Below are 72,089 nucleotides of genomic sequence, written 5' to 3'. Positions count from 1 at the left end.
GAAGTGAGGATCTGCAATATTTTGATATAATCAGAACCCCTAAAGTCTTTCCTATGTATTCTAGGGGTGGAGGGTCCTGTAGGTATAAGGAGGATCGTTATATAGGCTCTGGTATTGGAAAAATTGGCCAGTTAATTTTTCCATTGCAGATCCCCAGCCCATAGGTCATGGGTACTCACAAACTTTCTCTCAGGGGCCAATTTTACAGTGTGGTTTGTGTCCGAGGGCCGCACAAAAAAAACCTGTGACCATGAGGTTGAACACAGGTCCCTGCAGCGGACGCCTTTGTCCACTGAGCTACCAGACCCGGCATATATATATATATATATATCTGTCTCCTTCCCTCCATCCCTCTATCTCCCTCACTCCATCCCTCTATCTCCCTCTCTGTCTCACTCAATCTGACTGTCTCACTCCCTCTCCCTCTCTCCTTCCCTCTCCTTCCATCTCCTTCCCTCACTCACCCTCACCCTCCCTCTCCTTACCTCACCTCCACTCCCCTTCCCTCTCTCCCTCCCGCACTCACTCCCTCACTCCCCTTCCCTCACTCCCCTTCCCTCACTCCCTCACTCCCTCACTCCCCTCCCTCACTCCCCTTCCCTCACTCCCCTTCCCTCACTCCCCTTCCCTCACTCCCTCCCTCCCTCACTCCCCTTCCCTCCCTCACTCCCCTTCCCTCACTCCCCTTCCCTCCCTCACTCCCTCACACCCCTTCCCTCCCTCACTCCCCTTCCCTCACTCCCTTCCCTCACTCCCTCCCTTACTCCCCTATCCTCACTCCCCTTCCATCACTCCCTCCCCTTCCCTCAGTCCCTCCCCTTCCCTCACTCCCCTTCCCTCACTCCCCTTCCCTCACTCCCTCCTTCACTCCCCTTTCCTCACTTCCCTTCCCTCACTCCCTCCCTCACTCCCTTCCCCTCACTCCCTTCCCTCACTCCCTTCCCCCACTCCCTTCCCTCACTCCCTTCCCTCACTCCCTTCCCTCACTCTGTCTCCCTCCCTCCGTCTCCCTCCCTCTGTCGCCCTCCTCCCTCTGTCTGTCTCCCTTTCTCTGTCTCCATGTCTCGGTCTCCCTTTCCCTCCCTCTCCCTCTGTCTCTGTCCCTCTACCTCCCTCTGTCATCTCACCCTGCCTGTGTGTCACCGGGCTGGGACAGCTTCCCCAACCAGCTTCCCCAGCGCGCACAAATACACAGCCCCACCCGAGCACTTCATAGGTCTTTAAAAAGACCATTTGCATGTGACTGGCACTTTGTTCACCTTTTAGCACCCCTGCAGCCCCACTCTGGCCTCCTGGAATGAATCACCCGACACCACAGAGCAGCAGAGTCTCTTAGAGTGTCTATGCAACCGGCAGCGTTTGCAGACACTCTTGAAATAATTTTTTTTAAAACATGGGTACGATGTCTCATGGTCCGCGGGCCGCCACGGAAGGCTTGCCGGGCCGCTGCTGGCCCGCGGGCCGTACTATGAGTACCCGTGCCATAGGTTAACATTGCAAGAGGTTATTAATTAATAACTGGAGAAAGGAAAGCCATACAACTAGGATTAAAGGACTCAGAAGAATGTTAATGATAGATGCAACAATGTGGTATTGTTGAATTTATTCTAAAATGTAGAAACAATAAGTTATAAGACTTTCTTGTCTGCAAGCCACAATTCAGCCCTCTAGTGCCCTGCCTTGATTTGTCAGAGGTAAGTGGATTGGACTTGCTGTTTGAAGAGGTTAGAAATGACCCCTAGAGTTAGGAGGCCTGTCTGGGAGTAGAGGTTGCTGGGCATAGGAATGCCGGAGCCAGGGGGAGGGGTAGTAAACAATGCTCTTCAAGAGAAGGAGACAAGCTGGAAAAATCCCTTTCATTTTTACCTCTCCCACAGCCGGATGGGGGAATTAAGGAGGAATTCCCAGATGTAAGGGGAGTGGACCTAGGTAGATGAAGCCATCCTGTAGGCTGGTTTAGTTAGTTCTGCTCCCTCTGCTGGAAAATCAGCCATGATGAATTTTGGAGAAATTCTGCTCTCTTTGGGAAAATAATGCCACACTTTAGAGGATGTGGTCATACCCTGGAGCATTGCCCTGCACCTCATTGGACGGAAGTGTCCTCCTTTTTGATCCAGAGAACTTGGAATAAGTATCTGGAAGGAACAAACCTCGCAGATGATGCTGCTTCAAACTTGGGAGAAGAAGTGTCCCTGCTGAGGAGTTTGATTTGAACCAACCAGGCCCTGGACTGAAGATTGTGCCTGTTGCACAATCTGGAATTACAGTCCTATGGACTACCTTGCTTCAAAAGGACTAAAGAGTGGACTCCCTGCGAGCTGAAAGTTAACAGAGCACAACTGGACCACCAAGAATCCCCAGCTTGGAGAACTACCAGTGATTTTGAAGGGGTTTTGTCTAAGTGTATTGTGGTAACTGAAGTCCATTTCAAGGACCATCTTGGAGATTACAGACCCTTGGAGTACGTTTTGGACACTTTGAGACCCTTCATAAAACTTCAGGAAGAAGTTCCAGAGGTTTGGAGAAGTTTGGAGCAACTTTGGTAAAAAGCTCCATACGTGGACCGACTCATCAACCATGAGTTGGCCTGCCATCCAGGTTCCTCCCTCTGAAAAGCTCCAGGGGTCTGACTTCCAGAGTTTGATCAGGCGTAGGCGGAATCCCAAGCTAGCGACCCCTCACCGAATCCGGCCTAGTGAAAAGCATTGAGGGACCCTGCAAGAAAAAGCTCTGCAAACATTTCTAATTCCGAACTTAGAAAGGGTGACCGGGGCCAACCATGAGAGCCACGCCATCCACCATCAAGTGTGTGCCAGCCTGCACCCCTAGCTCGTACCGCTGGAAAGCTCCGGAGGTTGGACTTCCTTAAGTTTGACCGGGAGTTCGTTGCAAGGCAAGCCGGCGAACTCTCACCGAATCAGGGCTGGCTGAGAGCTTCGACGGACCCGGTGAAGAAAAGCTCCAGAAAAGTTTCTAAGTCAGAAGGTAAAAACTTTGACCGAGACCTACTGCAAGGAGTAGCCCCACAGGGCTTCATTGTGGTCGGCCTGAAACTTTGACTTTGAGCAGGTCCAGCATGACCAGATGTACCAAAAGGGGATATACGTTCTATGTGCTATATCGTGCTAAATTTTTAAAAAGTCATATTCCCAGTTCCCTACATTGGATTTTTTTCATTTTAAAGAGAAAAATATTTTGTAGTTTTATAAATTGGTGTTGGATTTTTATTGTGTGTTGTTTCTTAATTATTTACTGAATTGGTGTTTTTAAATGCTTTACATACCTGCTCACAGTCAAGCTACCAAGGGTTGAGCATGAGAATAATTTTCGAAGACCGGTACGGAGCTATATATTGAGGTAGTGTCCTTATTGCCGGGGACAGATATACATTTGCCCCTACTATTAACCCACTTTCCAACATCCAGACCAAGCACTCTTAAACAATACTGTCTACAAGTATGGATGACATGTGACTACTACACCCTGTAGTTTTATTTAACATTTCCTATACACAGATTTACACATCTATGATTGACGGCCTCTGTGTACTGTTAATGATGTAAAGTGTTGACACCCTGCACTGGTATGAGTGGCGCTATACAACTAATTAAATGCATCTGAGAGAGTGCTTATTTAGACTTGAGCAGCACTATTAAAGGGCGGTAGTGAGGGAATCCGTGGCGGAGCTTGGTTGTTGAATACCAAGGCTGTCTATCTGATTTCATCTCCTGCCTCCTTTATCCACCAACATACTCGCCCTCCACATTATCTCACTCTTCCAGGTTCTTTCTCATCTTTGCCTTCTCCTTTTTCTCTGTTTTCCTTATTTCCCTTCTTCCAACAACTCTTGATGCCTTTCTCTTGTTCGGTTTTACATTCTGATCGTTTAAATAATGTACTGGTCTCTAACAAAGAATACAGTTACGCCTCACCTGCAGACATCAACTTAAATTAAGCATCATTAGCTTGCAGCCAACAAAGGAAATGCCAAAGTGGCTATTCTGGCCCTTTCTGCATTGTATATCCTTCCTGAAGAGCAGATACACCTTTTTCTCTCCTTTCTGCAAGAAACAAGGATCCCAGCCATCTCCATTCTCTATGGAAGGGAGAAGTGTGCATGGCGATCGGTCTCTCCGACTGCCAGGGAACCGCCCGCCATTGTAGTATGGCAGGCAGTAATGCAGTCAGCAATGGCGGTGGGACTGACAACGACGCAGTGATGTGGCAGTCCCACCACCATTATAATCACCCCCTAAGTTTAATGTGCATGCAAATCCAACATTACCAACCCCTGGTAAGTTGCACTACCAGTGCTGAAAAAGTCCAATGGAGGTACCAATGGACGAGATGGACTGGCCTCAAGGGTCTTGTTACCTCAGTGACAGAGTCACTGTCGCTCTAGTGTATGCTTTTTCGTATGCCTGCTCGCAAGACTGGAGGTGAACTGCATGGATTGTGGTGGACAGGCCTTCAAGGTTAACTCACACTTGCCACCGTTAGGGTCCACCTGCTGGTGCTAAGACACCAGGGCTTCTAAGGTCTATAGGGCCTTCTAAGGTGTAGCATCGGAATGAGCTCTGTCGGGAGTGTGGTCTGGTGGACTGGTCATGAAGGCTGAAAATGGTGCTCCAGTTCCAAATTTGGCAGCTCTGGCCAGAGTGCCACACCCTCTCCCCTACTGAACACCATACTGCCCCACTGGGAGAAACTGGCACTGCTTTCAGCTACAACCCAATTGTGCTGAGACTCAATTCAAATTATGCATTGGACAAGAGTAAAATGCTGCCTGAAAAAAAGTAACAACACCCTGTAAAAAGCAAACACTGAATGCAAGGATGAGCAAAGCATGTGAAATGAAAGCAGGAACAACATGGTTACCTTAACTGTTTTAAACTCATTATTCAGAAATTAGTAAGTGATTTTGCCTGCAAATTTCAGGACATGACTACAGGACCAGGAAGGGACCCGTTTCAATGTCCATTGCTTATATCCTTACAACATGTAAGCAATTTGGTTTAAAAAAGACCAAATCCCTCAACACAGAGCTGCGGTACACATTTTATAGGCTAAAATAATTAAAACAGTTGAAAACGCTCATATTAAACGTTTTCCACTCCACCAGTCAACCAGTCCCTTTATGAATGGTGCACTTCCCCACCCAGGGAAATCAATGTTGTTCAAAGAAAGATGATAAAAAGAAAGTAGCACTTCACTGGAAAACTCTGTAAAGCAGCGCAAAGGTGCATGGGCGTAAATAACAATCTGGCCTGTCTGCTGACCACTCTGTATTGCTTTATTTGGTTATTTAATTATTTTTCTTATTTTTATACTTTTTTCTCTCTGTCCCGAAGTAGTAATTTGGAATAGAACCCTGTCAGAAAATGAGGACATTTCCAGCCAAAGTGTTCTGATCTTTTTTGGATCCATTTCATGGGGGAACAAATAAAGAAAAGGAGAGGCAAGAGAGAGTATGTAACAGCTGTCTTTTGAAAACAGCACTTAAGGATAAGCGAGACAGAGACAGAAAGAGATGGAGGAATAAAGAGAGAGAGAGAGGGGGGAGAGGAAAGCTACCAGAGCGGAGCAGGAGAAGCGGACACTGTCCTTGCCTTCTCTGGGCATGAAGGAAAAGAGTTTTTTTTCCTTCTCTGCACTTCCCAGACTGGCCAAGCCTTCCTGCAGAATACCAAAGGGCAGAGGGCGGATGGCCTCTTTGACTGCAGGCAGGTGAGGTCACAGGTCAAGTACAGGGCCATTAGGTAGTGCTTTCGCGTGCTAATGGCCCTGCGAATAACAGAAGGGAGAGTGGAAATTCTTTTGTCCCCTCGTCGTCCCCACCCTTGTCCCCCGTGTCCCACCCTCTCCAAAATCTGGGGGGGGATATGTCCCCCGCGTCCCCCACACTTCCTACACCCATGTGCACACCACTGGGCTGTGGATGAGTGCAAAAATGCTTTAAAGATCTGAAGTTTCGTGTTAATGACCGGCTTTCCAAGCACTGATGGAAGAGTCTGGCCAGCATTATAAGCATTTGAGGGAATCAAAAGGGGATGTGTTGAGGAACCAGGTGAGTGGCAATTAAAGCAATAACACATATTACACCAAAACGAAATATAAGCCTAAAGGTAATTTTGAACTATAAAGATTGATGCTTGCATGAAATAGAAAGTTCTGAGTTAAAGCCTATGGGTCTAAATATGATTTGGTGTATTTCACCAGGTGTTTTACGAATCCCTTCAGAAATTTTGTTGTCAGTCAGTCAGTCAAATATCTTTATTTCGGTCAATTAAGACCATAAAAGCAATACACAATTCATTTAAACCTACATACATTATACAAGTAAAATTTACAAATATACAAATATACACATGATTGTAATTCATACGTTCATTCTTAAAACAATTAAAATCTTTGATACAAAGAATAGATACTGAGGAGTATAAATTCAAAAGGCCACCCCTGTTTCCCACTATGCTTAATACATTTTCCCAAGACGTAGTTGACAAACTATCAACCTAGTTAATTGTTCGTCTGGGTGAGTCTTATTTTGTTTATACGAGCTGCCGCTACCAAAAAACTGGCTACACTATATGCGACCTGCACAGAATTAAGCATTTGCAAGTGTAAAAGTGCAGGCCTCACCTGGACAAAATTAAGATCTTTCAAGATTGGATATAAATTTTTTTTTCGGGGCATCAGATAATGTTCACAAAACATCACTAGGTGAAGCGTGTCCTGTGTACAGAAACTATCACAGGTACAAGGTGGGGTATTTACTGGGGTCCCCCACTTTGTATAGGCACCTAGCACAAGGTGAATGAGGTTGAACCTGAACCTAAGTAAAAGAAAACGATGGTATGGTTTAGTCACGTATTTTAAGTAAGGTTCCATGACTGGGGAGATTGATAGTTGATATATTGATCTCACCATTGGTTTGCTAAGTTCGACCTCCTCCCTTTCTGTCTCCAATAAATTTCGAAAATGCAACTTAACCCACCCTACATCCTCTTTCCTAAGGCCCTGTGGTGATAAATACATGTCCGGACGCCCCAGCCTCACGCATGCCGCTCTAACATACGCAAGCCAGGGTATACTATCCGCTTTATCCAAGGCCATACAGTCTTTAAGTATGAGGTGGTTCAGCGTAATCTCCTCATTTGTCCAGGTTTTAACCCATCGTAACAGAGGGGTTATTTTTAGGAGATCAGTAATATATCCCAAGCCCACTTCACAGTGGATTGAAAATGTAGGGGATGACTTTGGGAGTGACAAAAGAGATCGTATAAAATTGTTTTCTATAGTTTGAATGCCTGGTGATGGTACGTAGCCCCAAATATCGGCCCCATAGGATGCAATTGCTAAACATTTTGATTTATACATACGAATCATAGCCTCCATGGGTCTCGAGCCAAGTCTTTTAGAGAAATTCATAAGACCTGTGGTGGATCTTGCAACCCCATTGCCCTTGAGTTTCAACTGAGGCCCCCAGGTTCCTCTTTCATCAAAGGTGACACCTAAATAACAGAAAAAAGGTACCCTGGAGATTGGTGTTTCATTACATCTAAAAGTTTTGATCTTCATACTTTTCCTGCGTAGACCAGTTACCATCACGTGGGATTTTGATGTATTAATTTTTAGATCCAAGGCTTCCATAAAGGAGCCAAAGTGGTCTAGCAGTCTTTGTAAGCCTGTGCCTGTACGTGCAAGTAGGACAGCGTCGTCCGCGTACAGGAGGACCGGAATGAATGCCCCTCCCATACGCGGAACGTCCAGGGTGGCTAGGTTCAGAGATTTACCCAGGGAATTGATATAAAGTGTAAAAAGGAGAGGGGCCAGAATACAGCCTTGTCTGACCCCTCTCCCTGATCTGAATTGCTCAGTGCACCTACCTTCCCTTGTTACCCTAACAGAAGCGAACAGATTCTGATGAAGATCATGTAAAAAATTAACCCAGGTAATGTCCAGACCCATATCCCGCAAAATAAGCCATAGTTTAGAGCGATTAACCAAATCAAAAGCGGAGGATAAATCCATGAAACCTAAATATAAAATCCCCTCCTTCACCACTGTGTATTTACTAATAATAAAGTGAAGATTTAAACATTGGTCCATGGTCACCCTGTGTGCTCTAAAACCACACTGGAGGTCAGAGAGAACCCCACTCCCCTCAAGCCAATCTCCAAGTCTTTGTAGAATGACTCTGCCCAAGATTTTAACAGCAGAGTCCAACAAGGAGATTGGCCTGTAACAGGCAGGATCCCCCCTGTTCCCCTTCTTAAAAATCGGGACAATAACGGAGGAGGACCAGGACGATGGGAAGCCTGCTGAAGGTAATGCATTAAAGACGTTAGTTAATATTTTGGACCAGAATTGTGGATACTGAATGTAAAGATCGGCAGGGACCCCATCGGGTCCAGGAGCCTTATGTTTACTTGTGTCTTTAATCGCCCTTTCCACCTCGGAGATATTAAATGTCATGGTCGTGGTGTTTCGGGAAGGCGTTATGACTGGGGAAGTTGGAGCCCCTAACTCAGTTTCATAGATTTGTTTAAAATGGTTAAGCCTTCTTTCATCTTCGATCACACAGTCCATATCTGTTTTCCCATCTTCGGAGAAAAATGACTGATTAATAGTGGCCCAAAATGCTTTACTGTCTCTCAGTACGTCTATGGATAATAATTTGTCCCAGGCTTCCTCCTTGATTTGTTTCTTACGCTTTGCAAGTGCAAGTTTGTATTCCTTTCGAAGGCTCGCCACCAGTGTCTTATCTTTAGGTCTGTGTTTAAGTGCTTTCAGTAAGGCACTATGTGTAAGCGAGCATTCCTTGTCAAACCATTTATATGTCTTCTTAATACCTTGTGAGCCGTTACTGGACTCCAAATTCTTGGAGATCCTTGAGCATATCTCAAAATAAGCAGCCACAACATTAGGCCCTGATGAAGTGGGATCAAGGCAGACTGCCATCTTTGCCTCGGTTTCCTGCGCTAATGTTTTGAAGAAGTTTCGGGGACAATCTTGTCCCATTTTAACCTCCTACCCTGTTCCCTAGTTGAAAGATCTCTTGGGGCAACCACCCCTGTGTCTCTTCCAGTCAGGAAACAATCCAGGTCTACGGTCAGTAAAACAGGATTGTGATCGCTGAAAGTAGCGGTCACCACCCTGTATTCCCGTGCTTTTACCAGCACCCCAGAGGATACAAAGATGTAGTCAATGATGGTATTTGCGTCTCTCCCAATGAATGTGGGAGCTCTGGTCTCATTATTGCCACTCCCCAATTCGAATAAATTTAAGTTGGCAAGAAGACTCTCAAGCCCCTCACCCTCCTTAGTGTGTTCAAAGTGGGGAATCCCCTCAACCGGTGATCCTCCATATATGTCATTATAGCAGTCCCCCTCACAGGGGTGAATATTAAAATCGCCCAGGATAACCATCTCTGGGGCGGAAGTGCAATCATGTTTATAGACTGACAAAAAATCTGACAGGGCAATCAGGTGCTCATTCACAAAAGAGCCCTCCCTGGAATTATAAAAGTTAATAAATAAAAAGTTTTGGTGGTCCGAAATAGCCCACTCAATTATTAGCGTATTCATAGGAGCAGGTTCTATTTTTTTTAAAACCCCAACCAGATTAAGTGAAAACAGTATGAGTAGGCCTCCCTTAGCTCTCCCTCTTACACCCGATACAGCTGGGGTGGAGAAACTGTGGAAGCCATCCAGTGAGAAACAGGTTGATATATCCCATGTTTCTTGGAAAGCCAATATATCATATTGTTTAACAAACCCCTGCCAGATAGGATCTAAAGCCTTAGCGGTTAATCCCGCCACATTCCAAGTAAGAATTTTACAAATAGTTTTTTGAGAGTTATACGCCCCCCTGGCCTCAGCAACCACAGGACCTTTGTCAAAAGTTGGAATTAGATTTGGCTTCCGCATGTCCAAAATACTATTTTCCTTTTGCGGAAGAGTGGGGGAGATATGAGGCCTCTGTCTAGCTAGTGGGCCCTGTGTTTGTCAGTCGACCCAGTCCGTCGTGGACAGACATTCATAGCGGTTAACAGTTGGGTAGTTGTGGTAATTGTCATACCCATTTACAGTCTGATGATAATAATGTGGGTGACTATTTTGGGGCCCTGCGACAAGCCTCCCTTGAAGCGGTCTGCCTCTTCTTCTACTAACCAAGTTCCATTCCTCCTCTCCACCCTCATCCCAGCCATGAGGTTGCGCCTCCCATGGGGGATTAAACCTCTGTCTGGCTTTTTGGTCTTGTGGACCCCTTAACCAACTCCATCTTTTGTCTACTTGATTCCCAGGTAGGTAGAAATAAGAGAGGGGCCTAGCAGTAACCATGCTTGCTTGATATCTAGAGGATCCTCTACATATATATTCTACCACCCGTGTGTTCTCAAAAGTGACCACAACGCAACCCCCTTGTAGGTTTTTTCTATTCCCTCCCACCCATGGGGTTCTCTCCACCATTAGAATGTTACTTGGAATATTCGGCGGTAGGGGATGGTTTTTGGAGAGCCAGTGGCACACTTTATTTTTCAAGGCCTGGTAGGATTCTACTTCAGATGGTGAAATTTCAGTAACTCCAGTAAGAATCACTACATAGGGGCAGGCATCTGGGGGAAGATGGATGTTTCTGCGGTCCACTAACTTGACTCTTGAGGCCGGGTCCGGATTTGGGGTCGGCGGAGTGGGATCATTAAGTTTAACTTGGGGAGTTGACTTAGATTTAGTTGGAATCTCTGGTTGTTTTAGATCAGGGGTCTTTGCTTTAGTACCTCCCAGGTTTGGATTGTTACTAGGGTTCCTGGGAACATTGTTTTTAGGCATAGTGACGCTTGTGCCAGCCAAAGATGACTTATTAGCTGTAATTGCGACATGGGGTGTCTTAGCATTCAAGGTAAAGCTTGGGGCACTTATGTCCTTATGAATGTTTGTCAAAATGGTTTCTAGACAACGTAATCTAACCTCTATGGGTTCGAGTAAGGCTTTTAACATGTTAAAAATATTAATATTATTAGCCGTGCTTAACCCGCTCCCATCTTGGCTGTGTTTGGCTAGATTATTGACTTCGCCGCTAAGTTCCAGAATTTCCTCCAAACTTTTGTCAATAATAGTGTCATCTGGAAGACTTAGAGGCAAGCCAGGTTTTGTCGAGTGCACCCCCCTGTGTCATTTGCACAGACTGCCAAGTTATTATTCACAGATGCCGGGTCTAAGATGATATTGTCTCGGTTGTGGACAGTTTGTGCTTTCTTCCCTTTAAGAGTGGTTGGTTTGTTGGCCTTTTGTTTAGGGATGGCCCCTTCTATCAAACCCCTTTGATTCATGGCACTTGCCAAGGGTGAATTGTCTGACTCATTTCTGTCTAAGCCACCCTCTGTCAGAAGATTAAGATTAGGGGTAGCTTCCAAGTCCTGTTGTGATCTTAAGACATCAAAATCCCCGGTATCCCCAGTGTTATGTACCATGACAAAAGTATTGGGGCGGGACTCAATGTTGGGCGTACGTGCCTGGGCAATGAGGCATAGGGAAGATCTCTTGGCCGTGGCTAGGTCTTGGGACACCCTCCTGTCCATTAGTACTATCCCCTCATCAATAAGTGCGTTGGTGCGAACAATAAAGTCGTCCAGAGTCCTGGTTAACTTTTTTGCTCCTGCAACGGCCATGCTTCTGGTCTCCCGACAATTCATAGCGATCCCCAGTACTAATCTCCAACGACCGGTTAAAATGTTAACTCTATAATAACAGGCCCATGTACTTATGGCTTAGCGATGGATGGCAACTAACAACCCTTTATCCTGTAATGAGATATTAGCAGACTTACAGTTTCTGTGTCCAATAGGTATGTGGGCTGAAACAAATCGGGCAGGGTTGGTGGCCCAGGCCAGTCTCCTCAGGCCTCTGAGGGCCACAGAGGGCCCGCCCTTTGCCCGGGCTTAGCCCCGGGCGTCCCGCGAGGGAGGGGTTACGCCGCTTATGTGCGCCTCCTGGCGCTTGCAGGCGGTAGGCGGAGACCGTGTGGGGTGCTGGGGTTTGTAGTTGTCCTGCCCGCTCTCCTCGCTGCGGCAGCACTCCGGTTCTCGAGGGAGGCGTGCGGCGGGAGGCGGGACGACTCCAGGCAGGAGGGCAGCAGCAACCCAGCCCCTACGCCTGTGAAGTTTCCAGCAAAGGGTCCAAGTAGCAAGCCCAAAAAGTAAGGTTCCCCCGCTCTGCAGGGGTTACGCCGCTTATGTGCGCCTCCTGGCGCTTGCAGGCGGTAGGCGGAGACCGCGTGGGGTGCTGGGGTTTGTAGTTGTCCTGCCCGCTCTCCTCGCTGCGGCAGCACTCCGGTTCTCGAGGGAGGCGTGCGGCGGAGGCGGGACGACTCCAGGCAGGAGGGCAGCAGCAACCCAGCCCCTACGCCCGTGAAGTGTCCAGCAAAGGGTCCAAGTAGCAAGCCCAAAAAGTAAGGTTCCCCCGCTCTGCAGGGGTTACGCCACTTATGTGCGCCTCCTGGCGCTTGCAGGCGGTAGGCGGAGACCGCGTGGGGTGCTGGGGTTTGTAGTTGTCCTGCCCGCTCTCCTCGCTGCGGCAGCACTCCGGTTCTCGAGGGAGGCGTGCGGCGGGAGGCGGGACGACTCCAGGCAGGAGGGCAGCAGCAACCCAGCCCCTACGCCCGTGAAGTTTCCAGCAAAGGGTCCAAGTAGCAAGCCCAAAAAGTAAGGTTCCCCCGCTCTGCAGGGGTTACGCCGCTTATGTGCACCTCCTGGCGCTTGCAGGCGGTAGGCGGAGACCGCGTGGGGTGCTGGGGTTTGTAGTTGTCCTGCCCGCTCTCCTCGCTGCGGCAGCACTCCGGTTCTCGAGGGAGGCGTGCGGCGGGAGGCGGGACGACTCCAGGCAGGAGGGCAGCAGCAACCCAGCCCCTACGCCCGTGAAGTTTCCAGCAAAGGGTCCAAGTAGCAAGCCCAAAAAGTAAGGTCAATTTTGTTGTCAACTTCACATCAAATAATTATAGGCCAGGAGGCTCTGGACGTGATGCAAGTGCTTCAGAGTAAGGGACTGTGGACAGCATTGAATCCTGCAATACACCAAACCTAGAGTGACAGGATAATGCCCCCATTTCACCTTCCCCACCCCCACTGGTCACCAAGCAAGCACTTTCAAATGTTTAAAACCAGCGTAAAACATCAGATTTATTTTTTACTGGATTGGTGAAACTATACATTGGAAAGATCCTGCTATTTCTGGTTCCATACAGTTATTCAACATTCCACAGAAAATGTGCATAATGTTTTCAGAAGTGAGAAATCCAGCCTGAAATATAGATTTAGATTTAGGGCCCCAGTATCCCTACAGTATAAATAAGCACATATTTAGGTTTTAAATGTTTATATAATAAGTTTTTTAGAGATTTTCCTAGTGAAAATACTAAATATGTAGTTTAATATTTCTTTACTAAACACACATCATTGACAGACTCAGAACAGCCCTCGACGACTGCATGCCTCCCCACCACGCCACTACACTGCAAAAAACCTGAAAGCAAAGTCTGTGAACGTAGCAAATTCTTTAAACAACAATCCCTACTGCATACTCAATCACTACCAGCAATCACACCAAGCCAGCCTGCCTCAATAATAGCGATCACTGCACAGAGTCCATCTGAGACAAGGTCATCGTTCACAGTCGCCATTATCCAATCAGTTTTGTTGGGGCCCATTCCCCAATGCCTGTTAGATGGGCTCATGGGCAAGGGGGGAAAGGAAGTAGACAATGAGAGTAAGAGAGAGGCACATGACAATATAGACATAAAGTGGAGCCCTTGTGCATGTGCAAAGGAAGGTATTTAATTTGTTTATGTGGAAAATCGAGCACTTGTGACCACAACATGTCTTGTAGACTTAATGGCCAACAAATCACAGAGAATTGCTGTGATGAAAATGCATTCTGCTTTACAACAAAATTTGTGTGACTCCGCAAATGTTGACATTGCAATGAATAAAGGAGTGGACAATGCGTGTGGCAACATGAGTCAAATGGTGAGGCTGTAGCAACTGTAAAAACAGTTCCGCTCTATCGCATACAGTTGCAAGATGACTTGAGCTCTGCTCAAAGACAATGATTGGTGACCCTTGCAGAACAGAAGACCAATCGAATTGCCACCCCCGCATGACATATGCAGTAAGACAATTCAGAAGCATGGCCGCAGAATGACGTCACCACTCTTCCTTCGTTCGAGGCACATACTTGCTGTTCCTTTTAAGAGGGAGTGTTTGGATAAATTACAGGTGACCATGTCTGTTTTACAAGCACAAGCATCCATTCATCTCCTTCTCCTATCCACCCCTACTACACCTTTGGAGCAGGTCTTCCCCATAACCCATGCACTGTGCCCACCCATAAATGAAATGTAACCCTTACATTTTGCTCTTGCAATGAATTAGCCAACAGGTGTTGTTATGTTGTGGTCGATGTTGGCCGCAGTTTTTATTTGCATGATATAACATTAGTTCTCATTATACAATGCCCTGGTCATAACTTTATGACCCCGACCATAAATCATCCTCATGAACTGTTATACATTAGTATCATAAATCATTTTCTCATCTTATAGGTAATAAATCCTCCTGTGATAGTTTGTTATCCTGCCCCATTACTGGGGTCATAAATCATTCCTGCCGTTTTTGGGGGTGTCATAAAGTTTTCCATTGGTTTCCATGATGATTGCATGTGGGGGTAGCCTCTCCCCACAGTTAGTCCCCGACTCAGTAAATTGTTTGTCCCTTTTGTGCCCTGCCATCCGGCGGGTTTGGGCTGCGAGTGCTGTCTCCGTTTGCTACCCGCTTTTCTGGTCTACTAACCCTGCTGTAAGGCATCCCCAAGTGAGTGGTCCTCCTACTACACAATGCTGTGTCAGTGTGCTCAATAACCAACAACTGTACCCCCTCTTATCCGCCACGTTGCAAGGGAGGCTTACGTCTCCCTGCGGCTCCCCCTGTTTGCCTTTAAAAAAGATTTTTTTAATGCTCCATTGCTTCCCATAGGTTGGCCCAAAATACCTGCTTCCCGGCTTCTGACAGGTGGACCCCATCTTGTGCATAAAGCTCAGGGTGCCAGGGTTGATGAGGCCATGCCTGATGCTTTCCAGGCCATTGACCCTGCAAAATCTGCTCACTTTGATTTTCAGTTTCCTCCTCGAGTTTTCGAATGCCTTATGTGACTTTGCTCCTCACCAAACCAACCTGGGTATCAATGCAGATCATATGATGATGGTGTTCCCAAAACCCCTGGCTGTCTCGGTCAGGTCCACCTGGATGGTGAGGAGGAGGTCTTTCCTTCCCAACTTTGAGAGGTCCCTCCCCCACCAGATGGATTAGTCGCGGCACTGCTCCCCTGCTCCAAGAGGTAGAATAGATGGATTGTGCTGGCGGAGCGGTGCCTTATAATCCCCCCCAAGCCTCCTTGTTACGGCAGCCGTTTTCCCATTGGGGTGTTCGAACCAATACCTGACCCCCATTGGCAAGGTGTTTCGGCGCCAGTTTGTTTGCATGCAAACTTTTGGGGTGGGAAGCCTGCCCTCTCACCCACTTTGTCTCTGGGCACGAGGACGTGCCTAAACCAGATTTTTCGGGTCCCCGGTGGCTGTTATGGCATTGCCGGCCTCTGCAATCAGGCCGTGAAGAAGGTCTGTCCGTATGGCCATCATAGAAAGACAAAAGAAGGTTCCTGAAAAAAGTGGGTGCCATAAGTGTCCTTAAGAAGAGGTACTCTAAAAACTTTAGAGTACTGTAGTGTGTCATATATGCATTTTAATCTTAATATTTTTTTTCTTTTTGCTTTATTTGGTGTTTCGTGTTTTAAAAACATATCCAATTTAAATGTATATATTTTTTTCACTTTACAAATATATTTCATAACCACTTTGTAAAAGAAAACCAAAGAAGCTGTATACAGTGCTAACTTTTGCAAACAATGGATTCCTTTTTTCCATCTAAGATGTATTTTAAAGAAAATAATTCTTGAAATGATTGTCCTAAATTAAAAAAAATGTCAATGTGTGTGCCTGTGCCTTATGTACATACTAAATATAATATATAATATATGTGCAACTAAAGTAAATAAATAACATACCTCATATTGATAAGTTGATCTTTAAATAATTGCTCTGCTATTGCTTAATCAGAATTATATTTTTCATATATAAAACAAGCTTTCATAGTTTTGACACGTTTTCTCAATTTCATAACTGTGCTGCACCTGTGACATATGTTTACCATGCACCTGGGCAGGTGGTACATTTTGTTGCTGCTTCCTCATCTGCACAGTCTTACCACTTAACTTAGAATAGAAGTGTGGTTTTATCATGTGGTAAACATATGGGGCCTTATTTATGAAGGCCTTGCGCCGCCGGTGCGTTACTTTTAACATGGGAAAAAGTGACGCACCGGCGGCGCAAGGCATTCATAAATAAGGCCCATGGTTTTTCTGCCTGCGACTTTACAGGTTATTTTTTTGCGCAAGTGAAAAAATAACTTGTGGAGAAATACATAAAACTATGCAGACATGTGGCTCCCTATGACTCCTAATCAGGGTCTTGATGTTGCCATTCAACTGTGGTGAAGTGTACCAGGTGAAATTATCAGCAGTTGAAGTCTTTGGTTCTCACAACATGGACAAGGAGTCTACTACAGTAGTACACTCATGATGCCAGTATTGTTATTTTTACTACTACAAAAAAACCTCATTACAAGTGCATATATAATTAACCGAAAAGTGGGATTTTCGCATCACCTTTACAAATAACATGAGGATCTGTATTTTCAGGATGCAGTATCACCTTTGAATTATGAGCGACCCATGTAGAATAGGGAATTAAAGCAGAAACTATCTTTTTACACCAATTTCGTCAGGCAATTCTTGAATTCAGGGCCATTCCCCAAGGTTTTACATGTTGAAACGATTCCTTGGAATATAGAATGTGCAGTAATACCACCTGTAGTACTTTCAGAATCCACATTCTGAAAATTCAAGTGGAGCCTCCCATTTCCGCTGCAATCAATGTATCAAGAGAATGCTTGTAATGAGAGTCTAAGAGCAGTAATGCTACAAGTGATAGTGCTACTACAATTGACTGGGCAAGTGCTACTGATTGCTGTGTCGTTTTCTGAATGTAACAGCAAAGTGACCACTGCATGGATCTCTGATCTTTGGCCCCACCCATTGAACCATGGCATTCCTCTAGAGCGTCATTACATCCAGGCATGCTCCGGAACATGAAACTACCCTCCTCCACAGACCGCTCTAAAATAGGCCTGCATAACGCTGATGCATTTGGGAGAATGTGCATTTTCCCACTGGCGGCTACAAAATGCCAAATTAGAATCCTAAGCATGCAGTGGGAGGGCCCGAATTGCATTTGCATGAGGCATGGCCACACGCAAATGAAGCTCCCCCAGATCATTGTCTGCCAGCTCACACTGTCTGAGCTCCCACTGGTCTAATTAACAAATTTTCCAATTAATTCAACTACAGACTTTTTGAGCTTGGAGTATGCTTATTAGAACCCCCTTGCTGAAAGCATGGAATTTCTTATATTTCTATCCCTGTCTACACCATCGATGACTAGTGAACAAACTGAGCAGCAGTAAATTAACACAAATGAGGATGTAAATGAATAGAAATGTAGCTCTTTTTTGTTTTTCATTACCTGTGGATTGAGCCTTTTTAAAAAAAAAAGATTTCGGCAGTTGATGTTTTTTCCCAAAAATGAAAAAAGTGCTGCGCAAGAAAGTGTGGGGCAGATTTACAATAATTGGCGCATCTCTGCATATTAGCAGAGCTGCGCCAGTTATTTAGCGTCATGGAAAAACAGCCTTGCGCCACCAGGTCACATTTACAATGCGGTGCATAGTGGCGCAAGGATGGAAAGATGTGTGACGCATCTTCTGACGTAAAGGCAGGGCATTGCTGGAGTCGTGTCGCAAGCACAATGTAACTCCAGCAATGGTTAGGAATACCTATTCCTAACATGCTGCGTAACTCCTTACGCCTGCTTCAAGCAGGCGTAAAGTTTTGACACAGTGGTGTCGTCAAAGTGACTCAGTGAAATCTTGTACATTTCACTGCATCACTTTTACGAGGCTTTCCAACGTCGGATCGCCCACCCTGCACACATTATGGGTGAACAGAGAAAGATATACATTTCTGAAAACTAAAGAAAACTCTGAATACAGCAAGTGGTTATCTTTGCAAGTCGCTTAAGGTTTTCTATCAGATAATTCAACAAATGTAGGTGCAAAGGATTTCATTTGTACGTTTTTGCACTGCAGCTTGATCTACAAATCCTCTGGCTCCAACCTAATATACTTTCAAGTCCATCAGACACTAGTAGTCACACAAATATATAGGGCCTTATTTTAACTTATGCCAGTCCTCCTGCGGCACTGCTCCACCCACAGGAGGATCGCCAAAGCTGAGGTGCGCCCGTCCGTCGGATTCAGAGTTGGATCCAGGGCAGCCGGGTGGTGCTGTGCAGTTAGGCTCATAGGAGAGCCTAACATGCAGCCTGCAGCCGTAATAGTGCTGACTGCATGTACCAGCACGGTGAGGCATGCAGCCCCCCTGCATGCACCCCCAGGCCCAGATCCAGCAGGGGGACCTGTTAGGGACACTTTAGCTGCCTCTTTGCCACCCTTTTCATGGCAGGCCAACCGCCATGTAAAGGGTCATGCAAAGGCATCTAGTAATATGCTGGGCGGTGCCGACAGTGACTCTGTCAGCATATTCATGCTGGTTGCAGACCCCAGGCTCAGTGGAATTCTTGATCCTGGCAGTGCCGGTGGGTATGATGGTAGTCTGACCACCACACTCACTCAGAATACTTCTGGCGGACCCGCAGTGCAGAGGTGGTCAGACCGTCACCACGAGTACAGCAGTCCTGAGAACCGCTGTACTCGCAATAAAGCCCATCGTGTTTGTTGGCTGTCCAGAGCATGATACCCAGACCATCAACTAAGCAGTGGCTTATAATGATTTTATAGGTGTTTCAGGGATGCTGCAAATCATTAGGTACAATTTACTGATCAAAATATGGTATAAAGGACAACTGCATTTGTTAGTTGTACACAAGAATCTGAAATGAGAAATAGGGGTTCTGCATACAAAATGTTTTCTTTTGTGCACACTAACTTACATTTGGAAGCCACAAATGTAGAGGAATATAATAAAAATTATAAATGTCCTGCTATTCTGTGTTCCACACTTCTCTGACATGCGTCAGTGGCCTAGTGCTGGGGACAGGAGCAGGCCAAAAATGCACCATGGAAACATCAAGATTTTTCTTTTGAATTATAATATGTGTTGTGATTAGGGTGAAATCAGTATTACGGCCCAGGGTTAGACAGTACTGGGGGCAACCTACCAGCCACAGAAATGTCCATAAACTAAACACTGGAGGAGTTGAGTGTGGTGTGGCCTATGTAGATCACAACTCATGTTTTATGCCCAGAATGCCCTGCATGGGCTGTAGACGGCTGGAATGCCAGAAACCGGTCCTCGGAAGCTTGTTTCCGGTCCAGGGAAGGCATGGCTTGGCAGTTCGGGCTGGACTGTTCCCATGAGACACAGGGTCAGACTGATTTGCATATAGCCATGTCTGAACTGGGGTGGCAAAGTGGGCTAAAGAACGGTGATGGATCAAACCCAGATCTTTTGACTGGGTGTGAGTGTTTGATTGGTTCAGATGCTCCGTCCATCACCACCTCCTTTTGTACCTGTTTAACATTGTGGCATGGGATTTGGACACGGGAAGAAGCCAGGTTCGACAAGAGTATAATTCTTGACTACCTGGCTCTAGATAATAGTAGGAACATTTTGTGGCTTGAATATATACAAATTTTACTAAGTAGCTGCAAATTAACCCTAGCCCCTAAGGAACCTATGTCTATTCAAGATTGTAGCAAGAAAGAATTGAAAACAAAGGTTTATTACCACCATGGACTTAGTAAGGGAAGGTGAATCTAGTGTAAAACAAAGTGTCATTTCTTATCATGAGCGTCCGCTCTTTATGGGTATACAGCTCTACCTGATTATAGTAAGAAATGTCCATCACGGATTCCTTCTGACCAGATGAATACTTGGTACCCTACATTATCTAGTTGCGTTTCCTAAGATCAGGAGAAGGTACCATGTCTTACCAAATTGTCCATGTGATGGAAAATCTTACCAAACCATGCTGCATTTTGTACTTTTCTGTGAATTTTATAGGGACATTCGTAAATTCTCTTTGAAGCCGCTTTCTTTAGCAAATAAATATTATTATTATTATATTATTATTATAAACAAGCTTTTAATTATATATGAAGCTTGGAAGGATGAAAAGATTATGAATGCTGCCTGCAATTTTATTCAAAAGTCTATCAAGAAAAGTAGGACTTAGTCCCATTTGGAGGCTCTAACCTATGAAAACTATGAGAATTGATGTTGGATAATATAATGCACACTATTTAAAATATGTGATACTAAAAACATTTATGTATTTTTATTTTTTGTGATGATTATTGGATCTATAAGATTTTAATGAAATTATATCAAATGCCCCCTCTGGATATTTTGTCAAATAATATTTGTCAATACATGTGACTCTGTAAATATTGTATTTCTTATTGATGTTTTTATTATGCTTTTATGGTCATGTGAAATGTACCGAATAAAGCCTTTTTGATTTGATTTGATTTGATTTGATATTGCAGGAGGCAAGGGTATATCCTGAGGGGGTGTTGGATAATGAAGATATTGCGAGGGTTCAGGTTGAGTAACCTGTACACACTCAAAGTGCCCCAGGAGCAGCTTCTCTACAATTTTGCCTGCCAGGAAGGGTACTTAGGATTGGACTGCTAGAGTCAGCAGATCGAAATCGAACACCGCAGTCATGACAGCAGTCCTGTCAGATTGTAGCTCCACGTGCCATATGATGAGTGTTAGACCTGGCATCATTGGCGTGAGTCTCCCTTCCATTTTGACGGATTGCCTCCTCTGTTTTGATATGTGTTTGCTGGTTTTATGCTTTGGGCACTGTGCCACTGCTAATCAGTGCCACAGTGCAAGTGCTCCCTATGTTAAATTGATGTACTAATTGGGTATTCCATGATTGGGTTATTTGATTTACCTGTCAGTCCCTAGTACAGTGCACCATGTGTGCCCAGGGCTTGTAAGTCAAATGCTGCTGGTGGGCTTGCAGCACTGGTTGTGCCACCCTGAGAAGCAGCTAGTAAAGTGTGTCTCAGGCCTGCCATTGCAAGGCCTGTGTGCAGTCTAGCACTGCCATGTTGACTTGGCCAAGTGCACCCACTTGCCTGTCCCTAAACCTTCCCTTTGTTTCATATTAGACACTACTATGGTAGGCCCAAGGGCAGGGTGCATTGCAAGTATAAGGTAGGATATGCTCTGGTGTGTGTAGCATGTCCTAATAGTGAATTACAGCCATTTTCGTTTTTCACTATTGAAGGCTACCTGTTCTCCATGGGCCAGAATGGGCAGTTAGATTATTACATTCTTATAATCCTAACTGACTCAGGGAACATGGTAGGATGGCCACCGCACCCTGGCACCCAAACCAGTGCTGGTAGCGGCCCCACGACCTATAACCCTGGGCGTAGTGGTCATAATGAGTCTATAGGGGCCAAATCATGATGAACCCCATTTCTATATCGCGCTGGAGGTGAAGCTCATTCAATGGGCAGGGATCCCGCAAGTTTGGGGGGGAGACTTCAACTGTAGCCTGGACCCAGACATAGATCTGTCCAAAGATGAGCCTAGGTGCCCAGCGGGCAGCGTGGTTAGCTATAGCCAGCATAATACACAGAGAGGGCCTTCTAGACATATGGAGGCACAGACATCTCGGTTTTATACACAGCGCTTACTGCCTGGGTGAGAGTGAGGGATGCAGTGTTGGATACATTTGCCATCACTCGAGGCACGTGGCAGGGATGCCGCCTGTCTCCCTTACTATATGCGATCATAGCTGAAGCATTGGCATGTGCAGTTCATGAGTATCGCTCACACAGGGGGATGAAGTTCCCAGGGTATACACTAAATATACCTGCATATGCGGATGAAACCCTGCTGTATATTCGCAACCCAGAAGTTAATTTGTCCCCAAAGCTGCGAGAAGTGGTTCAGTGCGGCATAGACTCAGGGTTGTGAATCAACTGGGACAAGTCCATAATATTCCCTCCCATTCCCATCACAATGGCACATGACTTGGAGTTCCCGTTACGGTGGACCATGGACTCAGTAAGATACCTGGGTATAAAGGTACACACGGAGCCAGAAGTAGTTATCCGAGAAAATTATGGGACAGCTGCGCAGAGACTAACAGAGGATGTAGATAGATGGATTAAACTCCCACTATCGCTAATGGGGAGGGTGGCCATAATGAAGATTGTGGCCCTACCGTGTTTTATCTTTTAATTCCAAAACATACCAATTACATTGCCACGCTCTCTATTCAAGCAACTACACACACAGCTCATTCGGTTGGCGTTGGCCAGGAAGCAGCCCTGAATAATATGGGACTCTCTCACCTGCCCTACGAGCTGGGAGGGTTGGAGGCCCCAGATCTGAAGAAATACTACAGAGCATCGCAGAGTACTTTCGCTCATTACTGGGTACATGGCCCACATGAAATACCCTGTCTGTACTTGGAGAGGGAGGCAGCAGGCTCACCCTGCCTCAGACACTATTCCATCCATCGCCCAGGAGATAACAAATATTTGATTCATTGGCCACCATGTTGCAGGCATGGCAAACATTGTTACACATGCAGGCAGGAGCTTTGCTGTACTCTCCAGAGATCCCATTAAGTTGCTGCTTATGGTTCCCCGTGGGACAGGAAGGTGACTCACTACAGGCACTACGGACTGTGGGCTTCTGAAAGATGGCAGATTTTTTCATTGATCGGACGGGAGGCGCTTCAAAAGCCAGAAGTGCAGCCGTCCTGCTCAGCATTGTTTCACTTTTTTAGGGCCTGACACACGTGGCTTCCCTCTTGGGAATGATGGAAGAATCATATTGCAGAAAACTCAGAAGTACAGCACCTCTCTTGCTTCTATTACCACTCTCATCAAAGTTAGTGAACCCGACAGGCTAATCACAAGGTTTTATTCCAGCATGCAGGGGTCCCGGCGAGCGAAAGTATTGAAGGTTAGACTACAATGGCAGCACAAATTAGGCCCGCCACTGAGCGACAAAGAAGGGGAGTATAGTTGTACCCGCACCAGGACTGTCTCTCTTAACGGAAGGCATAGACTCTTCCACTATAAATTCTTGCATAGGGCCTATTGCACCCCAGAGAGGCAGTATCGATATGGGCTAGTAGAGAACTCTCCGTGCCAGCAATGTGGGTGAGAAGAGGCAGGCTTTCGGCGCCTGGCCCTGCAGTGCCCTGGGGTCCAGTCATTCTGGGGGCTGTTTTCAAGAACTGGGGGTCATTATAAGTGCAGACCTGGAGCCAGACCCTAAAACGACACTGTTGGGTTGGGACCTTAAGGTGGATAGAGCGATGTGCCCATTGGTAGCCATTGGTCTTCTACTGGCTAAACGCCTAGTGGCAATATAATGGACGGGGGCCCTGTACCGACCATAAAGGAATGGCATGCAGACATTTTATATTGCAACACACAATCTGACACATTTAATGAATTGCTTCCTTCCACTAGTAGACCTAGGAGTTTTTGGGGTCCCTACCAAACATACCAAAAGATTAATTTGCTATGTCTTCATACAGACCTATAATGCTTCTAAATACAGATTACAAGATTTTTATAAACATTTTAACCAATCATATTTGTGCTGTAATAAACTGCTTGATTCACCCTTACCACAATGGTTTTATTAAAGGACATAAACTGAGGGACATTCCTTACTTATTGACTGAGTTTAATGATCTTGTTACAACCAATAACATTCCCAGGGCTGTAGACCTGTTGGATGTGGAAAAAATGTTTAACCTTGTGTGCTGGGATTTTCTATTTAAAATGTTGGGGAATTTTAATTTTCAGAGAACATCTAACTAGCTCTATCACCAGATTGTACAAACATATCTCAGCCCAAGTTAAAATAAACAACCAAAGTGTGGGATTTATATTTCCCAGCAGAAGAACACATAACCTATCATCCATTTTGTTTGCTTTATTTAAAGAACCCATGACCCAATATATTTGTTTGCATAAGGGAATTTGTCCCAACGAGTTAGATTATGCCAAAATTAAATTATATGCAGATGGCGTTGCTCTGTACCTATCTCCTGATAGAGATAATATTGAGATAGCATTTCAAGCAATTCAGAGATACTCTAGATTGGGGGATACAAATTCAATGAAACTAAGACTGAATCACATCTGTTCAACACTTCTCCAAGAGTGTTACCCTGGACATAAGGGATAATTACAATTCATACCCTAAATGGTATTTAGGGAAAATTTACTTATTCAGTCCTTGAGAGCTATGTAACTTAAATATTGTCCCATACTATCAAAAATTCATATTCTTTTGGAAGTTTGTAGATCTCTCCCGATATCTGTAATTGGCCAGATATCGCTAATTAATATGTTCATTTTACCTCTCATATTGTTTCTTTTTATAAATGTCCCTTGCACATTGGAGGATAGAACTTTTTAATAAGCTGGAGAGTAGTTTGATGTCAATTATATGGAGAAATAAATCTCCCGTAGCTAGTTTAAAGATATTACAACTGCCAAAGTCTGAAGGAGAATTGGCATTCTTGTGTTTTACAATATTTATTTCTTATTTATAGTTGTCCAGATTCATTTCTTAGCGATAAAGGACTCCCAGTTTATTAATTCTTTCATCTTACCTATGCTGTGTAGTCATGGTATAGCCAGTTTAGTGATGCATATTAATGAACCCAAATTACCAAAGAAAATGAGATAAAAGACCATAACAAGCATCAATTCTTTCATTAGTATAAAATACTGCTGATTCACACAAAGAAGACCCTGATGTGTTGTATGCACCTTTCTCCCTGTCTCTCATTGGCTGCCATTAGGAGGTGGAAAATAGTAACATCTATAAAATAGGAATGATTAGTCTGAAGCAAAGATTTGTCCAAGTAATGTTCTGTATGACGTCTCTCTCAGCTTTCTTATAGAGAGATGATCTCTGTTCTCAATAGTCTTTCTTTACCTGAAGTTTACCAAGCATCTGGGATGGTTAGAAAATTATTCATGTTGAAAAAGTGAAGGCATCCCTAAGATATTGGTACAAAGCACTCAAACAAGAAAGCTCTCATGTTACTGTTCATATATGTATGAGATGGCTGGAGCGTACAGAAATACAGATTGACAGGGATACATGGTCAAAATATATGGGTTTTCATTGTTCAAAGGTAGAAATGTTCATAGAATTATGTTTTTTTTATTGTTGGATGCTCTAATATACCCATGGGAGGCTTAACAACATGATTAGAACCACCAACAGAAAATGTCCCAGATGTAGGTGACTGGGACCACATGTTATGGTCGTGTGAGACAGTTTCCAGATATTGGATACAGATATTTGAGTATATTTAACTAATAGTGGGTTGCACAATTAAACCCTCATCACTTTGTTTGGCTTAGCCATTCTGACACAGTTTGGGAGAAGGTGCGCACAATTAATTCATTTCCCTGCATTAGTGGCTCAGTCTCTTATTATGCGTTATTGGAAATCATCCGTGAATCCCAGATTTGGGGAATGGTTATGAAAGATGAGGAAAGTCAGGATTAAGGGATTACTGGTACTATGCCTGGGTGAACAAAAAACAGCAGTATTAGGAGGCATGTGGATCCCTTGCAGAAGAAGAACCCCCCACCCATATGAGAGATGGGTTCTTTTGCACTTTATTAACAACGAACATGCACTTTCCAAACTCCATTTGATAAAGAGAGTATTTTCCAATCTCCCTCTGCTATAGAGGAAAGTTTGCATTTTATTCGCACTGTCACTTTATTGAGTCAGTGTGCGGTCAAATATGCAGGTAATTTAACTTCTGTATTTATACAGTCACTATATTTAGTCAGGTGTTGAGGCAACAGTCACTTTAATGAGTTAACTGGTGGGTTAGCAACAGATATTTTTCGATCTTTCTTTGATATAGGGGAAAGTCAGCACTTTATGCGGAATGTCACCTTATTGAGTCAGTTAGTCAATCAATCAGTATTCGTAAAGCGCTGCTAATCACCCGTGTGCGTATCCAGGAGCTAATTTGCTTGACTCCACCAGTAAGGGTGATGTCTGGAGGTGGAGGAGAAGGCAGTTCCAGTACTTGGCAGTGTGTTAGGAGATGGAATGGGCTCTGATGTGGCTTTAGCAGATGTGTGGTGTCTGTGCGAGGAAGGCGGAGTAAAGGTCTCTGGATGGTTGGTGGAAGTTCAGGCAGTGGTTGATGTATGCTAGCCTTAGGTCATGGAAGGCATTGTAGGTGTAGTGGTTAAATAAACTGGTTGTTCTATTGAGTCAGGTGTTGGGTTAATACATATAAGGCACAAGGGAAAACCTAGGAGGTCAAGTGGCAAGGAGACTTCCCTTGATGAAAGTGTGACTACAGGGATCACCCTACCTCGATGCCTTATGGAGCCTAAATAGAATCCTTCAATATATAATACAGGGGATAAGGTCCGCAATGGTCTGTACTAGTGTGCATTCTTTGCACTTGTATGTGTGAAAGAGTGATACCACTAATACATTGAGATACTTTGCTAATACTAAGTTACTGATTGCAGGGATTAAATTCCCACATGTCCTGAAAAAAACCTGATGACCATTAGAGGCCTATAGAATGTTGAATCATGTTGACCTTTGGATGTTTTGGGACATTATACCCAGATACATCACTTTGTTTCTAACCTTGCCAAAGGACCTCAGTTTAAATCAGGAGAGGATCCAGAAGGCAAGTTTAATCATAACATAGAACCCTGGTTTTTAGTAAAGTGCTCCATTAACAAACTGCATTGAGCCCACCCACACACAAGAGGTGCAGTGAATGAGGATCCGATTATGGAGCATGACACATGTGGTACCTGAGGGTGAGGATCCTATAAAAATATCTAGGAAATGCCAGGATCCCCCTAATGATCTTTCATAATTGAGGGATCACAGCTAAGATTAGGCATTCCTTGATTGTAGTGAGTTGGCTTAATATATGCAGGATATTTGGAATTACAATTTGTTCTTGGAATAATCGGTTGTATATGAATGACTGAAGAATGCAAGCTTCATAACTTTGAGGATACTGTGAAATATTGACTAACTGCAGTGAATGGTCATGTTGTTAGAAAAGCCAAATTCACCAGCAGTTTAAGAAGGTGGTTGTGGTTTTCTTGTTGAACAGTTTATTATTTTGCTGCTATTCTCTCTGTATATTTTCTTAAAACAAGACCATTAAAATTTCAGACTCACAGTAAAATGTTACTTGAGATTGTTGAATTTTGCCTGAACAACAACATTTTTCTATTTGGTGGGCAACAATACCTACAGATCCAGGGAACTGCAATGGGCATGTGTTTCGCCCCCAGCTATGCAAATCTTTTCGTAGGCTGGTGGGAGAAGCACTTAGCCTGGGCAGAGGCTAATGAAGAATGGGTCGACAAGATAGCCCTATGGGCGAGATAAATCAGCGAAATATATCGACGACCTTTTCATTGTCTGGAGAGGCACTGCTGCAGAAGTGGAGGAATATATTCAGATCTTAGAAAACAATGATCTGAATTTAAAGTTTTCCAGCAATATTAGTAGCAAAGAAGTGCCTTTTCTAGATCTCTTGGTTTGTGTGGCATAAAGACAGAATATGCACAAAACTTTACAGGAACAATAGCAGGCAATACTGTGTTACATTCAGACAGCCAGCACCCATGCAGTTTGATTCACAGTATCCCTTATGGGGAATTACTGCGACTCAAAAGAAATTGTTCACTTGCAGAGGATTATTCTAAAGCAGCAAGTGAATCCCTTAGTAGATTCAGAGAGAGAGGGTATAAGAACCATATACTACACAATGCTGCTGTAAAGGTGCAAACAAAAGACAGACAGGAACTACTTATCTACAAACCATCTACAGCATCTGACACTGAAAATGATGCTGTGAGGTTGATCGTTCGCTTTACAGCTGAGTCACATAAGATCAGAGGTCTTGTCCAGCGGAATAGCAAAGTTCTGCAGGCAGATAGTGAATTGGATGATTATTGCCAAATAGACCAGACATCACATACAGAAAGAATGCTTCACTAAAAGATATTTTGGTTCAAAGCCATTTCTGTGAAGCGAAAGGAGCAAGGAGAACGCCTATCATAAGGTTCTATCCATGCACTACTCCTTAAGAGCGTGGCGGGAAGATTGAGGTCCACACATTCCTTGTGTTGATGGGGACTTTTTATACAGGCAGTAAGGTGGAGGATTCACTCTGACAGACTGCAAGACTTTTGATGTGAGCGAAACTTTTGGTGCATGTCCGGACCGGAACTAAAAGAGCAAATATGCAGGATTCGAGTGTTTCATTGGATCCGGGTGATGCGGGTATTTGGGTACCCGGGATATATAAGATTGGCTGTGATATTAGGTGTGGAGAAAATACTCCAGATATGTTTATACCCTTATCCTGATGAAGCTGAAAGAAATTATTGGCTGAAACGCGACCGCGACTGCGTCGACAAATATAGGAGAAGTCTAATTATATTGAATTTTGTCTTAGATTACGGGCGCCTAAAGACAAATGAGAATTGAGGTGTGATACCTCAGGCGCACAGGGGACTACCTCAGAGTGTATTACTCAGAATAAGGAGTGTGCATGTATTTAGGTTACATTTAGGCTCTTTTGTAAATGTTGTGTATATGTATTGTATTATATATGTGATTGTGATTTATATGTGACTTTATGTATTGGTTAATGTCCTGTATATATTATGTCTGATGTATGAGTACTTGATCTTGTACCTCAGCCCAGTCACATGACACGTGTATTTGATAGAATCATGTATATTTAGATGTACAAAATATTGTAAGCGTCAAGGATAATTGATGGTATCCTCTACGAAAATAAAAAATTGATTGATCCCTCCGTACCACTTTTCCTTGTTATACATCTCTACTTGCAAGGCATGCAAGTGTAGTATCAAGGTAATGGATTATTCAGTTCCAGGAAAGAAAGTCAAACAAAATATCAGTAAATTTCTCAATTATAACACCAGTTTTGTGTGTATTGTCTGGTCTGCCCGTATGGTCTCCAATATGTTGGGAGTATAATTCATCCAGCAAAGAAACGTATATTGGAGCACATATACGCAATCACCAATCTGGACAATTCGTATCCAGTGCCCAGACATTTTGCTGAAGCCCATAACTCCAGAAGTGACAAGTTACGTTATTTCTGTCTGGATCAGGTTCCAGTGAAAGAGAGGGGTGGAGATAGGGTCAAACTGTTGCGACAGCTGGAGTCAAGATATATAATCGAGCTTTGAACCCGTACCCCCTGGGGGCTCATCAGTGAGGAGGAACTCAGTTTTTTTGTGGGTTGAAAATATGCAGCTGATTATTGGCCCATTAAGGGCACTATTGGTTCATAGCTTTTCCTTTTACCCATATGTGTTTATGTAAATGGTGTTATTCAGTTAGGCCAAAATCAGTTTTCCATTATTATACCGGGGACTGTAAGGACAAATTCATTTGATGGTAAAATGGAATTGGAATAGACCTTCTGCCCATCGAGGGCGCAATTTGTCCATGGGTCTCACTCCTGTCAATATGGGGCTTTTTGTAAAATGTGTCATTTTTCATTTATTTTCGGGAGTTTTTTCTCTAGCACAATGGGGATGGTAAACACAAGTCTACTTGATTGATGCAAGTGTCAACCATTGGTTAAGAAAGACCCATTCAGGGCGCTATTTTGTAGACTGAGATAGACCAATGTTGAAAATAGTGTGATGGTGTAAATGGGTCTAAGATTTGTTTGACCTTGGAGTATGAAATTACGATTTCCAACAAGGAATTTATAAGCTGCTATATCAGTGACTCTCAACAATATATTCTTATAATGAGTTTCCTCCCAACTGATCAAGGAGAAATGTCTTACCAGCTATGTTAAGATGGGACATGTCAAAATGGCCGGCACAGAAACACTCAAAAAGACCTTGTATAAGTCCTTTCTTTATTTTTGTAATGAATTATCAACCAATGATTTGTTTTTTTGCTTTAAGGCAAAAAATATGTGCGGTAATTAACATTGACGAAGGCGAGGTGGCTGAAACCCGTTTGAAGCTGGAATAAATGTATCTAATCAACTATGAGCCGAAGTGCGCAGTCTTGTGTCTCCTGTGACAACGTTTTGTGATATATATATATATATATGATATATATATATATATATATATATATATATATATATATATATATATATATATATATATATATATATACAACACACAGTTTGCCTGCAATAAGGGGGCCCAAACAGGGAAAATGGTTGTTGCCTTTCATTTATTAAAAGATGCAGTGGGAGCAGTCAGGTCCTTTCGCCAATATTATCGCTCAGCTCCGCCCGACGCGTTACATGCCCCCAGGCACTTCCTCAAGGGCAATCTGGCTTTCGAGAATGCAGGCACGATAATTGTTTTAAGCACCAGTTCAACACATCAAATCCCGCCCGGTTGGGCGTGGCCACGCCCGTGGCCTCTTGGTAGATGTAGTGCTACAGTATTTCTCATGTGAGTATCTGTGCCGCTTTCAAAGTAACGAAAAAAGTTTTAAGACCACAGTGGGTTGCAAAATGTTCCTCAGCTGCTGACCCACGTCCGTTAATGTCTCTTAACAGGCTTCCTTGTTCCAATGCTGCCCCGGAGTTAACCGCTGCTGCAGGACGGCACGCAGTGCCGCAGGGCACCCCTCGCGGCCTCAGGCTAGCCGCTCAAAATACAACACACAGTTTGCCTGCAATAAGGGGGCCCAAACAGGGAAAATGGTTGTTGCCTTTCATTTATTAAAAGATGCAGTGGGAACAGCCAGGTCCTTTCGCCAATATTAACGCTCAGCTCCGCCCGACGCGTTTCATGCCCCCAGGCACTTCCTCATGGGCTATCTGGCTTTCGAGAATGCAGGCACGATAATTGTTTTAAGCACCAGTTCAACACATCAAATCCCGCCCGGTTGGGCGTGGCCACGCCCGTGGCCTCTTGGTAGATGTAGTGCTACAGTATTTCTCAGGTGAGTATCTGTGCCGCTTTCAAAGTAACGAAAAAAGTTTGAAGACCACAGTGGGTTGCAAAATGTTCCTCAGCTGCTGACCCACGTCCGTTAATGTCTCTTAACAGGCTTCCTTGTTCCAATGCTGCCTCGGAGTTAACCGCGAGGGGTGCCCTGCGGCACTGCGTGCCGTCCTGCAGCAGCGGTTAACTCCGCCAGATAGCCCATGAGGAAGTGCCTGGGGGCATGAAACGCGTCAGGCGGAGCTGAGCGATAATATTGGCGAAAGGACCTGGCTGTTCCCACTGCATCTTTTAATAAATGAAAGGCAACAACCATTTTCCCTGTTTGGGCCCCCTTATTGCAGGCAAACTGTGTGTTGTATTTTGAGCGGCTAGCCTGAGGCCGCGAGGGGTGCCCTGCGGCACTGCGTGCCGTCCTGCAGCAGCGGTTAACTCCGAGGCAGCATTGGAACAAGGAAGCCTGTTAAGAGACATTAACGGACGTGGGTCAGCAGCTGAGGAACATTTTGCAACCCACTGTGGTCCTAAAACTTTTTCCGTTACTTTGAAAGCGGCACAGATACTCACCTGAGAAATACTGTAGCACTACATCTACCAAGAGGCCACGGGCGTGGCCACGACCAACCGGGCCGGATTTGATGTGTTGAACTGGTGCTTAAAACAATTATCGAGCCTGCATTCTCAAAAGCCAGATAGCCCATGAGGAAGTGCCTGGGGGCATGAAACGCGTCGGGCGGAGCTGAGCGATAATATTGGCGAAAGGACCTGGCTGTTCCCACTGCATCTTTTAATAAATGAAAGGCAACAACCATTTTCCCTGTTTGGGCCCCCTTATTGCAGGCAAACTGTGTGTTGTATTTTGAGCGGCTAGCCTGAGGCCGCGAGGGGTGCCCTGCGGCACTGCGTGCCGTCCTGCAGCAGCGGTTAACTCCGAGGCAGCATTGGAACAAGGAAGCCTGTTAAGAGACATTAACGGACGTGGGTCAGCAGCTGAGGAACATTTTGCAACCCACTGTGGTCTTAAAACTTTTTTCGTTACTTTGAAAGCGGCACAGATATTCACCTGAGAAATACTGTAGCACTACATCTACCAAGAGGCCACGGGCGTGGCCACGCCCAACCGGGCCGGATTTGATGTGTTGAACTGGTGCTTAAAACAATTATCGTGCCTGCATTCTCGAAAGCCAGATAGCCCATGAGGAAGTGCCTGGGGGCATGAAACGCGTCGGGCGGAGCTGAGCGATAATATTGGCGAAAGGACCTGGCTGTTCCCACTGCATCTTTTAATAAATGAAAGGCAACAACCATTTTCCCTGTTTGGGCCCCCTTATTGCAGGCAAACTGTGTGTTGTATTTTGAGCGGCTAGCCTGAGGCCACGAGGGGTGCCCTGCGGCACTGCGTGCCGTCCTGCAGCAGCGGTTAACTCCGAGGCAGCATTGGAACAAGGAAGCCTGTTAAGAGACATTAACGGACGTGGGTCAGCAGCTGAGGAACATTTTGCAACCCACTGTGGTCCTAAAACTTTTTTCGGTACTTTGAAAGCGGCACAGATACTCACCTGAGAAATACTGTAGCACTACATCTACCAAGAGGCCACGGGCGTGGCCACGCCCAACCGGGCCGGATTTGATGTGTTGAACTGGTGCTTAAAACAATTATCGTGCCTGCATTCTCGAAAGCCAGATAGCCCATGAGGAAGTGCCTGGGGGCATGAAACGCGTCGGGCGGAGCTGAGCGATAATATTGGCGAAAGGACCTGGCTGTTCCCACTGCATCTTTTAATAAATGAAAGGCAACAACCATTTTCCCTGTTTGGGCCCCCTTATTGCAGGCAAACTGTGTGTTGTATTTTGAGCGGCTACCCTGAGGCCGCGAGGGGTACCCTGCGGCACTGCGTGCCGTCCTGCAGCAGCGGTTAACTCCGAGGCAGCATTGGAACAAGGAAGCCTGTTAAGAGACATTAACGGACGTGGGTCAGCAGCTGAGGAACATTTTGCAACCCACTGTGGTCTTAAAACTTTTTTCGTTACTTTGAAAGCGGCACAGATACTCACCTGAGAAATACTGTAGCACTACATCTACCAAGAGGCCACGGGCGTGGCCACGCCCAACCGGGCGGGATTTGATGTGTTGAACTGGTGCTTAAAACAATTATCGTGCCTGCATTCTCGAAAGCCAGATAGCCCATGAGGAAGTGCCTGGGGGCATGAAACGCGTCGGGCGGAGCTGAGCGATAATATTGGCAAAAGGACCTGGCTGTTCCCCCTGCATCTTTTAATAAATGAAAGGCAACAACCATTTTCCCTGTTTGGGCCCCCTTATTGCAGGCAAACTGTGTTGTATATATATATATATTCACTGAAAAAACCGTAGGTTATAGACCATATATAGTTAGGAATTAGCATTTAAAAAACCTTATTTTACTCACACAAAACCATTGAAATTCCATATATAGTTAGTTGCACTAACTATATATCGCGCACCCGCAATCCACTGCTGATCATGTCACATATTACATCATTCATGACATGGTCAGTGACATCACTGATGACATCACTGATGACATCTCAAATGACATCACTGATGACATCACTGATGACAACATCCAGTGACTATGTTTCTGTAAAGTTAAAATATGTCTTACATATTGAAGAATGAGTGGATGTATAAGTGTCTGGATGAAGGATTTAGTAGGTGCATGCCTGACTGTATGAGTGAGTGATTAAATGTGTCTCACTGAGTGCATGGGTTAGTGACTAAACTGTCTTAATTTGTGCATCATTATGTCTGTTGTTCTGTAAACTGCTGCATGTGTTGATCAGTAGCTATATGAGTAACTATATGGGTTATTGATTGGTTGCCCAAGTATTTGTATGGGAGACTGAGTGTGTGTGTGGGTGGCTGGGAGGTGTATGACTCTGTGCATAGATGTGTGAGCAGTTGATTCACTAGATGTATGGGTTCAAAAGTGCATGTGGAAACAGCTGTATGGGCGGTTGATTGTGTGCATGAGTGTATTGGTGAGTGAATGGATATCTCAGTGCTGCATGTCAAAGTAAGTACATATGTAAAACACAGTACATGTGAGAGTTGACATATATAAATAACTGTGCATAAGGGCCAGTGAATGTGTGAGTGGCTGTATGGATCACTGTGAACTTGTATCAGGGATTGTATAATAGAGTAAATATGTGTTAGTATATGTTTGAATAAGTAAGGTGTGTATAACTGTATAGTTGAGGAAATGGAGGTGTGATTGATTCTTTGCATGACTGACTAGGTGTGTGAGTAACTCCATGGATGAGTGACAGTCTGTGAGTGTCTGTTTACACTGAGTGTATCTAAGGTTATATTAGAGTCTGAAGAGGTTCATCGTATTATCACATGAATGATGTCATCAGTGATGTGATCAGTAATGTCAAATGAGATGTCATCAGTGATGTCATCAGTGATGTCATTTGAGATGTCATCAGTGATGTCATCAGTGATGTCATTTGAGATGTCATCAGTGATGTCATCAGTGATGTCATTTGAGATGTCATCAGTGATGTCATCAGTGATGTCATTTGAGATGTCATCAGTGATGTCATCAGTGATGTCACTGACCATGTCATGAATGATGTAATATGTGACATGATCAGCAGTGGATTGCGGGTGCGCGATATATAGTTAGTGCAACTAACTATATATGGAATTTCAATGGTTTTGTGTGAGTAAAATAAGGTTTTTTAAATGCTAATTCCTAACTATATATGGTCTATAACCTATGGTTTTTTCAGTGAATTTTCAAGGTTTTGTAAATGCTAATTCCTAACTATATATGGTCTATAACCTATGGTTTTTTCAGTGAATTTCAATGGTTTTTTAATAGCAAATATCATAAGCTGTCGAATGTCAAGTACGTGGTAAGTGAAAACATTTTCGTGTTTATGCACACTGATCTGCTTTGAATGGTGCCCCCCCCCTCATTTCTATTAGGAGTACTCTCTCTTTGCAGATAGTGAAAGGTAGTTAACGCAGGCCTTTGCCCCCGTTGTAATCCGTCGTGCCTGCTTCTCTCTCCATTTGATTGATTGTTATCCAAGTATTTACTGTCTTAGAATTAGTTCTCTTTGGTTCATTCTCTATTTACAAACAAACACAGAGTCGCAATACTCTGTTTAGTCTTTGCAGATAACGAAAAATCGTGTAAAAAAAAAGAAAAGGAATCGAGTAAAATCAGTAGGCCACTAATGGGATCTCTTTTTGACCTCGCTAAAATAGAAACATTAGGAACAACCCCTCATGACAAATACAAAACTAGTGAGATGAACTGAACTCCACACAATGATGGCTGCAAAACAGCTCGGCTCCGCCACCCACCCCGCCCAAAATAACGATAAAGAGCGGCTGCCATGATTGGTTGCGGAATGGCCACAACGGAGCTACGAAATGGTGCTGCTCTCATGCTAACCCCAGCTTCAGTCTGAAACATCCAGAAACACTGTAGACTACCAATTCGATCAGTTCCGGTAGCGCCCCAATGTAACCCGGTAGAGAAGAACTAGCCCTCCCCTCTTTGACTGATGGTTCTTGTTGCCTGTCCCTTCTGTTGTCATTTAACAGAACTAATTAGCCTGCTGAAAGGGGTTGTGTTCCGACCGCTGGTTGGTGGAGACATTTTGACTATATTCTGGACCTGCGTTGTCGCGTAATGCGTCATATGACGCGCCGCGTTAGCGCATCCGGAAGTCATCCGGGGCGCGCAGCGCGTAACGTAAGCATAACAAGTCATGTGACTTGTTAATAAAACTTTTCATTGGTTCATTTTACTTTTCTTATTGTAATGATGAAAGGCTTGGTCATATCACCTAAAAATTACGCTTTTCATTACTTCCGAACATTATTTTTTCTTAAATATATGTTATAATGTTCCAGGCTAATGTACTTTCCCGGAAATTTTACAACTGTCCTGCAAGTAAAATATATTCTTTTTTCGAGAAAAAGAGCGTTTCTTCGTCCCATGACGGAGCCGTTGAGCAAAAGAGGGTCGACCTGCTGTCTTAGTCGCCGATACGCCTGAATATGAGATTCTTATCGATCACTTTATGTTGCAGGAATAGAAAACACAACAGCCCTTGACCATTTATCTTTACTGCGTTCCTTCGTATTATACCTTTTACCCTTCATGTAATTGGTCTGCTTTATTTCACTTGCCTTTTAATGATTCTAAAACAGGGACTATTATTAAAAACTTTACCAATGTATATACTACTACCATGTTTTCTTTTAAAAACCTTTATTGTGAAAATTTCATTATACAAATACGAGCCTATAACCACGTGGGCCTGCCACGGAGCAAACTGTAATCGTATATGATGAATAGACATTTACACTGTAGAGGAACGTAACGGGCGGGCCATTAGGTTGCAAGAACTAAGATGTCTAACAGTTACGGAATCGGTGGACGTACATTTTATAATTAAAATACGACAGGGCCAGTTACAATAAAATTATCTAGATATACATTTGCGGGCAAGTACCATGGGTGACGTTAATTCGAACTTTCAACAGTACAGTAATCAATAACACATCAGAACTTAATATCAATAGGGATGTCGAAATATTCAATCAATTCTCGTCCCCGCCCGCCATGTGCTTCAAAACTGCATACGTATCTCGTGATTTCAAGGTTCTGCAACCAGTACACAACAAGGAGTTACGAGTCCCATTTATTCCGGCGCCATTTTGGGCGAGGACGGGCAGGTCCAGGATATAGTCAAAATGTCTCTACCAACCATCGACTATGATGATGTTCATATGCTGTATTTATTAGAGTAACACTCATCTGTCCACATGAAATTAATTTACCACAATCTAAACATGTCATTTTAATCTTTCCAAAGTTCTTCTAAATATTTGGGACCGTTTCCCTTGCCTCTGAAGCTCTCAGTGCCACTTCTTTGATGAATGTACTAGCAGGTCAGGGGTTCTCCTCCAAATCTCTCTTTTATGCAGCACTATAATTAATTGGTGCCACCTCTCCATATGACGATGCATGGTATAGTTACCACAACTATATATTTTTTCGGTTCCTCTGGAGAGTTCATCGTGGCAGATGAAGCGTGTAACGTACCGGGCATTTACCTTTTTTTGCATGTACAGGAAAGGAAAAAAAAATCGAGCGTCCGAGTTCTAAGGTGTCCCAGGGCCATTTTAGTGGACCAGGCCCAAATCCAAAGAACAGGCCGCCATTTTGAAAGTCCTCTTGCAGCCGCCTGTCGCTGTAGCATCAACAGCAGCCGAAACTCAGCTGAATGGCAACTGAAACGGTAAAGGGGCGCCCCACTACAGCAGACGAGCCTCCACCTAGGAAGGCCCATTCACGCCGGCTCCCCCCCCCCCCTTCGGGCACCCCACGCCGTTATTCGGAGCAGTATTGTAGGATGGCCACACCAGTGCGGCAACTTGCTAGACATCTCCCCGGTGGTAACCGAATCTCAACGCCTTGTGGTGTCTTCTATTCAGAAAACATTGTTATGCTGCCTTCGACCTATTCGCCGCAAGTGCGCACACAACTCAACTGCATAGCTTGCTAGACACCACCTCGGTGCCATCCGGATCTTGGAATGTCAGCGCCTTTTGGTGTCTTCTCTTCAGAAAATATTGTTGCGCTGCCTTTGGCCCCATTCGCACATCGGTCCGCAACTTAGACATCACCTCGGTGCCATCCGGATCTTGGCATCTCAGCGCCTTGTGGTGTCAGTCAGAAAATATTGTTGCGCTGCCTTTGGCCCCATTCGCACATCAGTCCGCTACTGACACCATCTCACAGGCCAACAGGGCGCCCCACGCCGACTTTTACCATTGTAGGATGGCCACACCAGTGCCACAACTTGCTAGACACCACCTCGGTGCCATCTGGAACTTGGCATCTCAGCGCCTTGTGGTGTCTTCAATTCAGAATATATTGTTGCGCTGCCTTTGACCCCATTCGCACATCGGTCCGCTACTGACGCCATCTCACAGGCCAACGGGGCGCCCCACGCCGACTATCAGCATTGTAGGATAGCCACACCAGTACAGCAACTTGCTAGACATCACCTCGGTGCCATCCGGATCTCGGCGCCCCACTGCAGATGAAGTTCCTCTCAACTATGAAACCACCACGGTGACATCCGGATCTTGGCGCGTTGTGCTGCCTTCGGCCTATTCGCACATCGGTCCGCTACTGACGCCATCTCACAGGCTAATGGGGCGACCCACGCCGAGTTTCAGCATTGTAGGATGACCACACCAGTACAGCAACTTGCTAGACATCACCTCTGTGCCATCCGAATCTTGGCATCTCAACGCCTACTGGTATCTTCCATACAGAAAATACTGTTACGCTGCCTTTGGCCCCATTCGCACATCGGTCCGCAACTTAGACATCACCTCGGTGCCATCCGGATCTTGGCATCTCAGCGCCTTGTGGTGTATTCTCTTCAGAAAATATTGTTGCGCTGCCTTTGGCCCCATTCGCACATCGGTCCGCAACTTAGACATCACCTCGGTGCCATCCGGATCTTGGCATCTCAGCGCCTTGTGGTGTCTTCTACTCCGAAAATATTGTAGAAAATATTGTTGCGCTGCCTTTGGCCCCATTCGCACATCAGTCCGCTACTGACACCATCTCACAGGCCAACAGGGCGCCCCACGCCGACTTTTACCATTGTAGGATGGCCACACCAGTGCCACAACTTGCTAGACACCACCTCGGTGCCATCCGGATCTTGGCATCTCAGCGCCTTGTGGTGTCTTCAAATCAGAAAATATTGTTGCGCTGCCTTTGGCCCCATTCGCACATCGGTCCGCTACTGACGCCATCTCACAGGCCAACGGGGCGCCCCACGCCGACTTTCAACATTGTAGGATGGCCACAGAAGTGCGACAACTTACTAGACACCACCTCGGTGCCATCCGGATCTTGGCGCGGTGTGCTGCCTTCGGCCTATTCGCACATCGGTCCGCTACTGACGCAAACTCACAGGCCAACGGGGCGCCCCACGCCGACTTTCAGCATTGTAGGATGGCCACACCAGTGCGGCAACTTGCTACACACCACCTCGGTGCCATCCGGATCTTGGCATCTCAGCGCCTAGTGGTGTCTTCTATTCCGAAAATATTGTTGCGCTGCCTTCGGCCCCATTCACACATCGGTCCGCTACTGACGCCATCTCACAGGCCAACGGGGCGCCCCACGCCGACTTTCAGCATTGTAGGATGGCCACACCAGTGCGGCAACTTACTAGACACCACCTCGGTGCCATCCGGATCTTGGCGCGTTGTGCTGCCTTCGGCCTATTCGCACATCGGTCCGCTACTGACGCAAACTCACAGGCCAACGGGGCGCCCCACGCCGACTTTCAGCATTGTTGGATGGCCACACCAGTGCGGCAACTTACTAGACACCACCTCGGTGCCATCCGGATCTTGGCGCGTTGTGCTGCCTTCGGCCTATTCGCACATCGGTCCGCTACTGACGCAAACTCACAGGCCAACGGGGCGCCCCACGCCGACTTTCAGCATTGTAGGATGGCCACACCAGTGCACCTTACTAGACACCACCTCGGTGCCATCCGGATCTTGGCGCGTAGTGAAGCTGCAGCAGCTGCAAATAAGCTTCAGACAGTGTTACAACCGCTGCTCAGAACTCTCAACTATGACACCACCTCGGTGCCATCTGGATCTTGGCGCGTTGTATTGCCTTCGGCCTATTCGCACATCGGTCCGCTACTGACGCCGCCTCACGTGCCAACGTATTTTCTCCGCATTTTATACCCTATGCTGCATAACAGGTCATGTGATTTGTTTATAAAACTTTTCATTGGTTCATTTTACTTTTGGTTTCCTAATGATGGAAGGCTTGATCATATGACCTAAAAACAACACTTTTCATTGGATGAAAACTTTTTTTTTTTCCCAAACGATGAAAGCCCCACCTTGTTTCTGGATGTTTCAGACTGAAGCTGGCGTCAGCATGAGAGCACCACCATCTCGTAGCTCAGTCGTGGTCATTCCGCGAGCAATCATGGCAGCCGCTCCCCACCAGAAGCCTGCAGGAGTCGGGGCCCCCAAAACTTTTGATGAATTCTCAAGGCGGAGGGGACGCTTTCGAGAATGGGGTCCAAGACCTAGCAGACAAGCGTCCGATTTCCAAGGTGTCCCAGGGCCATTTCAGTGGACCAGGCCCAAAAAGGAAACAGCCTGCCGCCATTTTGAGAGTCCTGTGACAGCCGCCTATCGCTGCACCGCAAGAGTGGGCGCAACTCAGCTGAATTGCGGCTTTTGACACAGTGGACCAAAAACGGACGGAATGGCAACTGAAACGGTAAAGGGGCGCCCCACTACAACAGATGACACTCCACCTGGAGAGGCCCGTTCACGCCGCCTCCCCCGGGGCGCCCCACGCCGTTATTCGGAGCAGCATTGTAGGATACCAAAACCAGTGCGGCAACTTACTGGACATCACCTTGGTGCCATCGTTCTGCTGCCTTGGAACTATTCGCACAACAGTTTGCTACTGATGACCCACCCCCCGCGACGCCCCACGCCGTTATTTGCTGGGTGGCAACTTACTAGACATCACTTTCGTGTCATCTAGATTTCAGCGCGTTCTGCTGCCTTGGAACTATTCGCACAACAGTTTGCTACTGATGACCCACCCCCCGCGACGCCCCACGCCGGAAATCTGGACGTTGTGCTGCGTTGGGACTATTCGCACAGCCGACCGCTACTTCGTTGTTTTTCCCTAAAAATGTTTATATGTTATTACTATTTTTGTTTTCTTGTATATATTTATAAATTATTAAAGTTTTATAATCTTACTACTTTGTCGGAGTGCTATATATTTTTAATGTGACACATAATTGTAAAAACTTTGATGTACAAAGAGTCATCCCTGGAATCTTCCGCTTCAGGCTCGGTCCCCTCCCCAATCACAATACAGGATGGTTTTCAGATAATAGCAACGCTTCTGCTGTGACGGATCTCATCGAGTGTGGGCCTTGATCTACTATAACTCCTTTGAAGAGGGGTGATTCTTTACAGCTGTGGCCATAAACTACATCTGCAGGGCTAGCTGATACCCTAGGACCAGCCTGGACAATCGGACACAGAGGAAAAGGAGTGTCAGAGGGTGCGGTAGTGAATAGGGCGAAAGGGAGGTGTCGGGCGGGCACAGGGTGTGATTCTCAGGGAAGAGCAGCGCAGATGGGGGGAGGTTTATTACCCATGCATAAGACAGAGAGCGGGGGTGACCACTGCCTGGGGGAGATGCTTGCGAGGGTGGGGAGCCATGCTAAGGATCGACAGCGTGCACAGAGTGGGTCTGGTCAAGGCATCTAAAATGGCTGCCGTGCACGACAAAAGTGTGGCATTTGAAAAAAGACAAGATGGCGCAGACAATGTTTTTCAACACTTCCTGATTTCCTTCGAATCGAACGTTAACAGACGTTGGGGCATATTACCAAAGTTAAGCGATATTTATCCCTAACGATGCTTAGCAACGATTTTTTTACCGTCAGAAATTATCGCAGATAAACCTTGCTATTATCAAGGTTTATCGCAAATACGATAAAAAACGACCGCAATGCATTAATATCGCTGAAAACTCAGCGATATTCATGCATTACCGAGCTAATGCTCTTAGCCATGTTATCCACCTCCCATTGGATAACATGGCTAAGAACTGCTCAGGGCAGGTGGTAGCTTTTGGAGATATTCGCGCTTATCTCGAATATTTCCAAAAGTTGATAATAGGAGATAGCGATGTTAGCGACTGTTTCCAGTCGCTAACATCTTGGCATGCCCACTTTGCATGTCATTAGTGATAAATATCACTCACATGCAAAGTGGGGCCCAAGATGGTCGCTATCTTCTACTAGCCGTCGCTAACTGGTGTTAGCAACAGCTAGGTAATACACATATAATTTTATCTCCGCGAAGCGGAGCGCTGTTACAGATATATATCTTGTTGTTGAACGTTAATTTCTCAAAATGCACTGAAGCACATATATTGAGACCTAGCAAAGGCACATCGGGCTACCAGTCCCTACAATTTTGCCAAGTTTCGTGCAAATCCATTCAGCTGTTCGATCCTACCGAGAGACAAGATGGCGGCCGCTACGGACTGTTTGGAATGTTTACAGACACCGGAGAGCCAATCAGCTTCGCTTCGCAAAGCTCCGTAACGCGAAAAGTACGCGAAGCGGTGCGCTGTTACAGATATATATCTTTTTTTGAACGTTAATTTCTCAAAATCCACTGGAGCACATATATTGAGATCTAGCAAAGGCACATCGGGCTACCAGTCCCTACAATTTTGCCAAGTTTCGTGCAAATCCATTCAGCTGTTCGATTATTATTATTATTATTTTTTTTGCCCCGCGGGGCCCTTTTAAAACCTCCACATCAAACCTAAACGGTCAGGGAGGATCTACTATGCCCCCTTATGGTCATTTGCCCCTTCGGTTTGGCCTCCGCTTGTCTCTCGATCCTACCGAGAGACAAGATGGCGGCCGCTACGGACTGTTTGGAATGTTTACAGACGCCGGAGAACCAATCAGCTTCGCTTCACAAAGCTCCGTTGCGCGAAAAGTACGCGTCCTGGAGCGCTGCCCGGTCCGCTGTTACAGATATATATCTTTTTTTAAACGTTAATTTCTCAAAATCCACTGTAGCACATATATTGAGACCTACAAAAGGCACATCGGGCTACCAGTCCCTACAATTTTGCCAAGTTTCGTGCAAATCCATTCAGCCGTTCGGGCTAAAAGTGAGGCCAACCGCCCTATGGAAAACTCAATGTTAAAAACACGTTTTGGGACCCCCCTTTTTTCTCGGCCCCCCCTTGACGAACCCCCCCCAAATTTTCAAGGGCTACTCAGAAACAAAATGTGCCATTTTCCTGAAAATGTCAGCCAATTCCGTCCACAAACGCCAAAGTTATTAGACATAGAATTTTCAAAAATCCCATAGAGAAAAAATCCTAACTATATATACCTACTGGCGACCGCCAGTAGGTAATATATATATAATATATATATATATATATATATATATATATATATATATATATATATATATCCACAACACTTCTTTTCCAAGAAGAAATGGGTCGCACCACAGCAACACGGTTTGTTATAGTTCAAAGCTGTTTTATTCCATCGGGTTTGGCAAACAAACACACCAACACATTTCGTTTTTATAGTATTCTGCATCTTTGAGCTGTTCATGCGCTACATTGACATACTCCAATTTGTCCCAGATTACTACATTAGCACCTTTATCGGCCATTTTCATTTCTATGGTTTTATCTTGACACAGAGATGTGAGAGCTTTCCTTTCTTCTGGTTTCAAATTATCCACATAATGTTGTTTTTTAAAATTATAAATATCATGTATCACTGCATCGTGAAATACATCTATTTTGTTGCCCGATGGTATTTGTGGATAAAAACGTGATCTTGGTTTCTTCTGACTCAATCCCGCCCCTTGTTGGGTGCACGCTTGATCTAAAGTTATTATATGGAGTATGTCAATGTAGCGCATGAACAGCTTAAAGATGCAGAATACTATAAAAAGTTACCCACAGATCCCACAATCTCAATGAAATTGGAATTGGATAAAATACTAAAGGAATGGTTGCAGCTAGGATTAATAGATCATGATGAATGGAAATACCTGATAGTGGAACAGCCAGTGACTGCAACTATGTACTTCTTACCAAAAGTTCATAAGAACAGAACCAGACCCCCGGGACGCCCAATCGTCTCTGCAAAGTGGTCATTGTTTGAGCCCATAGCTAACTACCTTGATTTTTTTCTTTTACCATATGTTTCAATTGACTTTATTTATTAAAGATACAACGGACATGCTAAAACAACTGGATGGCATTCCTTGGATCTCCACTTACAAACTAATAACAATGGATGTCATCTTGTTGTATACAAACATAGATCACGAAATAGGAATCTCGGCCTGCAAATTTATTTTACAGGAAAGGAATATCCAGTAAACACGTCATAACCAAATGTTGGAGGAAATGATGAGAATGTGCTTGACTCAGAATGTATTCTACTTTGGAGAAGAAATATATGCCCAAACCAAAGGAACTGCTATGGGTTTTTCAATGACGTCTTCGTGAACAAAACCATACTTTGGTTACGTTTTATTGACGACCTCCTGCTAATATGGGATGGAACGGAAGACAATTTCAAGAAGTAATTTGAAATCCTAAACAACACATCAACCAATCTCAAATTCACATTTGAAATGAGTGACAGAAGAGTAGTATTTTTGGATACTGAAATTTACAAAGAAGGAAACCAGATTCAAACTACTTTACATAGAAAAACAACAGCAACAAATTCAACTTTACATGCCAGCAGTTTTCATCAACAATGCCTATTTGAGAACATTCCCTATGGTGAATTTTTAAGAGTCCGACGAATATGCTCGGAAGAATCAGAATGGGAAGAACAAAGTGCATCAACAGCAAGGAGATTTGTGAGAAGAGGATATGCAAAAAAATCACATTAAAAAAGGATGGGAAAAGGCAAAACAAATGAAGAGAATGGATCTGTTGAAGACCGCTAAGAATGAAGATAAGAAAGAGGAAATAGAGCCTATCAGATTCATCACAACCTTATCAAAAGAGTCTCTGCAAATCAAAAACATTCTGAAGAAAAATTGGAAGATTCTCAAATTGGACAGCACCATAGGCCCAATAGGGGGAAATGCCCCACAAATAACATATCGATGGGCACCAAATTTGAAAGATCATTTGACTCACAGTCACTTTTGTAAAGACAAAAAAACACGATGGCTACAAAATACTGGTTTCAAAAAATGCTACAACTTCAAGGTTTGCCAAATAGCCAAGACTGTACAGAATGTGATGATGGCAAATGGAAAAATCTGGGAGATCAAAGATCTAATAACATGCAAATCCCAATATGTAATTTATGTCTTCGAGTGCCCATGCCATCTGAAATACGTGGGAAGTACTAAATGCGAATTAAAGAAAAGGATTTTAGAGCATGTAAGAGTGACAATGCATCTGGACAGAAGCAATGCCGTAGCTAGGCACATGGAAACTCACATGATGGGAATTGGAAAAATGTGATTTTCAATGGAATCGACACAGTGACAAAGCCAAAACAAGGTGGCGACAGAGAAAAGCTGTTGAGAATGAAAGAGTCGAGTTACATTCTAAATCTACGCACAATGAATCCACATGGACTAAATCAAAGTGAAGAGATGTACATCCATTTGTAAATATTGTAAATATTGGAAATATAGTAAATGAAATCTGTTATAGAATGTTTGAATTACAATAGGGCAACATCCACCCTAGTCTTTTGCATCACAGAAATTCCTAGGTTTAATCACAAATTTATTTAGCACCAGAATCCCAGGACCACTTCATTAGTGTTTATACTTGTTTTCACGTTACCATTTTTGCAACAACATCATTTAGAGAGTTTAAATATGAATGAAATATAGGAAATCAAATTTTGATTTAGTACAGGAGGTATATCTAATCTGAACTTGGCCACTGGAAGCATAAGAATGAAGATCGACACCACCGAAGGCGGTAACAGTCAAAATGAATTTAATTGAAGATGTAATTGTAACGAATGAGTAATCTCCTGTTTAAATTCAATTGTAGTATAATAATGAATGAAGGTTTATGCCACTAGAGGCAGATATAGTTGAAATGAAGGTAATTTAAAAAGCATGCTCAATGAATGAGTAAACCTCCTGCTTAATTTCAATTACATTTTAATTCTAATTTTAATTTAGGTAGAATCTAAATGTAATTTGTATTGGGTTCACGTTAGAAATTTAGCTTTGCAAATCAGAATCACTTTCTGTTAAATAATTTTGTTAATAATTTGTTTTTCACTACATCAACCATAATGCCCCAGTATTACAATCACAGGATATGACATCATGTTATAAAAAGTTTTGTTAAATAACAGGAAACTTCCCTGGGGCGGCACCGTCAACAAGTTGTAAGTTAGAACGAAACGCGTTGGTGTGTTTGTTTGCCAAACCCGATGGAATAAAACAGCTTTGAACTTTAACAAACCATGTTGCTGTGGTGCAACCCATTTCTTCTTGGAAAAGAAGTGTTGTGGATATTCGAGGCGGGTGGCTCGCCCGCGGGGTTACGCGCGGCCGGAAAGCAGGGCCAGTCAATCTTAATTTTTCAGGGGAGATCAATTCGGTTAAAGTGAATTATCTAGACCTGAGAGTAGAGATCCTAGAGGGTAAAATCACCACTTCCTATTTTAGAAAACCCACTGCAGGGAACAGCACACTTCATGCCACAAGTGCCCATACTAAGAAACTTAAGAACAGTATCCCTTACGGTGAAGTTTTAAGATTAAAGAGAAACTGTTCGAGGGAATGTGATTTTGAAGTTGCAGCAAGTGAGAGCATGGATAGATTCTTGGCTAGAGGGTACGACATGGATCTTCTTGAAAGCACTCTCAAGCGAGTTAGAACCCTCCTTAGAAAAGATCTATTGAACTCTAAACTCGATCAAAAGGATGAGACAGGAAAGTTTAGAATGATTACCACCTATTCGGGTGACTCCAATAAACTCAGAAACATCATGAAGAAAAATTGCCATATACTCAAAACAGACAACATCATTGCAACTGACATACCAGAGGGGCCTTTGATTACTTTTAGGAAGGCACGCTCTTTAAAGGACAGTCTGGTTCACAGCCATTTAGAAAATATGCCTCCTCAACAGGGAACTTTGAGGGACATGAAGGGTTTCTATCCTTGCGGAAAATGCAAGGCCTGTGCCTTCAGTCAAAGAACCCTATTCTATAAAATCACGGGTATGAAAAAAGAAAAAAGGATTAACAAATTCATGACTTGCCAGACTACCCATGTGGTGTATTGCCTAATGTGTCCCTGTGGGTTAAAATACATAGGGAGCACGATTAACATGGTGAAACTGAGAGTATCGGAGCACATGCGCGCAATCACGAAAAAAGATTTCAGTTATCCGGTGGCGCGCCACTTTTCTGTAAAGCATAACAGTGACAGGGATCTGTTTCGTTACTTCTGTGTTGACCATGTACCACTTCACATAAGAGGAGGGGATAGAGTTCTAAAACTGAGAAGGTTGAAATACTACTATATTGTTGATGTTGGTACAAAGTCCCCGAATGGACTAAACACGGGGAGGAATTAATAGGACACCTAGGCAAATAGGATTACGAGTGGAAAGAAAATGATGATCGAATATGTTCAGTTGATTAATGTAAAAGCAGCCCTCTTTGCACTTAAGGGGAATTATTGACCATAAGCCTATATAACGCCTGATAATCATGAGATAGAGAGTACCATATCAGCAACCGATAATATACACGGTTGCGAATACCGATCCACGGCAAGAGAACTGACAATATGTACTTAAAGAATTAAAAAAATATATTTTTTTAAATATGTGTACCCGTAGTGCATTTATGCACAATAATGTGGTTAAATGAGATATCTTTTCTTTCAAATGACGTTGATATTTCTTTGCAATACATTTATGTATTCAGAAAGATTGTGTAAATATGAGATATCTCCTTTTCCAAAATGGCACTGGTTGAAAATCTACCACATGCGAAAACCCTCTTCCATGTTAATGAAATGAGTGTGGTTTCCCCTTTAAAAATGATGACGGTATGACGAATTGTAAACACTGACAAAGGAAAACTTTTCCGAAACGCGTCTGTTTCTGCCGAAATAAACTTGCTGCTGTAACGAGGTCCCGGGAGTGCCATTTTTCCTTCTTTACTGCATGACGAAGGATTTTGGAGCCTGATATATTACCTACTGGCGGTCGCCAGTAGGTATATATAGTTAGGATTTTTTCCCTATGGGATTTTTGAAAATTCTATGTCTAATAACTTTGGCGTTTGTGGACGGAATTGGCTGAAATTTTCTGGAAAATGGAACATTTTGTTTCTGAGCAGCCCCTGGAAATTTGGGGGGGGGGTTTGTCAAGGGGGGGCCGAGAAAAAAGGGGGGTCCCAAAACGTGTTTTTAACATTGAGTTTTCCATAGGGCGGTTGGCCTCACTTTTAGCCCGAACGGCTGAATGGATTTCCACGAAACTTGGCAAAATTGTAGGGACTGGTAGCCCGATGTGCCTTTGCTAGGTCTCAATATATGTGCTTCAGTGGATTTTGAGAAATTAACGTTTAAAATTAAAAAAAGATATATATCTGTAAGCGCGCTCTGGGCAGCGCTCCGGTTCGCGGACTTTACGCGTACCGGAACTTCGCGTAGCGAAGCTGATTGGCACTCCGGTGTCTGTCAACATTCTAAACAGTCCGGAGCGGCCGCCATCTTGTCTCTCGGTAGGATCGAGAGACAAGATGTGGTGAAAACAAAGGGGGAAATGACCATAAGGGGGCTTAGTATATCCTCCCTGACCCCCTAGGTTTAATGTGGAGACTTTAAAAGGGCCCCGCGGGGCAAAAAAAATAATTTTTTTTTGCGTGGGTAGCGCCCGGTTCGCGAACCAGGAAGCGTTCTGGGCAGCGTACTATAATGAAAAATGAATGATAGACTTTTCAAATACTGTATGTTAATTGATTGTTGGTTTTGTTGATTATTTTTTAATTTTTTTATTTTTTAAGCAATTATTTATTATTGTGATTGTGTTTCAAAATGTAATAACATTTCTAACATTTAACTAGTTTATGAATTACATATAAAAATGATTAAAGACTCAAACAATTTTTTAATATTACATACAATTTTATTTTTCAGATTGTTTTTCAAAATTTAATAGAACGTCTAGCATTTGACTGTCCGATATGTCCTCTTGTTGAGTGAACATAAGTTCCCACATTTGACCGTCATCATAATGGAGTAAATGATCGACAGATTCTACACATTGAAGTAATTCATAGTCCCGTGACTCATCCATGAATTCTAAGTCATCAATGGGTTCCATAACTTGTTCATTGTTGCTGTCCAGAACAATTTCGAAGGAAACATTCTGCTCACCTTCCATTTTATTGCTGTAATTTGCATAAAAAATAAATATATCAGTAGTGATAGGGCACTGTTGGGTTTAAGTTCAGACAGGTACTTGTGAGTTTATAACAGAGAAGTAATCTATGGGCACTGTATGGTTTCAGGAGTGAAGTAGTACTATTAAAAAGTGCCTGTGAAGAAGCCTAAGTAAATTCATAATTATACCACAGAAACCTAAATCAATCCATAATTATAATAAAGAAGCCTTTCTCAATGTCTAACTCTTACAGAGGGATAGTAGAAGAAGCCTAAGTAAATTCATAATTATACCACAGAAACCTAAATCAATCCATAATTATAATAAAGAAGCCTTTCTCAATGTCTAACTCTTACAGAGGGATAGTATATAACTATCTGAAAATGTTTTCAAATTTATAAAATAATATCTCACCTTCTAAAAACAAGTTTAAGTTGTGAGTGAAAATGATCTTGCAATGTAATTCAGGAAGTAGTAGTCAAAATGGCTGTGTTTCTCTCTCTTTCTTTATATATATTCAGGTACATAACCAATCAAATGTCAGGTAAAAAAAGTAGAAAATGAAAGTAACATTTTAATTGGTTGTCAATTCCAACACTTCAGATGTGTTTTGTGAAGTAATTTACCTCAGGGTATTTAGAGAGGTCTACAGGCTAAATGGTTAAATGGAATTTCAATCAAATTTGTGAAAATGGTAGACATTGGTATGTAGTATGAGGTAATCTATATTTGGTGAAATTGTCTCCAGTCGCTTTTCTGTAAACTACTTTCCCACCTTTTTTGATGGTGCGCTTCCCAGGGAGCGACCCGGTACGCGAACTGGTGAGCGCCCCGGTTCGCGAACCTTAAGCGTTACGGGAGTCCACCATTTTGTGTTTCGGTCGAATTAAGATACAAGATGGAGGGCAAATAATGTTCAGAATGGGTAGAAGGGGGCACGGTAGACTTATCTTGACCCCCTAGGTTTTCTGAGGGTGGCTGAGGAGGCCCATATGTGCGAAAAAAAAACATTTTTTTAAAAATTTAGCGAGGTTAGCTCCCGGTTCGCGTACCGGGAAGCGCCCCAGGGAGCGTACTTTGTTGAAAATTAGTGAAAAAAGTTAGAGTAAAATAATAATTGTGAGTGATCAGATGTAGGGTAGCTCTGAGAAGAGCTTTTGGGTTTATGGTACATTTAGGTACTTATAAGTAGGTACCAATGCACAGTCTTAAATTCAGAATGAAAACTCTGTTGCCCTCATCTGAGAAGTGAACTCCATCTCCTCTGTAGATATCTTGCATGTAGTAACGCAAGTTATTGTTGTACAGGGAGCCCATTCCATGGTCTCTCATGTAAGCTGAAACAGATTTGTTTACATGCTTCCTCGACTTCTCAATTTGTGGACAAAATTGGTTTGACCACCTCCATATCTGTCTTTCGCATATATTTGAATATACCAAGGCAGTCTGAGGAAAAAGTGCCATCAATTGCTCAAAGGTGTCCTTTAAAAGCATTTCCAGACCTACCCCAGTCAAAGTGCCCAAATCATTACCTCCACAGTGCACAATTAACAGGTCAGGTTTTGGCAAATGCATAAAGGTTTTCACCAATGGTATCAATTGGTGACATTTTAATCCTCTGTGGCCAAACCACTTAATTTCCACATCTTGTAAATTGAGGTTAGGTAAATTCCTGTTCTCAGCATACCTCTGAGCCCAATAGATGTAACTATGTCCAACAATCCAGACAGAAAACATGGTGAGAGAAGGTTCTCCTGCAGTCAGATGAAGTGTGGCAATGAAATGGCAGTTGAAAAAATAAGAGTTTAAAATGAAAAAAACTGTGGAGTTTCTGTGTTAATGAAGCAGTAACAGTGATTGGTGGAATTTGATTGCTGAAAACAGAAAGTTAGGGTGCATGGATGAGTTGTTTGAAAAATGTATTTTGAGTGGTCAGGAAAAAATCATTAAATGAAAGAATGCACTGGATATGAGGTGCACTGAGAGTTCAGAGTTCAATTGCAACATTGTTGTGTGAACTTGCAAACACCAGAAGTCTTCCAAGAGGTGGTTGCCATGCAGAAAAGGCAGAAAGGGCAGAGGGGGGAAGGGTTTTCATTTGAAAAAAAGTGAGGGAAGAGTTTTGATTGGGTGACATGAGAGATATGTGTGAAGAATTACAGCATTTCTGTGCTTTTGATAGCTGCAGACTCTGGAGTGCATACCTTTTGCTCTGCTGAAGACAAATTGGTGTGTTTCTGAGACTGTTTTCAAACTCAAAGTATTTGCTAAGGTGAGAAAATATTTCTTTAATTTAGATAGAGAATAGTGTGCTTTAAGGAGAAAATTATGAAGAAAGTTATGTTTTTCAAATGTTGCTTTGTCTCAAGTGTTTTACAAATAGATTTTGTTTCTTTGAGAAAATGTAATTGGAGAAAATGTGAAGTATTAGTACTGACAGGGTGTTTTTCTGCATAGGAGCTGTGGAGTCTTTTCAAATTATGACTAGAAAATCGTTTTTGAGGAAAATTAATGGTTATAATATTTCTGACAAGGACATAATGGTGTATGCTTCTTTATAATGCAATTGACTGTCTCTGATGTTATTTTTCCCATTTTAATGTAAGACCTTTCTCTGTGGCGCAAATTGCTTGTAAATATGCTCCCACCTGTGCATGGCAAATTTAGATTTTGAATGTTTGTGTTACATTGCCATGTTAAAAGTGATTCAAACATGCTGCAAAGGCAATCAAAAAACGCTTTTATGTGTCTTAAGGACATTTGATGTCATTTTTCCCATATTACATTAAAAGACCTTTCTCCGTGGGGCACATTCCTTGTAAATATGGTTACACTTGTGCATGGTAAATTTAGATTTTGACTGTTTGAGTTACATATCCATGTTAAAAGTGACCCAAAAAAATTGCAAAGGCTTTCAAAAAACACTTTCATGTGCCTTAAGGACATTTTAAGTCATTTCCCTGTGGGCAGTGTTTTCAAATTATGAGTTGAAAATCGTTTTTGAGGTAAAGGAATGTTGTTAATTTTTATGTGCGCCATATGCCCCCAAATTTCTTTTTCAGGGGTGCAGCAGGGTGTTCTTGAGACACCCCTGCACCTTTGGAAAAATTCCTAATTTGTGATGAGCTAATTGCTAATCGCAAATTGCACCTTCATTCCTATGGGCATCCTGGCCCATGGAAATGAATGGGTAATTTGCAATTAGCAATTTGCTCATCGCAAATTAGGAATGGTAAAGAATCGCTATTTATTCTTTAAAATTCGCTATTTTGGAAATGCAAAATAGTTTGATGATACATATGGCGGTTGATCTCTAACAAGATAAGAAGCTTAGGGATACATTTATGATGACTTACTTCATTGGTAGAGCTTTACATGTATTATCTCCTCTGTATTCTTCATCAAGCGTAACTTTAATCTGCAATCCTGAGTAGGCCTCACCTTAAACAAACCTCTGGATAGGCCACACCTTATCGTCATCATGAATTAATCATTTAAAATGCTAGGGACAGATTTATGATAGGTGTATGCCTCTTTTGCGCCACTTACAAAACACTGCCCATGGGGAAATGACTTAAAATGTCCTTAAGACACATGAAAGTGTTTTTTTAAACCCTTTGCAATTTTTTTGGGTCACTTTTAACATGGCTATGTGACTCAAACAGTCAAAATCTAAATTCACCATGCACAGGTGGGAGCATATTCATAAGGAATGTGCTCCATGGGGAAAGGTCTTATAATGTAATATGGGAAAAATGACATCAGAGACAGTGAAAAGCCTTATAAAGAAGCATACACCAATATGTCCTTGTCATAAATTTACAAACCATTCCTTTTCCCTAAAAACGATTTTCAAATAAAAATTTGAAAACACTGCACATGTGGAAATGACTTAAAATGTCCTTAATTCAAAATTTGCTATTCCTTATTTTGCGATTGCACTGAAGGATTTGCAAATTTTGCGATTCCTTAAATGCAATGTATCAAACAAAAAATATGTAAAAAATGACATTAAGGATTTGGAAACTACCACCAACTTCTAGTTTGTGGTAATTTGCGAATTCTTTTCAAAAAGCTTTTTTTCCCAAAAACAAAAGGTGCCATATGACGCCAATACATGCCCTTAGGGCATGTATGTGCGCCATATGCCCCCAAATTTCTTTTTCAGGGGTGCAGCAGGGTGTTCTTGAGACACCCCTGCACCCTTGAAAAAATTCCTAATTTGCGATGAGCTAATTGCTAATCGCAAATTGCACCTTCATTCCTATGAGTCTCCTAGCCCATGGAAATGAATGGGTAATTTGCAATTAGCAATTTGCTCATTGCAAATTAGGAATGGTAAAGAATTGCTATTTATTCCTTAAAATTCGCTATTTAGGAAATGCAAAATAGTTTGATGATACATATGGCAGTTCATCTGTAACAAGATAAGAAGCTTAGGGATACATTTATGATGACTGGCGCAATAAAGTGGACATTACTTACTTCATTGGTAGGCCTTTACATGTATTATCTCCTCTGTATTCTTCATCAAGTGTAACTTTAATCTGCAATCCTGAGTAGGCCTCACCTTAAACAAACCTCTGGATAGGCCACACCTTATCGTCATCCTGGATTAATCATTTAAAATGCTAGGGACAGATTTATGATAGGTGTATGCCTCTTTTGCGCCACTGTGCGTCACTTTTATGATGCAGCGGCGGTGCAAAAGATTTGCTATGAGGCGACAAAATTACAAATTGATGCATTTAGGCAGATGTGTCATGGTGTAAAAAAAACGTGCCACATGAAACCGATGCAGCAGTGATGCAAAAGATGCACCATGTTGCAAGACAGGCCTCACTTGGGGCCATATGTATCAAGCTAATTAGCATTCGCAAAGATCAAAATTCTGCAAATTTCGGCCTTTGCGAATGCTAATTAGACAAATGGTATGTATCAAACAAGTTTGATGCAAAATAAGGAATAGCAATATTTGCTATTCCTTATTTTGCGATTGCACTGAAGGATTTGCAAATTTTGCGATTCCTTAAATGCAATGTATCAAACAAAAAATATGTAAAAAATGACATTAAGGATTTGGAAACTACCACCAACTTCTAGTTTGTGGTAATTTGCGAATTCTTTTCAAAAAGCTTTTTTTCCAAAAAACAAAAGGTGCCATATGACGCCAATACATGCCCTTAGGGCATGTATGTGCGCCATATGCCCCCAAATTTCTTTTTCAGGGGTGCAGCAGGGTGTTCTTGAGACACCCCTGCACCCTTGAAAAAATTCCTAATTTGTGATGAGCTAATTGCTAATCACAAATTGCACCTTCATTCCTATGAGCCTCCTAGCCCATGGAAATGAATGGGTAATTTGCAATTAGCAATTTGCTCATTGCAAATTAGGAATGGTAAAGAATTGCTATTTATTCCTTAAAATTCGCTATTTAGGAAATGCAAAATAGTTTGATGATACATATGGCGGTTCATCTGTAACAAGATAAGAAGCTTAGGGATAGATTTATGATGACTGGCGCATCACCAGGGATGTGCCAGTCATCCTGCGCCGCTGTTCCGCCACCCATGGTGTGCTGCATTTACAATGCGGCGCAGCATGGGGCAAAAATGGCACAGATGCGTGACGTATCTGTGCTGTAAAGGTGGCGCATTGCTGGATTAGTATTGCAAGTGTGATGCAGCTCCAGCAAGGCTCAGAGGTGCCCCATCTCCACAATGTTGCGTCAAGACCTATGCCTGCTTAAAGCAGGCGCAGGGTTTTGACGCAGCTTTCTCCTATCTGATTGTAAATGCGGCACACCATGGGTGGCAGAGCAGCGGTGCACGTTAACTGGTGCATGCCTGGGGATGTGCCAATTAACATAAATCTGCCCCTTTACATTTAAGTATCTGCAGGGGACACAGAGTCGGTGAGGCTTATCCAAGGTTAAGAAGAGATGAGTCCTGTTCACTGAAAAATTAGACATAGGCTTCACCTGCTCAGCATCGCTGGACATGGCTAAATAATAGCTGCAAAATGTTACTCTTGTTAAACAATTTTACTATTATAATCTCTGAGATTTGTCTCTTACTCTGCAACATCTCATTGTTGTTATCTTACTTTAAAGATAAAGACAACATCAACATGAGCGATAATCTGCAATCAGTTGATTTTGACCTCATCATTGAACTTGTAATTGAAACATCAGTGGATGTTGATCCCTTGGATAATTTAAATCCTGAGGATGAAGAAGAACGTGATGAGGATGCAGATTTGTCCGAATTATATGACATAGGGTGGGAAGCTGACCTGCTTGAGCCTATGGAACTATAAACATTTATTTTAAAATTTTATAATAAAAAAAAAGTAAAAATGTAAACCGTTTAATTTAAAAATAAAGACACCTTCAAAAACAGGTTATGTGTAGTGTCTTCAATAAAATATTAAAATATGCTCATAAAATTAGATCAGATTCACATATAAGATAGCACAGGTAACATGATTATAAATTCCATTTCTTTTCTGCTATTTCTGTATTCTAAAATTGCCATGCACTAAAAAATCTTATATGTAAAAATGTAAAGTAGTGTTTTAAGTTTTTGATTACTGTTATTGATGTACTGTTGGGTAATAGTGGTTAATAACATTTTTAAATATATTTTACCACAGATTCAACTGCAGATCATTTCAACATTTCACCATGCCAACGAAAGAAAGACTGAGAAAGGCTGCAAAACGTCAAAGACAGCAGGTGATTGAAAAAAAGCAGCAGTCCTCTAACAAAAAGATTTGTCAAGTCAACAAGAAAGCACTGGGTAAGAGTACAAAAACATTCATAAGAAATATTTGCAGTAAAAAAAATATTACTACAGAAAATGTTTCAGTCCAGAAAAAGAGAACCAATTCAAATGGAAAGGAAAGGCCAATCAAAAATGTTACTGCTAGAGCAAGAGATAACTCTGTGCATGATAGTAGAAGGAAACAACAGTTTAGGGACATTCGTAAACGAATGTTCCGCAACAGGATAATTGGCAATTTGTTAAAAAATATTAAGAAAGGTCAACAGAAAGTGGTTTTTTATAAGAGAAAAAAAAAGTTGAGAAAGTTATTGATCAGGCATTTGAAATTAAACGTAAGTTATTTATTTTGATAATCAATAGAATTAGGAAGCTAAACAAGGCAATTTATGATTTCAAAAGAAATAGTAGATGGAAGAGAATAGTTAATCGTAGTAATTTTTGTGAAGTTTTTTCTGGAGAATGGATGCATAGTTCAAGCTGTGAGGCATTTTTTAATGAGGAGAGTTATTTCCAGGATAATGATTTGGTGCATGCAGTTGACACCAGTGGTCGTGCTTATGAAGTGAAAGATGGTTGTCCAGTTGAAAAAGAAAAACTTGTGACAACAGAGGCAGAAGAGGTGTTAGGTAATGAGGTTTTAGGAAGACGTGCTAAGGGTCCTGTGTACACCTGGAAGTGTAGTAGTATTTGCAGTGTGCGACAGGATTCCATCAATTTGCTTTGTGATTTTGTACGGTCATTTAATAAGAAAAGTTTGAAGCAGAAAATAAGGTTGTTGCAAGAATTAGATCCTTGCAGAGTGAGAGAAGTGACAGGTTTGCATGGTCATTCACTGGCTTGTCTTTCCAGGAGAGTATGCCAGAGTGTTTTTCATCATTTCAGGATGCTAGCAGTGCATCATAATAAAGTGAGGAAATTAGTTAGAATGTTGTATTATGCTAAGAGTCCAGCAATTATGCTTAAAAAATTATGTGCTGCTCTTTTGCATGGTTCTGAAATAGATGTGTAGAATATATGTGAAGAAATTGAGTTTTGTTACTTTGGAAGTAAAGAGGAGAATGTTGAAATTGACCAAGAAGAAGCGGGTAATGTGGAAGATAGTGTACAGGTTTCCAGTACAGATAATTTCCAGAGGGAAATTGCCACGTTTCAGGTCAAATCAAGTGAGAGGCCCAATTTCACTTGTGTGTGTTGTCGACGCACTTATTATAAGAATCAGACTAAGTTAGTGGATTTATATGCAAAAAGTGAAAGGGAAAATAATAGTGAATGGAAGGATTTCGCAACATACTTGTTGGTAGAAAATTGTTTTGATTTGGGATTGGATCAACGTGTGTGTACTTATTGTTGTTGCAAATTAAATCAAAACCAGATGCCTGCTAGAGCAGTTCATAATAATCTGGAATTGGTTGAGATTCCTTCTGAATTGAAGGATTTAAATACTTATGAATCTATTTTGATTCAAAGTATCCATCCCTTTCAGGCTATTGTAAGAATGGAGCCAAAGACAGGGAAATTGCCTCCATCAGATTTACAGAGAGGATTAAAGGGAAGAGTTGTTTATTTGCCTCTAGATTTGAAGAAAAACATTAACACAATTGGAGTAGAAAAAGTGGACGAGGAACCTCTGGTTATCTTAGTTAATGAGGTTCCGACAAAGAATAAGACAATATGGCAAGATTTAGTAGATGTTAGGAAAGTTAAAAAGGCAACATTGTATTTGAAAAAAAATAATAAATACTATAAGAATGTATATGTTGCAGAACAGGAAGTAAGTGAGGAAGAGGATAGCGATTTGTGTGCTGGTCAAATTGAGAAAGTAGAAACTTCTACTAGTGAAGAAATATATGAACATTATAGTGTTCATCCTTTGCATTCCAAGGAAGTCATGGGGAATGCTATTGAGTTGTTTCAAATGAAACAAGCCAAAGGGAGTCCCATTAGTGTTTGGGAGGAAAGTTTGGAAGCTCGGTGTTTCCCACAGCTTTTTCCAACAGGTCAGGGAGGAAGATATGATGAGCGACCTCATCAAATTCCTGCTTCTGAATACCGGACTTTGCGATTGTATGCAGGAGATGCTAGGTTTCGACAATGCATTCCTTATTTGTTTCATCTCCTGTTTGAAAGCGATCTGTCTGGACTGTCATATGCAGTGAACCACATCTTGAAAAGTGGTATACACATGCAAAACATCTCGGCAAGTGACTTTATGGATAAAGTCAATGTCCAAGACAGTATTTTGGATTCTCACCTGATTAATCTCATGGCGTGTCAGCGTGGTACTAATGAGTACTGGTACCGTCGTCATGGTGATTTAAAATGTATGCTGAGGAACTTAGGTACTCCCACATGGTTCCTCACTCTGAGCTGTGCCGAGTATGGCTGGGAAGACTTACTTGAATTTCTACGAGAGGCAAATGCTAACGTAGAAAACATCGAATTCAAGACACCCGGAGAACTGTGCTCTTTGGATCCAGTCAATGTATGTAGGTACTTCAATCATAGATTTGAAGCTATGATGTCTTTCATCATGAATAAGAAGAATCCACCTCTTGGAGAGGTGTTGGATTTCTTCTGGAGAAAGGAGTACCAAGCAAGAGGTGCTCCTCATATACATATGTTGCTGTGGATCAAGGATGCACCTAAATTTGGAACGGATCCAGAAGACTCAGTGATGAGTTTTATACAACAGTATTCTACGTGTGCTGTTCCAAACGCAAAGGAGAAGAAAAGCCTAAGAGAAAAAGTTCTGCGTTTCCAAAGCCATCGATGTGGAAAGTACTGTCGTCGTAAATTCCGAAACAAGGACAAGTTCTACACCAAATGTCGTTTCGGTTTTTCACGACCGGTGATTTCTAAAGGAAGAGTAAACAGTTTGATGTCTTCGCTGCGACATAATGTGATGAAGAAATCACCTAATAACACATACAATTTGAAGAGGAACGAAGAGTCCAAGTACATCAACGACTACAACCCGGTGATTTTGTCCATGTGGAATGCTAACATGGATATACAGTTTGTGGCTGATAACTGTATGGCTGTGGCTCGGTATGTGACGTCTTACATCACCAAAAAAGAGAAGACAGAATTGAATGATATGTGGGAGGACATTTCCCGTGAAAAGAGCCTCAGCAAGAAGTTGTACAGTTTCAGTCTGAAGATGTTGTCGCATCGAGAAATCGGAGCGTACGATTGTTCTGACCGGTTGTCTTCAGCAAGTCTCTATGCCAAGTCCAGGAGTATCATTTGGGCGAGTCTTGGTCTTGCTGCAACGCGTAATCGAGTTCTCAAACCTGTGCGGGAAATTGAGTATTTGGCGGAAAAGGAGCCAAACAGTACCGACATTTTGAAGACCAACATGTTGGATACATATTATCCAAATCGAAGCAGTCACCTCGAGAATGTTTGTCTGTATGAGGTTCTGCAAAATTACATATTCAAGAGGAACATCAAAGAAGATACTGAGAAAGGAGTGTATGCTGTAATAGGAAGTGAGGGATGTCTGGTCAAGCAAAGAAAATGCCACTTGGTAAACCATCGAAAATTGAGTGGCGAATCTCCTGAAAAAAATGAGTTTTTCTATTTAGCACTTTTGCAACTTTTCAAGCCTTGGCGTGCAGAAGAGGAACTGCTTGGAGATTTTCTCTGTTACGAAGACTCTTTCAATGCCGCCAAGGAGACCATAGAATGTCCTGCTTTTCCCAAATATGTAGAAATGTTGAATGCGGAAATTGAGCAGGAAGCAATGATTGCAGCCGAGATTGCCAGAGACAGTTCTCAGGACAGTCAGAGTTCTGCTTCATTGAGTCAGGATCCACTAGGAGGACCTGTTATCGAAAATGAAGCTGCCACTGCTATGAATGAAGTGGAAAGAGCCATGGCACATGCTCAGGAGGATGCGGTTAACTTAGAAGAGTTGGAAAGACAACTCAACGTTGAGCAGAGGAAAATATATGACGAAGTTACCATGCAAATTGATCATGGATTAAGTCATGACAAGAAAGAGTGCTCATGTACGTCGTTGAAGCCTGTCCGACTGTACGTGAGTGGAGAAGCGGGAACTGGAAAAAGTTTCCTCATTAAAGCAATTTCATGCTATTTGCAGGAAAGGACAGAGTCATCGCTGTCTTGTGTTGTCACCGCTCCAACTGGACTGGCAGCACATAACATTAAAGGGATTACTTTACATCGTTTACTGATGCTGCCAGTGGAGCATGACAACAAATTACAATATCACAAGCTATCTGGAGATGCTTGTTTTGAAGTTTCAAGAATCTTGAGGAAAATGAAACTTCTTATCATTGACGAAGTAAGCATGGTTTCCAATGTCATGCTTGCCTTTGTGCATTTGAGAATGCAAGAAGTTCTCAAAACAGAGTATGATGTGTTATTTGGTGGCAAACACATCATTGTTTTCGGAGATCTTCTGCAGCCGACACCAGTGAAAGGGCAACCTGTGTTCAAAATGCTCACGCATGAAGATACCAGGAAGTGCCTAGGCAGCATTGGCAACGTCAATATATGGTTAAACTTCAATTATGCTGAACTGCATGAAAATATGCGTCAGGCGAAGGATGAAGTTTACAAGACTATTCTACAAGATGTTAGAATTGGAAAAGTGACCGAGCATGGGAAAGAAGCTTTACATGCACGATTACTGTCAAATTAATATATCCAGAACAAGATGTGCCTGAGAATATTTTTCAGAAAATTACTGAGAAGAAATCTGGAATATGTTTGATGCCAACTCTTGCAGAATGTGCCAAATTCAACAACAAAATGTTGCATTTAGAAAAGCAAGAGATTGTGAAACTGGAAGCTATTGACAGAGTAGAGCATATGGGATCAACAATTATTTTGTCTGCGAATCTGAAAACAAAATTGGATTCATTAGAGAAGAGTATATCTAAAACTGCAGGTTTTTAAAAGACTCTGAATGTGTGCTTGAACTGCCGTATAATTTTAAGAAGGAATTTACATGTTGAAAGAGGTCTGGTAAATGGATCAATGGGTAATGTTGTTGATTTTGTAAAATACAGAAATAGAGATGGAATTGAATTTTTAAAAATTAAATTTGATGGCATTGAGGAAGTACAGCTAATTGGTCGTTGCTCTGCTAGATTTTTGCTTGTAAAAGACTTATATGTTCCCCGTAAGCAGTTTCCTGTTTGCTTGGCATATGCGGTGACAATCCATAAATCGCAAGGTTTAAGTGTAGACAGTGCATTGGTGAATATTGGCAGTTCTGTGTTCAAGGAGGGTATGGCATATGTGGCATTGTCACGAGTTAGAACTTTATCGGGATTGTACTTGATTGAGTGTGATGTCACAAGCATTTGTGCGGATCTAGATTGTGTTAAGGAATACAATAGTTTAAGAAGAGAGTATGCGCCACATTTGCCTCAATATCCTTTGTTTGAGAAACGTGTGGTAGGCCGGAAACGAAGAAATGTAACCAATACTGGGGAGGTTGTAGCAAAAAGACGAAAAGTCGATGAACCTGAAATTATAAGCAGAAACAAAAAGAATTCTGTTGAAGATGTTGTTGGTTTTCAATTTGAAAACAGTTCTGGTGTCAACTGCTATGCTAATGTAGTGGTTAATGTTTTGTTTTCTCTAGAAAATGTAAAAGAAGAGATTGTGGTCAATTCTGATCAAAGATTTTGCAGTTTGTTAAATTCTGTGTTAGAGAAATGTAGCACTGATAGAACAAACATAGAAAGTGTGTCTGAAATTCGAAATCTGTTAGACAGATGTTCAGGCCAAACACAATTCTCTCAAAATATTCAGCAAGATTGTCAGGAGTTTTTAATGTATATGCTTGATGTATTGCATGCTGAAGGTGTAGATGTAGATCAGCTGTTTGGGCTTTCTTATCAATGGCAGCATGACTGTGAGAACTGTATGGTATCAAGTACTACTAGTGTAGACTCAGAAAGATTTATATATTTAACTTTGCCAGACAGTAAATCAGTCTCCTTTAATAAGCTAGTAAAAGCAGCTGATCACAACATGGAGTGTAACCAATGTAAATCTGAAATGATGTCCACATTATTTATACGGACATATGGCCAGTATGTCATTTTAATGTTCCAACGATATAGGCCTGATGGAACAAAATTGACAACTTTAATTAAAAATTTTGTAGCTTCGCAGTTGTCAATATCAGGAAGGACTTTTGTAACTGCAGCAATTATATATCATGACGGTCCTTCAATAACATCAGGACATTACACAGCTTATTTAAAGTCTAGAAATGGCTGGTCATTCTGCAATGATTCTGTTTTAATTTTCAAAAAAAAATTGCCGTATGACCTTAAAAACTCTTACCTGGTGTTTTTAAAACCAAAATTTTAGGGAAAGAATCTCGGGATGTGCTCTGTGGAATTTCAAGAAGTTCTAATGGCTCCTACACGATTTGGCCTTGAGGATAAGTGTAGTACAGAGACATAACTTCTTACCATAACACTGGACGTCATGGAAAAATAAGTGCACTTTGAATGAGTTCAGAAAAACTGTTTCTTTTTATAAGCTAATTCAAGCAGCCAATCAAAACATGGAGTAGAGGGAATGTAAGTCTGCAATGCTGTCTACTGTTTTACATTGCTTTGTGATTAAAAGTGATGTAGAGAATTAAATAATTGTAGTAGTCATAGAGGTAGTGTAAGTCTGCTTCATAGTAAGCAGTATCAGTGTCATAGGAAATGTAGAACATGACTGAGCAAGAAGGGGAAGATATTACTATTCCAGGATTGTGAAAATGATCTTCAACATTTTAATTCTGAAAGTTGCAGAAATGCCAAATGACGGGATTGGCTTACAAGAAATCCAAGAGTTATAAATGGCTCTGACAAGATTTGGCTTTGTGGAAACTTGTGGTAGAGAGCAAGAAGTCATTTATTGCATGTAACATGTTTTTAAAAACGATGGAGGTTTTCTTTCAGAAAGTGGCGGGCTGAAAGTAATAACAGCACAACAGAGTGTAAGCTGTTCATAGGACATCCTTTGACGTCATGGAAAGTAAGTTAACTTTAAGGAGTTCTGAATTCTGATTTGTTATGTTGTATGGGTTTTTTAAACACAATCATTTTGATTGTGTTTTTTTTCCCCCGCTGTTATATGATGAATACCTTCAAGTCACTGTTTTTAGTGAATTTTGATTCATTCTGAGAACAGCAAAAATAAACCATTTAACATGTATAATTAATTCTGTACTGTTTGCATTTATGATGTATATGTAGAACTGTGTAGGAGGCATGGAGAAGGTGAGGCTTCTGTAAGTGTCAAAGTTGTTGCATGCAGTGCTGCACTTCTGCGTACTCTTTCATATGCTGGACTACATCTGCACAATGAGATACCTAAGCAAAGGAAACACAAGTGATGTGATTGTGAAATGAGCAAAAGAAATTGCACGTATTTCAATTACATCACCTGTGTTTCCTATCATTACGAATCACATTGTGCAGATCAAGTTTAGGTCTGTCCAGGGAAACATAGGAGGTTTGGACTTTGTTCAAGAGTGCAGTGGACATGACTCACTTCATTGGTAGACCTTCACATGTATTATGTCCTCTATTCTCTTCAACAACTCGAAATTTCATCTGCAACCCTGAGTAGGCCTCACCTCAAACAAACCTTTGGATAGGACACATCTTATTGGCATCCTGAAGCAATCATTTAAAATTTTAGTGTCTTGCGACACTTTTCTGAGACAACAGCAATGCAAAAGATGCACCATGTTTTAAGATAGGCCTCACTTCATCTGCATCAAGATACTGTTAGTTTAAAATGTATATCTTTAGGACTGTGTAGGGGGCCTGGAGAAGCAGAAGCTTCTGTAAGTGTCAAAGTTGTTGAAAAACTGTTTGTCCTTCAATCTTTTCCCTTGTCTTTTGTAATTTTTAAATACATGTTTTAATATTTTTCAAATGTTTGTTCTCTCTTTCACAGATTGAAAGTATAAAAACAAAAAGTGAGTAATTTAACGACAATTATAAGGTAAATGTTTTGTACTCTTTTCGTTACATTTCTATCACATTTAACTTCTATTAGTTCCACTGCTTCATTTCTTTAACCCTCAGTTTCCTGCCTTTGCTACTTCCCTCATTCCTTTCTCTATTACCTACTTACTCAACTCCTTCCACTCTTTTTCTCAGTCCCTCTCTTCTCATAGTTCCTCACTCTTGTTCACTCACTCCGTCTCTATTACTCTTAGTATCTTTGACTGATCACTCTATCACTATTTGTTCATAATGCTTTCTCTGTGTAGTTGAAGCACACTAAGGGGCATATTATGAACACAGCCAATAAAATTATTGCTGTTTTTATTGGCAGAAAACTGGTGCAAAAGTGGTTTTAGCGGCAGTTTTCTGCCGCAAAAGCGGCTTTAGCGACACATTTCTGCCAATAAAAGCTGCAAAACTTTTATTGCCTATGTTGATGATATGGCTCTATGTTACTTACATTTCTTTGCTGTTTCAATTAATCTTTTTCTGTTATTTTTTGTTTTCTGTTTTCTATTTTTTCTCTCTGTTATTCCCCATGTTTTAATCTTATTTTGAACATTCACTCACATTCTCCAAGAAACTCTTCTTTGTTAATGTTATACTCTCTTTTTTTTTCTTTCACTTCCTTATCTATTTTGTTTTTCACAATTATACACTCTTCCGTCTTTTCTTCGGTAAATAGATCTATTAAACAGTATCTCTTCTTTACTCCCTATAGCTGTCTTTCTTTTAACATCACTCTCTGTTTACTTTCCTTATACTTACTCTTTTTTGTTTTTTTTTGTTTTTTTGGTTAGCTCCCGGTCCGCGTACCGGGAAGCTAACCGGGAAGCGAACCAAAAGAAATAGAGCTTGCCAGAGTGCTAAACATTCTAGCAATTTTTTTTGAAAGGGGAGGTAGTTCTGAAAAGAACTTTTTTTTATATTTTTGTTGTTTTATATATTTTTTTTTATTTTTTGAACATTTTTTGTTTTTTTTGTATTTTTTGAACGATTTTATATATTTTTTGGTTTTTTTGGGGGGGGAAACAACAAAAAACAGGCATTGAAAAGGGCTCAACAGGAGCAAAAAAAAAATTACTGGGGGCGGTTAGGGCAATTATGATGTTCATAAGCCAGGTTGATAGCATTTATACTCATATTGCCACATGCTATCAACGCACCACAGTGCATACAAGTATGTTTCATGTGGCCAAAATTCTCTTGTATGTTTGGCACAGTTTCCCGTGCCTCTGCTGGTGTCAATGAAATTGACGATCTTGATCTGGCCACAGGAGTTGATGTAGGATTTTCCTCCAAATCCCGTATTTCCGCCCGGCTGTAATTAAGTGGATGCTTCCTGGTCATGTGCCTGTGCATAGTATAGTTCCCATAACTATACTTCTTATCCGTCCCCCTTGATAATTTATCTTTGCAGATGAGGCAGGTGACATACCTCGCATTCACTTTTTTTTGGCCAGGAGGGATTGAATAAAACTGCCAGATGAAACTGGCTTTCTTATGGGAAACCCGGGGCACCTCTTCGAGGAACTGTGGTTCTTCTCCCTCCTCTTCCTCCATTTCTTCCTCTTCCTCCTCTGTGTTGGTCATGACCTGGGGAGGTGGTCCTCTCTTCCCATGAGGAGGTGGAGGTGGTGGTGGGGGTGCACCAGCTGAAGCAACTACTGAAGCCATTTCTGAAGTATTGAAGTACTAATAAAGGTCTTCCTCTCACAATGATGAAAGTCAGAGTGAGGAAAGAAGGAGGGGTTTTCATCATTTGGGAAAAACAATAGTTCTCAACCAATGAAAAGTGTTATTTTTAGGTCACCTGACCTAGCCTTACATGATTATGAAACCAAAAGTGAAATGAACCAATGAAAAGTTTTATTAACAAGTCACATGACCTCTCACGCTCATGTTACGTGCTGCGGAACGCGCCCCGGTTAGTTTCCGGGTCGCTGCGCTTCGCGCCTCGGTCCGCGCCCCGGAGCACTTCCGGGTGCGCTAACGCGGTACGTCACAAGACGCATTACGCGGCAACGCGATACGTCGCGCTTTCGCGACGCGCCATGGATCGCTTCCGGGGAGCTGCGTTTCGCGCCTCGGTCCGCGCCCCGGGGCACTTCCGGGTGCGCTAACGCGGTACGTCATAAGACGCATTACGCGGCAACGCGATACGTCGCGCTTTCGCGACGCGTCACGATGTTGATTTCTTACCGGTTCGCGGACCGGGTCGCGGCATCAATTTGAGCTAACGGAAAGCTTTCCGGTTCGCGGACCGGGAGCGAAACAAAAAAAATATTTAAAAAAAAAATATTAATAAACATATAAAATATATTTTTGGATTTAAAGAAGAATACATTTTACAGCTATAGATATTAGCTTTTAAAAAACCAATGAAATTCACTGAAAAAACCATAGGTTATAGACCATATATAGTTAGGAATTAGCATTTACAAAACCTTGAAAATTCACTGAAAAAACCATAGGTTATACACCATATATAGTTAGGAATTAGCATTTAAAAAACCTTATTTTACTCACACAAAACCATTGAAATTCCATATATAGTTAGTTGTACTAACTATATATCGCGCACCCGCAATCCACTGCTGATCATGTCACATATTACATCATTCATGACATGGTCAGTGACATCACTGATGACATCACTGATGACATCTCAAATGACATCACTGATGACATCACTGATGACATCTTAAATGACATCACTGATGACATCACTGATGACATCTCATTTGACATTACTGATCACATCACTGATGACATAATTCATGTGATAATACGATGAAGCTCTTCAGACTCTAATATAACCTTAGATACACTCAGTGTAAACAGACACTCACAGACTGTCACTCATCCATGGAGTTACTCACACACCTAGTCAGTCATGCAAAGAATCAATCACACCTCCATTTCCTCAACTATACAGTTATACACACCTTACTTATTCAAACATATACTAACACATATTTACTCTCTTATACAATCCCTGATACAAGTTCACAATGATCCATACAGCCACTCACACATTCACTGGCTCTTTTGCACAGTTATTTATATATGTCAACTCTCACATGTACTGTGTTTTACATATGTACTTACTTTGACATGTAGCACTGAGATATCCATTCACTCACCAATACACTCATGCACACAGTCAACCGCCCATACAGTTTCCACATGCACTTTTGAACCCATACATCTAGTGAATCAACTGCTCACACATCTATGCACAGAGTCATACACCTCCCAGCCACCCATACACACTCTCAGTCTCCCATACAAATACTTGGGCAACCAATCAATAACCCATATAGTTAATCATATAGCTAATGATCAACACATGCAGCAGTTTATAGAACAACAGACATAATGATGCACAAATTGAGACAGTTTAGTCACTAACCCATGCACTCAGTGAGACACATTTAATCACTCATACAGTCAGTCATGCACCTACTAAATCCTTCATCCAGACATTTATACATCCACTCATTCTTAAATATGTAAGACATATTTTAACTTTACAGAAAAATACAGTCACTGGATGTTGTCATCAGTGATGTCATCAGTGATGTCATTTGAGATGTCATCAGTGATGTCATCAGTGATGTCATTTGAGATGTCATCAGTGATGTCATCAGTGATGTCACTGACCATGTCATGAATGATGTAATATGTGACATGATCAGCAGTGGATTGCGGGTGCGCGATATATAGTTAGTACAACTAACTATATATGGAATTTCAATGGTTTTGTGTGAGTAAAATAAGGTTTTTTAAATGCTAATTCCTAACTATATATGGTGTATAACCTATGGTTTTTTCAGTGAATATATATATATATATATATATATATCCATATGTTCGGAAAGAATTGCCTGGCGCTTGGAGACGCACTCGCTTTTCACCACTCTTTATTGGTAGCGTCAGAGAACATCCGGTAAAATCACTTAATGACATTAACCATTTACATCTTGACGCGTTTCGGGCTCACACAACCCTTGTTCTCAGGTATGTTAAAAGCAATTTGATAAAGTGCAGCATTCAAGTTAAAAACACACCTCCTTTCCAAGTGGTGCATTATGGGTGTCATAGTTCTGCATAGCACTAGTTTCACCTCAGTAGGTGCAAACTGCCAGGTTCTTCTTACCCCAAAGCGGGTTTCAACATTCCACCTTTGGTCTCCTTAATCACGGTGACCAGGTCGAAAACTCCTGTGTGTGGCAGAACATGTCCATGGCCCTCACAGATCCCACACAATTTCAGTGGGGCCTCTCCGCGCAGGGGGCGCCGGTTAAGTGTTAAGAAAGAATTGCCTGGCACATGGAGACACACTCGCTTTTCACCACCCTTTATTGGCAGCGGCAGATAACATCAAGTGAAATCACTTAATGACATTAACCATTTACATCCTGACAGTATGAAAGAATTTATTTGTCCATTAAGACGAGGAGTTTTGGCAGAAGCCTTTTTTGAGTAACCATAAAGTGCCCAATTGCCTTTAGAAATAGTCTTAGTAACTCATGAACATAGAAGGCATACTATCGTACATTTGAATAGCGTCCAAATTTGAAACAAAGAATTCATATTGTTATGACGCATCTATTAGAATTGTTCCTCATGATTTTAAATTGATCATCTGAAAAATACATTTTTATGATACAAATGTACATAAACAAATATCCGGTATCCATTTCCAATATCCCATCTGAGTTCAATAAAGTTAGCAGATTCAAATCAAATCTCAACAAGTAAACACACAGCTGTGTCCTATCATATACTGGCAATTGATACGCCTTGTGCATATTTCCTCCATAGATTTCTCTGGGAATTGAGAGAATTTAACCAATTGATATTGTAACCATTTTTGCAAAAGGGAACAATAAAGTTACACAGTGTAAAATAGGCAATACAAGATATATATGTATGTATCGTGCCAACGAGTATCCTTTATACTATTAGAACATCTAATTTGGCAAAGGTATTACCCGTTAAGTGCAAAAAATCTGATCTATAACTGTTAAAAGTGAAACAAAACATAATATATATAAAAGGTCGGGTTGTTCTCACTATGTCACCCCTTCTGAGAACCTGAGAGGATGGTGCAAAAATCCATCTGATTTGAATATTCAAATTTCATTGTCTATTTTATTCAGAATCTATTCCTCGATTCTCTCATGCTGTAGCAGTCCTGCTATGTTCATGGGCTGAAGCTGTATGTGGGTGGTGAACAGAATTCTTCTATATCCACATATGCATTAGTTAGTGAACATAAACGGTGATCGTGTTATAACTGTGATCATGTTCCTATATCACGATCACCCCATACCTGCGTTTGTTAAAAAATTAAGAGAATTAATGTGCATAAAGTGCTAAGTGAGACTGATAATCCCATGTGATCAACCCCGAATGGGATAAAAAATATACGTATGAAAGCCATAATTCTGTATTCACAGTTGCAGATAGTATTACCCATAGATTGATGGGTATTTCCCAATCAAAGAGCCCTCCTTTGGTCCCATCCCTGTGTAGGCAGCTATACACCAGACAAGTGGAAGGTATCCTAGTGGGTGGCCAGACATATGCAAGTTACCCTATATGGGTGGCCAGTTCCTCCCCTCCATTAGGATCATTAGGGACTTTGGTATTGTGATCAAGGTTGCAGATAGTACTACCTCTAGATGGATGGATGTTTCCCACTGAAGAGCCCTCCTGTGGTCCCATCCCTGTGTCTGCAGCTATAACCCAGACATGTGTGAGTTATCCTAACGGGTGGCTAGGCATATGCACCTTATCCTATATGGGTAGCCAGTTCCTCCTCTCTATTAAGACCATTAGGGACTTTGGTATTAAGATCAACAATCTATCTCAATTTTAGGGCATGTAAATGTTTTTTCCTGTCTCCCCCTCGGGGTGTGTCATGACTCTATTCATACCAAAGAAACTCAACAAACTACTGTTGCTGTCATGTTGCTCATAGAAATGTCTAGCCGAGGTTTTTCACCTACGTATTTCACTATTACTGGATCAGTTGTGCCACAGTGATTATTTTTGGAGTTCCTCGAATTGCTGAAACTTACCAATTCAGATGGAGGCTACTGCCGTGGCGTGCACTGGTACCAATGGAAGGAGAACAGCCAACAATAGGTAGTTATAGTTAGGACCTAGTTTCCATAGGAAAAGCATTTTTTCTATTCCCAATAACTTTGGCGCCCGTTTATGAATCTTTGAAAAAAAAAAAAAAAAGTGACCAGCTCCAGTCAGCTTCTGTCTTGAAAGTTTTGGGGTGGTTCTTTAAGCGGGGGCTGAGAAATAAGGGGGGTCCCAAAACACGTTTTCCCCATGGTAATTTCCATAGGAAAATTTAGACACAGCTACAGCCCAAACTGATGAACGGAATTACAACAAAATTTTTTAATGGTGTAAATCAGTTCAGTAGTTCTAGAGAAAATAGAAAAAGAAACATTTTCAATATCTGGTGGCAGCGGTGGGTTCAGGAACCCTCCCGGGCATGAGCTTCACTGTAATTGGTTGACAACATTACAAACCAGGAAGTGTTGGCAGCCATCTCGAGACTCGGTAGAACCGAGTCACAAGAAAACAATGAATCAAGGTGAAAAATTAAGAAAAGGGGGCAGGGTAGAAACCCCTACATGAGTGTCTATATGGGTTATTGATTGGTTGCCTGAGTATTTGTATGGGAGAATGAGTGTGTGTGTTTGTTTGTGGGTGGGAGGTGTGTGACTCTGCGCATGGATGTGTGAATGGTTGATTCACTGGGTGTATGTGTTCAAGAGTGCGTGTGGAAACAGCTGTATGGGCAGGTGAGTGTGTGTATGGGTGTGTTGGTGAGAGATTGGATATCTCAGTGGTACATGTCCAAGTAACTAAATATGTAAAAGGCAGTGTATGTGAGAGTTGGAGTATATAAATGACTATACATGAGAGTCAGTGATTGTGAGAGTGGATGTATGGATGAGTGTGTACTTGTATCAATGATTGTATACAAGAGTAAGTATTTGTTAGTATATGTTGGAATAAGTGAGGTGGTGTGTGTACAACTGTATAGGTGAGGAAATGGGAGTCTGATTGATTCTTTGCATGACTGACTAGGTGGGTGAGTAACTCCATGGATGAGTGGTGATGTGTGAGTGTCTGTATGGGTATATGAGTGCATATGATAGTGTTGTATTGATGAGTGACTGTATGAATGAGTGGATGTTTGTGTAGACCTAGGAATCAGTGAGTGCATATGTAGTAACTGGTATTGGTGTGTCGATGGTTTCGAAAATGGTAGTCTGTATTTTACAGTGGGTGTATCAAAGATTATATTAGAGTGTGAGGAGGTGCATGAGATTTTGACGTGGATGATGTCATCAGTGATGTCATTTGAGATGTCATCAGTGATGTCACTGACCATGTCATGAATGATGTAATATGTGACGTCATCAGCAGTGCATTGCGGGGGCGCGAGTTATAGTTAGCTGAACTAACTTTAACGGGGGAATTTTTATGGTTGTGTACCAGCGAAATGTCCAACTAACTATAACGTCCCTGAAACCTATGGTTTTTTCAGTGAATTTCTAAGTTTTTTTAAATGCTAATTTCTAAGTATAACATGCCTGAAACCTATGGCTTTTTCAGTGAATTTCAATGGTTTTTTAAATGCTAATTTCTAACTATAACGTGCCTGAAACCTATGAGTTTTTCAGTGAATTTTAATGTTTTTTTAAATGCTAATTTCTAACTATCCCTACAAAGTTAGGACATGTGAAGAAAGAGGAAGAAAAGTGCAGAAAAAAGCAAGACAAATGCAGAAAGAGGCAACACAAGTCAAGAAAGACGAAGAAAAGTTCAGGAAGAAGCAAGAGATGTGCAGAAAGAACCAACAGAGGACCAGAAATGTGCCCCCAACATTTTAGTGACAGGTACTGGTGGTAACTGACTCAGGACCGGAGCCAGTGCTATGCTAAAAGACACTTAGAATACA

This window comes from Lissotriton helveticus, chromosome 9 (genome assembly GCF_964261635.1).
Source record: "Lissotriton helveticus chromosome 9, aLisHel1.1, whole genome shotgun sequence".
NCBI classification, from domain to species: domain Eukaryota; kingdom Metazoa; phylum Chordata; class Amphibia; order Caudata; family Salamandridae; genus Lissotriton; species Lissotriton helveticus.
Note: the sequence above shows the minus strand (reverse complement) of the source record.